Raw genomic sequence first — 72,089 nt, 5'->3', positions numbered from 1 at the left:
ACAAGAGGCTTGAACTCAAGTTTGAGCCTAGATGTACCAAGTTTTAAAAATCTATACTTGTCACACGGGTTGCAAGATGGAGCCCAAGCTACATGGAGGCACCCACAGAATTTGGTAGAAGTCTCAAACTCAAGTTTGAGCATAGATGTACATTCAAGTGCCAGAAATCTACAACCAGCAAGAGGTGTGAGATATGCTGAAGTAGCCTTGCATTTGGAAGGAGACTCAAACTGAATTTTGAGCTGCATTATACACTTAAAGAGTTGTAAGGGGGAGCCAAAGTAATGATGATCTTTACATCAAATCTAAGTTTCCTTGAATGACCTATCTAAAGAGTTGGAGCTTAGAAGAAGGTAAGGCTTCAAAGTAGTTGCATGAGTGGCTCAAATTTAAGTTCAAGCCTAGGTAGTCATATAGTTTTCTTTGATGATAGAACATTAGTTTGAGTATAAGTGGCCGTGGAGAGTATGCTATGACAATTGAGCCTTGATGGACATTCAAAATACAATGAGGTTTTTGTCTTAGTTGTTTATGTGTAGTCTTGGTGTTTTACATGTTGTAGCACTACAATTTTACATGCATAAAGGTGCCAAGAACTCCGTTATTCAAGAGGGTTGGTGGAGGTGGGTCCCTTACTCATTGATCCTAAGAGGTTTTAGCCAAGGAAGGGTAAAACTATGTCCAACTTGTGAGTTTTTTTTTTCCCAAAAACTCTAAAAAAACTAGTTCTAGACACCCCTAACTTCGTCAAAAAACTCGACCCCTCAAATAAAGTTTTCTTAAAAAGTGTTCACAAGTTTTTCAAACAGGGCTTTTTACAAAAGCGTAGAGCCACTCTCAAGCTACAGGCTCATAAAAAAAGTTTTGCAATGAAACTTTGTATGTGAAAGTTATGCTGAATTTTGTGAAAATTCTTTTTCCAATTTTTTTAAACATTATTAAAACCCATTCGTTTTGGTCAACACATGTGCGTTTGCTAATCTAAACTTGGTACGGTTGGTGGGAAAATCTATTAAAGCCTTTTAAATGCTTTTGAAACCTTCTATATTATAAAAGGTTTGGGTTTTTCTATTGACAGTGACGAATTTTACGACGGCGCCACATGTAAGGTTCTTTACTCCCGCGTCTCCCTCCCCTCTACACATCTACTTGTGGAACCACAAGGATCTTTCTCACACGTCTGCATTAACTCTCTCTCTCTCTCTCTCTCTCTCTCTCTCTCTCTCTTCTACATTAAAATAGGGTTTGGATTTTTGTGCAGACTGTGACAAAACTGACGATGAGGTGATAGGTAAGGTTCATTACTCTCATATCTCGCTCTCCTCTATGTATCTATTAGCAGTCCCAAAAAGCTCTTCCTCACATGTCTATGTTAACTCTCTCTCTCTCTCTCTCTCTCTCTCTCTCTCTCTCTCTCTCTCTCTCTCTCTCTCTCTCTCTCTCTCTCTCTCTCTCTCTCTCTCTGTGTGTGTGTGTGTGTGTGTGTGTGTGTGTGTGTGTGTGTGTGTGTGTGTGTGTGTGTGTGTGTGTGTGTGTGTGTGTGTGTGTGTGTGTGTGTGTGTGTGTGTGTGTGTGTGTGTGTCTTTCTCTTTTTGATTGCAGGTGAAGATCAATTGCAGTAGCAGTTTCAAGATTTGAATTTCGAATTTCAAATTTGAAAGGCTTACCCATGTGCACCTCTCTCTCTCTCTCTCTCTCTCTCTCTCTCTCTCTCTCTCTCTCTCTCTCTCTCTCTCTCTCTCTCTCTCTCTCTCTCGTGTGTGAGATACATTCTTCTAATCTTTCTGTGTAATTACCCTCAGCTCCCCTTAATCACTCCCTAATCTCTATGTGTAATCTCCCTTGCCTCCTCTTAATCATTCCCTCCCCTCCTCTTAATCTCTCTTAAACCTGCACTAATCAAAATTTCATTCTACTAACCATTGTAACTTGTCTTCTGAGACTACATTCTCAGGTCCTAAACTTCTACTCTCCTCTAGAATAATCTTTGAGATATTGTTCTTAGATACTAACCTTTTCCTCTCCTCTAATCTATTGTCATTTTAATTCTGAATGCATCTCAAAATTCACTCTTCAATATCATTCTATTAGTTTCTCTTTATTTAATCCTCTTCATTAATGACTACTGTGGGACGCATGTCTAACCTCACCATCCTATCTTATTGCAGTATTAGCGAGAACCATGATTAATTTGTCAAACCATGGGACGAAGCTGACTCGACTAGTACATAGAGGCTACAAGAGGTTGTCAATCTCTTGGAAAACAACTAACAACTCGCATCTAACTCAAGCTACACTCAAGTGACTGAAATCACCAAAAGCCAATTGCTCATTAGCAAGCAAATCACATCCGTTACAGCATCAAATGACATCCAAATGTAACAAAACTTCTATGACAAGTTTATAAGACCTAAGCACACATGCCTATGGTTTTAAACCCCACTTTAGGTCAAGTTCCAAAATCGCGATTATTAACAGCAGTGGATTTTTGACATAGTCGTTTTCGACCCAGAATGCATCTAAATGCTTAGCAATGATGCCCCAATACCCCGCCTATGCTTAGTTTTTTATTTAAAAGTGTAAATTCCTAGTTATGATGAAATAAGGCCGTGGGTCGGCGACGCCAAAAGCTACAAAATACTGTGAATGGCTTACGTCAATGTGTAGAGCTCTTACCTGCGGTTGCAATGCAACAAACACATTTGCAATGTGACAACCGGAGAGGGAGTAGGAACCGCGAGAAGGAGAGAAGTGAGCGCCGTTAGCTCACGCTGTATATTTATTATCCAAAACTTACAAAAATTGGCTTTTATACCTTAGCCAAGGTTTTTGGGTGGTCAAAACTAATAATCTGGAGTTCTACCAAAGTTGGGAATTGACTAGCTGATACAATCTGGAAGCTTGTAGCCCCGGCTCATTAATTACAAAGTTTATCAAGAAAATAGGAGTTACAATATTCTCGATTTATCAAAATAATAATTGTTTTACAAGGAGAACTCTGAAAAATGGTGTCCGCCTTAGCTTGCTGCTAACATGCCCCCCCTCCTCGTCTGTGTCGTCCTTTGACACAGCTTTATGGGTTGAATTAGTCTTCCGGTTGACGACAGGCGAGGCGGTCTTTAAGTGCTTCCAGTGCCTTTTGGTATCTGATTCTTCGTTCTTTGTCAGGCACTTACAGAAATTGCATGGTGACTTGGTTCTTCAATTCCACCGCTGAGTAGCCTACAAACTGGATGTGAGGTTGCTTATCATCTTCATTCGCTAGGTGAAGAATCCAATGTAGAATGCTTCTTCAAAGGCTAGCATATTATGCGAGGACAGGAACATGAATCTAGCATAGAATCTGTAAAGGATTTCTTCTGAAGGTTTCCCACTCAGATTGTAACATAAGCCTTTTGTTCCTTCCAAGAATGAGAGCCATGGGACTCCTATCTGATCAGGCTCATTGAAAACTTGTATGCATGTGAGTAGCATCCTGCAAATCTTATATAACATTGCACAGGAGAGATCTGGCACTCTTGAAAAATGACATGGCGCCCGTTAGGGTTTTCACCATGTATTTCTCTATCGCTTGGCCTCTCTCTGGAGCTGGTAGCCTCGGGAAGTTGAGCCAAGTTGGCCTCTTCTTCTGTAGTGCTTCATGCACTTGCCATGTCCTTGCTATGGGTACAGGATAGAATGTTGGATCTTTGTGTAAGGCTGCAGGTGCTCTTGTGAACAGAATCAGGTATCTCGGATTCTTGTTCAGCCAGCTTAACTGCCACTTTGGGTGGTCTTTATCTATCTGCACCATCTTCTTGCATATCCTTGTGCAACCTTTCTTTTACCTGTAAAAGTTCTACTTTGATGAGAGGTACGGCAGGGATAGTTGGTGCCATTGAGTGTTGATTTGATTGGGAGTAAGTTGAGTGATGTTGACAGAGTGTAAAACTCTCAACTCCCAATCCATCACGGCCTTCCACTGCTCATCCACCTCTAAGATGATCTTCTCCTTCAGTGCGTCTTCTTCAGCTTTTGACAGCTGGACCATTGGCACTATATCTTCATCTGTGATGTGGACCTAAAAATCTTCATCACCACTCGACTATGCTGTGGACTGCGTCTCAAACTCAGCAAACAAGACCGAGGGTATGTCTATTTGGGGCGTCTTTGAAGTGCTTACCTCTTCCTGCGTGTCTGGCTTTCCATCTCTGAGGAGCTGATTTATCCGCTTGAGCTCTGCTATCTCCTTTAGGAGCTCCCCCTCTCTTTGAACCCGCATCAGTGCCAAGTCTCTGCGCTGACTGTTTGAGCTTTAATTCCAGTTCTAAATCCTTGTTTTTCTTTTCAAGCACCTTGTACACTTCATCGGTTCCCTTGATCGAAGCCACGGCTTGATTTTCTCTGATTTGCCGCAAGAAAATGGCTTGATCATTGATTCTTTGTTTGGAATATTGCAGGGAAGCATTGGCAATATCTAGTTGCACTTGAATCTTCTGAGCTCACACAGAGGTGGTGAGAAGTTCATTCGTGACTTTTGTCAGCTGCTCGTCTTGTACCTTGTAGGCATCCGATAATTTGGTGAGGAAGTCACCTAACTCCTCCATTTCTTTTTGTTGTTATCTCTAGCTATTTGATGTTGTTCCACTTGCCTTTAGCTCTTGCACTTGCCTTTGGAGACCAGTGATGATAGTCATCCTGTCTTCTAGCTCTCCTTGAAGAGCGTCGACCATTTCTAGTTCCTTGGCCTTTGTGCTGCGGTTTAAGGCTGCTAAGCGGAGTTTCCTCGTCATGTCTTGCATCTTCCTTGCATACTCATTTACTTGTAAAATTACCTCATTGTTTGATTGCCAGGATCCTCCTCTCTTACCAGCTAGGATGTGTCTGTAGCCTCATGTGTTTCTTCTTGCTGCGTCGTAATTGCTGGTGGTTCTATGGAGGTAGATGGTCGTTCTTCTTCTTGGCAACCCTGAGACTTTGATGCCTCAGTAGTTTCTGGCTGAGTAGAAGTTGTGGTCTCAACCCTTATTGTCTCTTCAGGTGCTGGCCTTTCTGCCTTCTCTGGCTCGGGCTCCGTCTCATGTGTAGTGGTAGTATCTACTTCCTTATCAGTTTCTTCCGCCGGCTTTTGAGTCTCTTCTGCTGCTTGCTCCGGTTCTAGCTCGGCTTCTTTTTCCTTATGTCCATCGGTGTGGTCATCTTTTTGTGTAGATGTTTGTTGGGTGGACTCAAAATCTTTCCCTTTTTCAATCTCTACCTCTTCATTGGTACCTCTACCTGGTGGTGATGGTGGTGGGCTAGGCATGGGATGGTCCTGTTGTTCCGGAGGCCGTGAGGTGGGTCGGGGAGATCCTTGGCTTTGCTCTTGTGTAGCCGTTTTCTCATCTTTCTTTGCCGCTTCTTCTGCTTCTTTCAGCTTTAGGGCTTCGGCCTCTTGGTACATTCTTTCTAAATAATATGTTGGATTATCTGCCTCTTTTCTTGTATGATGCTTCGTTCAAGGTCCTTTCAGTCCCGCGGGTACCCATTTTTTTGGGTCCTTTCCTTGTGCTTGCCTACTATGCTGGTAAGCCTATTTTTCTCTTTTAAAACGCGCTTGTTTTTTAGTTGGATCCTCTTGGTGGGTAGCCACAGATTTCCTCTTCATCTATTCCCTCCTAGCTCTCTTTTCTTCATTGTCAAAGCTCTCGTTGATGTGTCGCTGTCATCTGATTCATCACATGATTTAAAAGATCTTTTACCTGATCTTGTAGCTCTTGGAGAGGGTTGTGCTGCCAAGATCCATGTATTCTGATCAGGGGCAGGCGGTAGGTTGTCGGCCATGCAGATGGCATGATAGGCTATTCTTGTAAACACTTCTGGCGTGCCCAAGTATGTGATTTTACCCTCCTTCTTGGTGCCCTTCAAGGTTGTCAAGACATATTGCGCATGGTCCACAGGCTGCCTTGTTGTTGACTTAAGAACTTGAGTAAAGGTGGTGGCCATGGCATGTTTTGGTGTCGTGTACCTTGGTGGCCTTTTTGCCAGAAAATGGAAGTGTTGATGGTACAAACTGGCTGGCTCTTCCACCTGTTTGTGGATAAGATCGATGAATGTGGACGTGGTTGTCTCCTTGGTAAATGTGCCTGTGGTTTTCCTGCCTCTTGCCCGCATGGTCATTCCTTCAGTGGGCAGTCTGAGTGCCTCTGCCACTATTTCTTTTGTGATTACTACCTCAACCTTGTTCCCTTGGGTGTCTGATATCTGGGCGGTTCCGTCTTCTTTGATTGTGAACAGAAGCTCGTAAGCTTTTTGAAAGTCCACTCCGCAAGGCTCTTGTTTGTAGAAATGTCTGAGCCCTAACCTGCAGTTAGCCTCTTTGGTTTTTGGCTTGGCAGCTACATCATAGACTTCTTTGGGCATGAGCTGCAACTCCACCTAATGCCCTTCTTCACTCTTGAATCTGCCAGTGAAGACCGTAGTGTGGTGTTCTTCCACCTGTTCTTTAGAAAGATAGGATGCTTTTGCCCCTTTGACTGACTCGGGGTCCAGTTGATACACAGGCGTTTCTTGTAGTTTCTCTTTTTGGTTTAGCTTCTTCTTGGCCTTCTCCGTTGCTTGCATTGCTCCTGTTCAGTGAATAGAGTGCAAAGTTAGCAGATTTGTCGGATTTTTCTCTGGATGTACTGAAATGCTGATAATTTGGTCCAAATTGCTTCAAATCAATTTTTTGAACAAGCAAAGATGCATAAAAGCATGCAAGGAACAAAACTGTATGGTCAAAACAAAAATTTGCAGCCAAAGTAAATAATCACGATTATTTACAGCTGAGAAAAATTTTCAACTTTTTGCAAACTTATCTTTATAGGTAGCTAATTCTAGTGTTAGAATTTACAGCTACTGGAAGTCGTCAGTTCAGTCAATGAGATTGGAATAGTATAAGGCCTAGGGTAACTGAACCTGGGATCCTCCTCCCTACCGCCCCTTATATAGGCTAGCTCCTAGCACTTGCCCTAAGCAAATCCCCAGTCCGCACTGGTCCAGTCCAGGTCCTTGGCCTAGGTCCCTGAGCCCCTAGGTTGGGCCTTGCCCCGTAGGACCCTTGTCCTAACATTACTCCCCCCTTAAGGAAGAGTTTTCGTCCTCGAAAACACAAGTAGTAATATCTTCTTAAGAATACTGATGTTTTCTTTATTGACGTCCCATAAGTGAGCCAGTTGTCTATATGACCGATAATTGGTGCAGTGAGGAGGTTCAATGAAACCAAGAGTAACATATTGATTTTCAACATTGTCGTCTGTTTGCAACCACTTGGTCTAAATGGTAACTCCATTTATGACTCACTTGAATGCTGTAAAGGAGTAACCACAACTAAGAGTCACTTGGGTCTAAATGGTAACTCCATTTATAACTCACTTGAGTACTGTAAAGGAGTAACCACAAGTAAGAGTTGTCCAAAGGCATAACCAATTTTCAGATCTTCTGAAGGTACTGGAATAATGCAAGGAAACCTTGGCATAACTTTCCATGCAATTGTGAGCCAGATTTCCTACTCGCCCGAGTATCTTGAAAAGCGTAGATAGGGAATGTCCTCGTGTTAGAATTCTGAATAGTTTGGAACACGAAGAACTACATGTTCATCTCTAATGAAGGTTACTTGGCAACATACTTTGTCAGCACACCTGGTAAGTCCTTGACGTATGAAAGTATTGACACAGTCTCCAACCCCACCACAAGAGGTGTTCAAAGTCAAAAATCGTACTTAAGCAAATTCTAGAATAGGGAGAAAATCATCTATTCAGAAATGCGTTGTGCTAACGTATGCTCTTAGCAGATCCTTTAGCACAAGATTACTCTTTGTAATCTGCCTATCCCCTAAGATAACTGACAGTACTGAGGTGTGTTTTCCTCACGGTTTACAGACAGTCGTCCCAGATGACTGGTAAATGGGGAATCACAGTAGTGTATAACATTGGTGAGGAATCAACAATGTCCAAAATAACCATCGTGGTTAACTTGAAAAAATCCACAAACGCCCAAACCGAGCCATGACCTCTATTGGTGATTAGTAGACCCAAAAGTAATCTCATAGAGATAGTGCACATAGAGTGCAAAATGCTTCATAAGCAACAACCTGAGGAATATGCATGTCGTTCCAAATTAGCCTTTGCTAAAGAGTAGGGACCATAACACCTAGTGTACATGCATTTAGCAAAAACTAACCTGAACATGTATATCCATAATGATTCTTGCCAATACTTATGAAAAATGTGATGCGCCTAGCACGCATTAAAAGGAATGTAAATAGTTCTGAAAAGAAACTAAATACTTTTAGTTGCAATCTTTTGCAAGCCTTGCTGAAGTGTCTGAATCACAATAGAAGGTGAAACATTGATCACTTCTAGGTACAGATAATGAAACTTTTTCATTAACAACTTATAGCCTTGCTATATGTGTAAACAACCATCTGTAATGTTGTTTAGCAGTACTTGTACCTTAACAAGTCATTGTAAGTATCTGACAATTTCTGGCCACGAAATTTCTCTTGATACGTCGTGCTGAAAATGGTCTAGAAAACAGATGTGACCAGCACCTAGGGACTTTGTCGTGACACATAATTGAAATAATGGCGCCAGTGTCAGTCCAGAGACTCATATTCTCCACATGTGGAATATGTCTCATGTAAGGATGTGTAAAAAAGAACATCCTTCAAGTACAAGATGTACTTGTGTGTGGAGGAACTGCAAAACACTCCGCGACAAGAGTGAGAGGGACCCTCATTATCTTGCTCCACACTGGCTAAACCAAACTCCTTGAGGTCCTAGACCATGTCGTATCCCATGTGACAACATGTGCCAACTTGAACCCTGCAAGTAGGTTCATCACAGCAGAAGACAAAAAGATAGATTGGACAATTGGCCCAAAATACTTAGTGCTGACATGCCCGTGGCATAGCTCTATAACATTCAAACGTATGTAGACGTCTTGAAAAACCAAGCAAAGCATACTAAAAATGGAATAACACCAAATCAATAGATGTGTACCTGGAGATTTGAACGTAATGTACACTTATCTGTATTCAAATGGAGAGGAGCATGTCCCCTACCTGAAAGAAAACAAACAGCATTGCATTGGGAACCCTGGGTGCTGCCTTTGCAGTCCAAGCCCTTGGATTAGAATCTACGTAGTCAAACCCCTTAGTAAGACTCTTCGTAGAAACTGCTCAACTAGCAGATAACGGTAAACAACATAGTCAACCGTATACAGAATGATTGGAATCAACTTGAAAAGTGTGTCTGTCTGCTACCGTGTGTGGTAGATTGCGGAATTCTTTCCTTGAAAGTATAACTGGGAGAGATCAACTGTGATTCTCAATGCAAATCAACCTGTGATCCTGAATGCCTATGGGGTGATGTAGCAATCACCCGCCGGGTCTTACCCCAAAACAGTATGTCCATAGACACTCCGTAGTGCTATAGAGAGAGTAGGAGAACCACACAAGTGAACTGTCGAGCTCTTATGGACAGCCATGTTGTCACAACTGATTGCTGCATCTATACTTTCTTGTAGAGATCAGCTGCTGTAAGTTGAAGATTAGCAAAAACTCAACTTGAGTGTCGCACTGAAAACATGCAGTGCAAAGATGACACCCTAAGCATCCGTAATGACAAGACTCTTCCTTGTCAATTAACGTCAATGTGTACTCCACTGGGTAGAGCTGTTTGATCTTGAGAACAATCATCCAAGGAATACCAATAGGTGGGTCTTACCCTTGTCCTGACAATGGCTCTTAGCATGTTTGGCTCATAGTCCTTATGCAAAATAGTGTTCAATCAACGAACCGATGAAGACTAATTTGAGTAGCATCTTAGCCACATGCTAGCTGTGAGTTAAAGCACCTTGGCTCAAGCTGACTTACGAGCAAAACATGTATCAAAAGCTTCTTAGAAGATTTTCATTTTTTTTCTGGGAGCTTATCCTATAAGAATTCCACAGTCTCTCTGTATGATGCTCTCATCGAGAGAGGCAACAAGAAACACAAGTTAAATCTTGACCATCTACCGTGTAGGGTCGTGGCTGTATGAGGATGACTTGAAAGTGGCACCTTGCCGATGAATCTAGTCAAAATTTAAGGTTCTTTTTATTATCGTTGAGTGTTGATACCAACCAACAATCCATCCGTACTCTGTCCTTGACAGAGTTGCGAGTGTGTTAGCGGAATCGTAATGCATGAAGCGGCAGAATTGAATTCACGTCACTAGCATGCCTTGCATTAAAAAAATGGTAAGCCCTCGCGCAGAGTGATTGCCTCCACCGTGAGAACCAAAACTGTAAGTATCTTGCACAATTTAGACTGGCGGGGATTCTATGAGTTGATATCCCCTATTTTTCCAGTTCCCTGAAGCCGGCTTCCTGTAGAATTGCCAAAGCACTTTGCTTTGCACAATGACAGTAATTGCCAAGTAAAGTGAAAACAGGAAGAAACAAGAAAACTTAAACTTGGCTAACCTGGTCGTTGTTGCTGCAACCAGTTGTCATGAAAGTTCGGAGGAGAAACTCATTCCAAAACGGCTCATAGCCATGTCTGCACAGATGTCGTCGTATGTCCTATCCACCCGTCAGTACATAGTGAAATAACCTGCAGTAGGAAATAACCTGCAAACACATTGCCTATCTCTTCCTCATTTTGTATGGTCATACCATATGCCAAACGTGACTAGCTTCAATGCAAGATGTAGAAATTGAAGCCTTGCTTCATAGAACTCTGTCTGGCCGCATTGCCAACAAATGCTATTGACGACAGATGTCATAGCAAAAAGAGTCGACCTTGTCGTTCATGAACAAAAAATCGATCGTGTCGAATTGTAAATGTAAGTGAAATTTAGGAGAACACGCACAATTATGCAGCTCAGCCTGCCTGGGTCGATGAATGATAGCCGTGATCATCCATTCCATTGCATACGAGAGTTTATCAAGTACATGCTCAATAACTACTCTACTTCATGTTGTGAAGGGTCTTGCCGAAAGACATGATATTGAGAATTGTAGCATTGCTCGATGCTCATCTACCACTGAGCTATCAAATGTCAGCTATTATCAAATACTGCTTGATCAAAGAAACAACTGAACATACCTATTGACTGCCCTTGGACAAAAGTTGAATGTGTATGGAACTCTCACAAGCCGTGCTTGTGCCTGCATGCAAGAGCTACAAAGCATGTTTGAAAACGTCATCAAACCCAAAACAAAACCTACTGCATACCTGGTTAATCATGCAATTCGACCTCTTAGTCAATGTGTCCATAGACCTCAAACCGTAGCCGAGCTTACGGAGACGCCTTTCAGCACCTGTCGATCGGTTGCAGCTCGCCCTTGCCGAAACCCTTGCTGCGTCTCAACCCGTTAATGTACTATCTCCCTTGACAACTGCTTGCTCGATCCGGTCCTCTATATATGAGTGTGCTACATCAGTCATCGTTGTCTTGCCCTTGACATTACCCCTTGACAACTGCTTGCTCGATCCGGTCCTCTAGATATGAGCTACCGACTAGTCCTGCTCGATATGCTGCCGGCTGGTCTTGATCAATGTGGGCTACCGCCCTTATTTGGGGAGGGTGCCCAATTTAGGGCACCCCTTATGCTAAAAATAGAAATTTTTAATGCATGCAGCGATGGCGTTCTGGTTGCGGCAGCGCAGGGATGAAGAAGACGGTCGCAGCAGGCGCTCCTTTGCCTGGATGGCCACGGTGAAGCGACAAAACTTTGTGAGCCGGCCATGGCGCTCCTCTTTGGAGCAAGCCCGAAGCCAAACTGCGCAGGCCGATCTTGCCTCGTTGTGTGAGCAAGGGGAGGTTCCCACCCCCTGCTTGTCGACGGCCCTCAACTGCTAAGGGCTCTTGCCCACAGCCTGGTTCGGCTTCTTGAGCCTTCCATGGAAATCCCCATATAAGGGGTCCCTCCTACGGTTCTGCCCTCAATCGACCCCTCCATGGAAGCTCGCAACGCCAAGGAGAGAGAGGGTTGCTTCGGACAGAGGGAGGCCATGCCTTACGCTTTGATTGCAAGAGAGAGAGAGAGAGAGAGAGAGAGAGAGAGAGAGAGAGAGAGAGAGAGAGAGAGACGTTGCATGCTCCATGAAACCTTCCCCCCTCCTCCATGGCTCCTTCTCCCCTAGCTCTGATACCAATATAAGGCCTAGGGTAACTGAACCTGGGATCCTCCTCCCTACCGCCCCTTATATAGGCTAGCTCCTAGCACTTGCCCTAAGCGGATCCCCAGTCCGCACTGGTCCAGTCCAGGCCCTTGGCCTAGGTCCCTGACCCCCTAGGTTGGGCCTTGCCCCGTAGGACCCTTGTCTTGACAAATAGAATATAGAAACTGAGCTAGAATAGTTACTGAACTGAAATACTCTATTGGAACTAGGAACAGACTGAATGACTGGAAAAGTGTTTCGAATTCAGATTCAGAGTTTATGAATACATGAAATTACAGATTGAAGCTTAATGGACCATTGTATTAATGATTACAGAGTAGAGTTACAAGTGAAGAGATTGTCACTCAAGACAGCTTCGAAAACTAGAACCAAGAGACTAGAAGTAAGAAGTCAAAGAGTGAAAACATCCCAAAGTACAATCCGCCCGATTACAATTTAATGGGTCCTATTTATAGCCTCTTGAGGTTACTGTGGTAACGGCCATGGTAATTACTAGCTGGTCCGCTGTCCGGCTTCCAGGAGATTATTCCCACCTGTTGAGGCTGTCTCTGTCGTCTAACCTGCCATATGCATGTGCCTTGAACTCCAACCTACGGGTTCAAACACCGATAACTTGAACTCCAACACAAGGGTCCACATTAATTATACAAAGTATTGTTCGCCCCTCTCTGCCACTCAGAAGCGCCTCTCTAGCTGAAGCTAGTGGCAGCAACTATCCTCTAGCTAGAAATCTAGTGTTGTGGGTGGCCATTGTTGTTGCTACCATGTGTGCCTCTCTCTCTCTCTCTCTCTCTCTCTCTCTCTCTCTCTCTCTCTCTCTCTCTCTCTCTCTCTCTCTCTCTCTCTCTCTCTCTCTCTCTCTCTCTCTCTCAGGGAAGAATGGTATTATTCATTTCAAACAAGACAAGGTCTAAGATATTTGTTTTACAAAAACTTACAAATCTGGATATTCACAAGCCAGTATAAGAGGGGAAACCACTCAAATTATTAACAAGAGAAAAAATAACATGGAGAGTGATGTCGTCAATCTCAATATTGTAAAGCAATCAACATGTCCACGGCCAATTGTAGTAGAGAAAACTTTCATAGGCGGTCATGTTAATGTCACCACATTCACATGAGGAGATCAATTGAAATTGATCCAACCAATTTGCTGATTTTCAAGATCATAGACAACAAGCTTGTCCTTCAAAATGATGTCTCCCAAAATTATCAAGTGGGGGATTCTAGAAGGGGAAATTTCAAGCCCCATACAGTACAAACTGTCCTTGCCATATTCCAAGTGGATGAGATAATCACGAGGATATGCCCTCAACCTTGCTGCACTCTCAAACATGAAAATAACTATTGGAAACTCATCATCCACGCTTCCAAGGTAGACAAAGCAGTCCAAATCTAGATTTCTCAGCTATTAGAAGCCTTGATAGGCAAACACACTCGTGCTTGAAGACTAATCCAATTGAATCGGTTGACCATTCACTTGAATACTCTTCAAATTGACATTGTAATGCAAGTGATTTCTTTGCAGGGGTGTGTAAGACAAACCCGACTCGTTCACTTCACCAATCACAAGAATACCTCCTCCCTTTTCTTCACCTTCCAAGCAATGAGCAAACATTTGTAGAGTCTTCTTCTAATTTTCCAACTATAGAACCAATGACAAAGTTGACTAACCAAGTCCTAGAATTCCACCCAATGCACAACCAAATACAATCTACCACTTGCAAACATTGCACAACCAAATAGAAGGTTGGCACTATCTGTGCACTGACTGTAAGAATTTTTAGAATTGAGAGATTGAGAGAGAGAGAGAGAGAGAGAGAGAGAGAGAGAGAGAGAGAGAGAGAGAGAGATGTTGCATGTATGTGCTAAATATTGCAGAGAAATATCATGTAATATCTAACTTTGATATGTATGTTTCACTTATATAGTGGAATTGAGCTATAAAGTTGTCTTTTAGACATCTCATGTAGTATCTAACTTTGACATGTATGGTTCCCCTATGGTTATTCTTAAGGTGCAACTTGAGATTTAAAGTGGTCATATGTTATGGTCATTTATATGTTTACTTTAAATTAAAGCACTTTGTATTTTGTAAAGTATTCTAGTCCAAAGAATTGAGTATACTCTTTGATTACCAAGCTTTAAATCCTTTGTGGGAATCCTACAAAGTAGGTGGCACATATAAATTTGAAACATTGGTCTTTGTACAAGGGAAACCCAAAAAAAAACAACTTCATGAAGTTCTTGAAACTTCTTGTAAGCTATAATATTTTGTGTACATATAAGGAAGGGAGTCATGTTAATACTTTGGAATCCTTATGTAGGGGGTTATCGCCATAGATAGGGGGTTGGGATACCATGTAAGGGACCGTATATAAGGGGGTTTCACCCAGTGGTATGCACGCACGTGGCATCCCCTCCTTAGCATTAGTGAATCCTCTGTGTCAAAATGAGAACTTTCAAATGGGACCATGTTCGGAAGAGCCGGCAAGCTCTGTATACATGTGCTACAATTGCAAATATGATGATGCAGAGATGCTCGCAGCAAACAAATGCTTCATTAAAAACCATAAAGCTAACATGCAGGAGGCCATTAGAGTTGAACATGCAAATAGAACTGAGGCACAAGAAGCTTCAGGCCTTCAATAGCAAATGCCACATTAGCACTTGTGCTCTCTCTCTCTCTCTCTCTCTCTCTCTCTCTCTCTCTCTCTCTCTCTCTCTCTCTCTCTCTCTCTCTCATGAGAATGAGAGAGAGAGAGAGGGAGAGAGAGGGAGGGGGGATGGGGAGATATATATATGCATGTATATATAAGTATACACAATCTATATATATATATATATTTCTCTCTCCATCCCTTAGACAGAGAGAGAAGGAGGGGGGAGGGGGAGATATATATATGCATGTATATATAAGTATACACAATCTATATATATAAAAATATATATATATTTCTCTCCATCCCTTCTCTCTCTCTCTCTCTCTCTCTCTCTCTCTCTCTCTCTCTCTCTCTCTCTCTCTCTCTCTCTCTCTCTCTCATTCTCATGTGTAAATGGCCGGTGCCACATACATACATACATACACACACACATATGTGTGTGTGTGTGTGTGTTTGTGTGTGTATGTATGTATGTATATGTGTGTGTGCGTGTGTCAGGACAATGGTAGGACCAGTCCGGGCCAAGGGCCAGGACGGACATGCAGTCAAGGGAGTCCCTATATTTAGAAGACCAAGGGCCTATATAGGGCATGGCTGGGTGGTGATGAGCATGTTCATTTCCCCTGTCCTTTCACTGGTATCAGAGTAAGGTGGAGAGGAGGAAGGAGGGTGGAGCCATGGCGGGGAAGATGGTTTTCTTCTCAACACATGGTTTTCTCTCTCTCTCTCTCTCTCTCTCTCTCTCTCTCTCTCTCTCTCTCTCTCTCTCTCTCTCTCTCTCTCTCTCTCTCTCTCTCAATTGAAGAGGAAAGCAATCTATGGAGGGCATGGCTTCCATGTGGAGTTCTAGGCTACATGCAAACCGGGGTTGGGGTTCACGGAGTGTGCATAAACCCTTGACAGGCGGGGACGGGTTCACGACAGGTGCATAAACCCTTGTATGGCATAAAAAGCTGCTTGCATGGAGGACAATGGAGCCGACAGCGGTGTGGGTACCGCTTCTTACAGAGCCAAAACCTCAGCAGCGACCAGGATGGGGCTGGAGCAGAACCAAACAGCTTCGCCTTGCAAAATTAGACAATTCTCGTTTCTTGCCCAAGTGCATAGGACCATTGCAAGCGGCAGCGCGAGCAAATTTCTCAAGACGGCGCTATTGATGATCCGCCATCGCTACAGAGGAAGGTTTTGGGCACCTTTAATTGGTTAAGGGTGTGTGCCGGTGGGGGTGTGTGCCCACCACCGGCACAAACCCCTTCAAGTACATATGTATTCTAAAGGGAATGTGGAGCGAATTCGCCAGGTACGGCTGCACACCTTCCATAGCAATGCAACCCGGCGTTCGACAGTTTTCTGCAGAATTTTTTCGGAGACCGTCTAGGCCGCAATGTGTCAAATCCATCATGAATCCGACGGCTAACGCCATTTTGCAAGACCATCGGCATGATGTCAGGACATCGTGACCATGGACTCGACCTCGTCTTCAGAAGCTGTCAATAACATGCATTCAGGAATTTTGATGACAGTCATGTGGCAAGGAAGCTTCTCGGTTTCGGGAGGCAATCTACACACAAATTACAGACATGGTATGAATATTTTGTTTGCTTTTCTTACTTGATTAGTTACAATTATGCAGTGCAAGAAATTGCTAGGGCTGCAACACGCTTGGCATGCGTGGTCATGCCACATGCAACATATTGATAGCATAGCATGTCGATTCGCGGGATTACTAAGACGGCAAGCACAAAGTGCTTTTGTCGTGCCAACTTTTTGCGACACAAGCAAGCATGCACAGCATGTCTTGGACAATTCTTGTGCATGACTGCACGTTCAGCACTCCAAACACAAGCACAGCTTGTGACAGTTTGGAGCATTTACATTTTGAGCAAGGCTTTGACTCAAGATTGAACATGGTTCGCGGTTCAATGATGCTCGAAAACGCAGGCATTGTGGCCGATACAACAAATTGCTCGAAGGCATTTAGCAGGTAAACAATAGGAGGTCAATAAAAGATTTCAATACCGCTTTGTTTTCCTCAAGAACATGCTGCATCAAGACATGAGCAAGGCTTGTGCGCACCATGTTGTTATCAAATTTTCTTGCACCCATGGCTTCTCCGAGGCATAAAAACCTTGCACGGTTGGATCATGCCGAGGGTTGTGTATAGCAAACTTTGGTTGTCCAAAGACCAATGAATGGTTTGACCACCAAAATCAAGCAAGGCTTGAGTAAGTAATGATCTCGTTTCACAACAAGGCTTCTGTCCATGCCTCACACAGGTTAGGGCATGGTAGTGCTAGAGAATCTCCAGGAGATCAGCACTGTCTATTGCTAATCTTGATACAGGAGGCAACAGGTTCTAGACAGGACCAACCATTAACGACCATTTCAAGAAGCTATCAAGCAAATTGTTAGGGCTCGTTTTCACTGGAACATGGATTTCGTCTCCATAATCATGCCAAGCAGTGGGTCTACTAAAAAGTATCAGGCAAGACTTCCATGTTTGGACTCTGCTATGAGCATACAAACTTGGGACGGACTTGACAATATACCAGCCGGTTATTTCATGAGAAATAGACGGGCGTATATGATACAGAATACAGATCCGAACCTGTATCATATACGTGCAGTGGATATGGCTATGCGCCATTTTTAAGCGAGTTTTCTTCCATGGAATATCGGGCCAACTGGTTACAGCAACACCCAGGTTAGCCAAGTTCAAGTTTTCTTGTTTGTTTTCCTATTTACACTTTACTTCGCAATTACTGTCATTGTGCAAAGCAAAGAGTTTTGGCAATTTTATAGGAAGCACGGCTTCAGGGAACTGGCAAAATAGGGAATATCAGCTGACAGAATCCCTACCAGTCTCAACTGTGCACGGCACTTTTGGTTTTGATTCTCACTTTTGAGGCCATCATTTTTGCCAAGCGCTTCAAAATCTGTGTGCAAGGCATGCTAACTAGGTGGCATAAATTCCACCACTTCAAAGATTACGCTTCCGCTAACACACTCGCAACTCTGTCAAGGACAGAGTACGGATGGATTGTTGATTGCTATCAACACTCAACAATACTAGAAAGAACCTAAAATTTTGACTAGATTCACCGGCAAGGTGCCCCTTTCAAGTCATCCTCATACAGTCACGACCCTACACGGTAGATGGTCACGATTTAACTTGTGTTTTCTATTGCCTCTCTTGATGAGAGCGTCATACAGACAGATTGTGGAATGCTTATAGGATAAGCTGCAATTTGGGCATAAGATGTCTAAGAGCACACATTCTGGGCACACACTCTACAAATTTAAGGAAAGTTTCTCAGCCCAGCATGCTCTTGTTCTCTTTGTCTCTCTCTCTTTAAGGGAATAATGAAAATCTTCTAAGAAGCTTTTGATACATGTTTTGTTTGGGAGTCAACATGAGCCAAGATGCTCTAACTCTCAGCTAGAAATTGGCCAAGATGCCATTCACATTAGTTTTCATCGGTTTATCGATTGAATACTAATTGCCGTAAGAGCTAGGAGCCACATACAGGCTACTAAGAGCCATTGTCAAATTTTGGGTAGGACCCAACTATTGGCATTCCTTGGGTGATTGTTCTTAGGATCGAACAGATTTGCCCAGTGGAGTACACGTCAAACATATCAACGTTAATGGACGAGCAAGAGTCTTGTTATTTCGGAGGATTAGGGTGTCATTTTTGCACTATATGTTTCTAGTGCGATGCTCCAGTTGAGTTTTTGATACTCTTACTCTTAGATCAGCTGATCTATACCATGGAGTCTAGAGGCAGCAAATGGTTGGGGCAGCATGGCTGTTGACACGAGCTAGGCATCTTACTTTTGTGGATTTCTTGCTCTCTCTATAGCACTACAGAGTGTCTATGGACATACTACTTTTGGGTAAGACCCGGCGGGTGATTGCTACATCACCCCATAGGCATTAAGGATCACATTTTGATCTGCATTGAGGATCACAGTTGATCTCTCCCAGTTATATTTTCAAGGAAAGAATTCCGCAATCTACCACACGCGGTAGCGGACGAACACTTTTCAAGTTGATTCCAATCATTCTGTACACGGTTGACCATGTTGGTTACCGTTATCTGCTAGTTGATCAGTTTCTACAAAGAGTCTTACCAAGGGGTTTGACTACGCAGATTCTAATCCAAGGGCTTGGATTGCAAAGGCAACACCCAGGGTTTCCAGTGCAATGTTATTTGTTTTTTTTAGGTAGGGGAGGTGTCCTCTCCATTTGAATACAGGTAAGTGTACACTACGTTCAAATCTCCAGGTACGCATCTATTGATTTGGTGTTATTCCATTTTTAGTATGCTTTGCTTGGTTTTTCAAGACGTCTAAGTGCGCTTGAATGTTACAGAGCAATGCCAAGGGCATGTCGGCACAAAGTATTTTGGGCCAAGAGTCCAATCTATCTTTCTGTCTTATGCTGTTACGAACCTATCTGTAGGGTTCAATTTGGCACATGTTGTCACATGGATACAACATGGTCTAGGAACTCAAGGAGTTCGGTTTAGCCAGTGTGGAGCAATGAATGAGGGTCCCTCTCACTCTTGTCGTAAAGTGTTTAGAGCTACCTCCACACACAAGTACATCTTGTACTTGTAGGATGTTCTTCTTTAGACATCCTTAGTTGAGACATATTCCACATGTGGCGAATATGAGTCTCTGGGACTGACACTGGCGCCCCCTATTTCAAATATGTGTCACAACAAGTATCTAAGTGCTGGTCTCATCTATTTTCTAGACCATTTTTAGCACGACGTATCAGGAGCAATTTCATGGCCAGAAATTATCGGATACTTAGAATGCCTTGTTAAGGTACAAGTTTTGCTAAACAACATTACAGATGGTTGTTTATACATATAGCAAATGAAAAAGTTTCATTGTTTGTACCTAGAAGTGATCAATGTTTCACCTTTTATTATGGTTCAGACGTTTAAGCAAAGCTTGCAAAAGATTTCAAATGAAAGTATTTAGTTTCTTTTAAGAACTATTTACATTCCTGTTAATGTGTGCTAGGTGCATCACATTTGCCATAAGTATTGGCAAGAATTACCACGGATATACGGGTTTGGATTTGTTTTTTGCTAAATGCATACACACTAGGTATTATGGGTCCTAGTGTTTAGCAAAGGCTGATTCGGAACGGCATGCATATTCCTCAGGTTGTTGCTTATGAAGCATTTTTCACTCTATGTGCACTATCTCTATGAGATTACTTTTGAGTCTACTAATCACCAATAGAGGTCATGGCTCGGTTTGGGTGTTTGTGGATTTTTCAAGTTAACCACGATGGTTATTCCGAACATGGTTGATTCCTCAACAATGTTATATGCTACTGTGATTCCCCGTTTACCAGCCGTCTGGGAAGACTGTCTGTAAACCATGGGGGAAACACACCTCAGTACTGTCAGTATCCAAGGGGATTGACAGATTACAAAGTGTAATCTTGGCTACAGGATATGCAAAGTGCGTACATTAGCACCAAGAAATCAAATTCATAAGCATGTATTGCTCTTTTTGGAGTTTACGCATGTTGCGACTAGGTAGTCTCTTCATGTATAACTCAGGTTCTCAACCTTGAACACTCATTGGGGTGGGGTTGTTTACTGCTGATGAAAATTGGGGCCAAGTCAAGGACTAAAATTGGCTGATGAGTTATGTCAGCAATGGACTTTCATGGAAAGTGACAACAGGTACTCTTTTTGGTACACCTGTGTTGTGATAAACTCATTTACCATGCTCATGAGCGTTCTAAATGGAGTCTACACACTATGTTTGGATAGGAACCGGTACCATCAGATGGTTACAAATGGACAACAATGTGAAAAATCAAGATGTTACTCTTGGTTTCATTGAACCTCCTGCTGAACCGGGTTCCGCTCAAATGAACCATTGGATCCATGTGGGATGTTACGGTAGAAAACATTAGTGTTCTTATGAAGATACCATCACTTGTGTTTTCGCGGACGAAAACGCTTCTCCAAGGGGGAAGTAATGTCAGGACAATGGTAGGACCAGTCCGAGCCAAGGGCCAGGATGGACATGCAGTCAAGGGGGTCCCTATATTTAGAAGACCAAGGGCCTATATAGGGCATGGTTGGGTGGTGATGAGCATGTTCAGTTCCCCTGCCCTTTCAGCGTGTGTGTGTGTATGTATGTGTGTGTGTGTGTGTCTATATATATATATATATATATATATATATATATATATATATATATATATATATATATATATATATATATATATATATATATATATATATAGAGAGAGAGAGAGAGAGAGAGAGAGAGATTGAGAGATAAGAAAAAAATCTCCCTCCAAAAAGCTCGCTCCAAAAACTAAGGGTTGGAGAGCGCTTTGGAGGGAGCCTTTTTTTCTAACTTCTTAGTTGAGCAAAATCTGGAAAAAGCTCCCTTCAAAAGCTCCCTCCATTCCCATCCCCCATAGCTGATAGTTGGTTTTGGTTGTGTCATTGGTGCTTGAGCAAGGGTGGGCCATCTGGAAGGTACAAAATTTGGAAACTTTTTTCGTCCTTTCATACTCTAAAAGGGTGGCCACACAATCCCCAAGCCGCTCCATAAGGTCTTTGAAAAATTGAGCTACTAAATCCTCTCCTTCAAGGCTCTTACAAGCCATTTTTCCAAGGCCGGTCCGGAAAATAAAATCACTAACAACCCTCAAATATTCCTTCTAGATCCGATTACAAGAAATAGGGGCCTTTTTTGCCCTCTCTTAACTTCACCCTTGAAGCAATTGGGGGTGCCTCTTTGAGATTGAGTGAGCAGGCAAACATAGGGAGGGGGCTATCTGCAATGGTGAAAAAAAGTGCAGCAGAGTCTTAGAACGTTGTCTACTGAGAAGGGGGGGGAGAGGGTTGATCATCACTAATGGAATAACCAAAGACGTGCTAGCGGAAAGCGTTTTAGTGTAAGGTTTCCAGTTTCTGAAACCTTAAAGGTTGTATAAAGCTTAATCAAACTGATATGATTATTGAAAAAGCAATGTAGAATTGTCCGACCATGGCAAATACTGGTATTTTTGGAATCTTAAGCACAGCAAACCCCGGGCTAGAAATTTTCAGAATTGAATTCTGATAAAAACTGGCATAGTTACGACCCCTGGAAGTTTACACTGTGAATTGAGTAAAATAGGAAAAATTGAAGGGTTGCAGTTATCATTTAAGCATAGACTTTATTAAAGACCTCCTAGATATTTACAAGATATTTACCAATTAAGCAAAAATAGGTCAAAATATAGAAAAATTGATATTTTAAAAGCTGGCAGGTAATGGGAGGGTTATCAGTGACCTTCTAGGGACTCATTTAGCAGTAGGGGGAGTATTTTGACATGTATGGGGACTGCTTGAACTGCAAGCAACTGCCTTTTTCAGCCAGTGAGAGCTTATGAGTGCCAGAAAACTATAAATAGGACCCCTAGCTTCACATTTTACACAGACTCGGAGCCTTGATACTCTCTCTCTCTCATCTAGAGAGAACACTACGCAGAAATCATTAGAGATTAATCTCTAATTGATTAACTTAAACGATAATTAGCCTAATCTTTCTTAATTAGCAAGGTTAGATTAAGCTATTTTGTTAATAAATCAAAGATTAGGCATATGTATACTCATAAAACCTCTCTTAATCAATTAATCTCTATTGATTATTGTAATTAAGCTTAGTAATATTAAGTTAATTAATTATCCTATCATATTAGGACTGAAATTAGCCAAATTAACCATGAATTAATGGTAAATATATTAATTAAGCTTAAATTAAGTTGAGGTAATTATCAGAGTTGCACTAGACAGTCATTAAGCTGGGAAAATTATCCTATAATTTTTTGAATAATTTTCCTAATTAATTAGGCAGAATTACTCTGTTTTTTGAGCAAATTAAATAGGGAAAATTAGTAAACTGATTTCAAATGCTGTGATATATTTATCAGTGGTTAATTAGATATTAAGAAACCCATGATAATTAGGAGAAGCTCAGATAATTAATCTAGCTAATTACTTTAGCAGAAATACTCTATTTTTTGAGAAATTTAAATAGGACAAATTAGTAATTCGATTTCAAATGCTATGATATATTTATGAGTGATTATTTAGGTGTTAAGAAATCCGTGATAATTAGGAGAAGCTCAGAAAATTAATATAGCTAATTACTATAGCACAAATACTGTGTTTTTTAGAAATTTAAATAGGGGAAATTAGTAAATTGATTTCAAATACTGTGATATATTTATCAGTGGTTAATTAGATGTTAAAAACCCATGGTAATTAGGAGAAGCTCAGATAATTAATCTAGCTAATTACTTTAGCAGAAATACTCTATTTTTTGAGCAATTTAAATAGGGGAAATTAGTAAATTGATTTTAAATGTTGTGATATACTTATCAGTGGTTAATTAAGTGTTAAGGAACCTGTGATAGTTAGAAGAATCTCAGATAATTAATATAACGAATTACTTTAGCAGAAATACTCTGTTTTTTGAGCAATTTAAATAGGGGAAATTAGTAAATTGATTGCAAATGATGTGATATATTTATCAGTGGTTAATTAGATGTTCAATAACCCGTAATAATTAGGAAAAACTTAGATAATTAATTTATCTAATTACTTTACCAGAAACACTCTATTTTTAGAGAAAATTAAATAGGGAAAATTAGTAAACAGATTTCAAATGCTGTGAGATATTTATTAGTGCTTAAATAGGTGTTAATGAGCTCGTGATAATTAAGAGAAGCTAAGATAATTAAACTAGATAATTACTTTAGCCAAAATACTCTATTTTTTGGACAATTTAAATAAGGGAAACTAGCAAATAGATTCAAATTGAATTGATTTATTTACTAGAGGTTAACTAGATGTTATAAAATCCATGATAATTATGCTAATCTCAGATAATTAGTTTAACTAATTATATTAGTGGAATTACGCTGTTGTTAGGGGTAAATTAAAAGGGGAAATTAGTAAATCATGTGCTATAATTACATGCTATTTATCAAAGCTGTACTATTTAGTAAAGAGGCCGTGATAATTATGCCAAGGTTAGAAAAGAATTATATATATTTATCTAAGTCAAATTATACTATTTCTAGCTAAAAACTAAAGAGGGAAATTAGTAAATCATGTGCTATAATTACATGCTATTTATCATAGTTGTATTATAGGATAAAGAGGCCGTGATAATTATTCCAATGTTAGAAAAGTAGTATAGATATTTATATAAGTCAAATTATACTATTTCTAGCTAAAAATTAAAGAGGGAAATTAGTAAATCATGTTATATGATTACATGGTATTTATTAGAGCTATATTACATGATGAAAAGGCCGTGATAATTATGTCAAAGTTAGAAAATTAGTATAGATATTTATCTAAATCAAAATATACTAATTTTGGGTGATATTTCAAGGCGAAAATTAGTAAATCATGCTATATGATTACATTCTATTTATCACAGTTATCTTACATAATAAGGAGGCCGTGGTAAATATTTCAAGGTTAGAAAAGTAGAATAAATATTTATTTAAGTCAAATTATTCTAATTTTAGCTAAAAATTAAAGATAGAAATTATATAATTAAGTTAGAAAATAATAAGATAATTACTAGAGGTTAAAAATATTCTTATCTACCTGTGGTAATTATACCATAGTTAATTAGTGAGGTTAGAAAATTATAATTGATCAAAAGTCCTATTTTTAGCAAATGATTAATTAAAATAAATAGACTTTGTGGTTAAAATTTTTTAGAAAAATTATAGTAAAGTGTAAACCTATGATATCAAGTTAAGGAAATGAAATCTTTAAGAGAAATTAAATACAATAAATATTAAGCTCAAAATAAGTAGATTATTAGCTTAAAATTTGATGGGAAAATTAAGAAAAAGATATATAAATTTAAAACAAAGTTAGGAGAGCTTAGAAAACCCTTAGGGAAGCGGTGGAAAAAATTATCATGCCTGTATAGACAAATAAGTAATTACTAGGTCAAGAATTTATCAATTAAAACTATAAATTTAACCTTGGATGGGTTACGATTGAATACAAAGGTTAAGTCTAGATTTTGAATTATTTACCTAATGATTAGACGACCTTTTTATAAGGATAAGAATTTATGACACAAAAAAGAACCCGAGCAAATCCTACATCTGATGATGAGGACGTAGCTCCAAAACGAACTAGAGCGTCGCACGACGACGAAGCCGGGCCTAGTCGTAGGCCTACGGAGGAGAGTCTTCAGACGCCAGCGCAGCATCAGATGGCCAATCAATCCCGGGCGGGTGTCCCATTATTCAATTAAGTCTTTAATTAGTTTAAGTTCTTTTATAAGTTAAGCATTGCATACGTAAGGTTAGGAAGGATAAACTCTCTTTAAATGGAAGGTAACTTCCACGAACCCACGAGCAATGATTGTAACTAGGAAATAAATGATTGGGTTATGACTGGTTGAAATAGGAAAGATATGATTGATCATCCTTAAGACAGCTTGTCTCAAGACACCTCTGACTCCTTAGTATAAATTGATGATAATGATTGTCTTTCTAGCCACGGATAAGTCGGTTACCCCCATGAACGATGAGTTTCTACTCCGTGTCATGTCTTGATGTTTCTACATAAGTTAGGATATCGTTTTTTATCCTAGGGGAGCCGCCCGGTTGTATGGGCAACTGGTTTTGTGTATGGGCACCCGGAACCTTGGGTGGGGGTTTATTCCACTCCGGATTGAATAAGGAATGGGTGCCGTTTTTCACCCTTAGGTGGTCTTGAGACAAGACGAGTACTGATCATGGTTATTATGGATACTGTTTTGATTGACAGTACCCTGTCTTAAGTTTAAAGATGTCTGTTTGCTAAAAGAATGCTTTCAATGCTGTCTTCAAGGAATTACCGTGATGGAACGTTAAAAGAAACCATTATTTTAAATGTTAAAACAATGTGATAATAAGATAAACGAATCTTGTGTGAGTGCGGGGTGGTAAGTGGGGATTGACTAAGGTTGTCAATCATGGACGGGTGGACCTGATTAGTCAGGTAACTATCCATCCCTGCGCACTAAAACGTTTAGAAAACTTCTTCACTTGGAAGAGGAGTCCACCAACGGCTATGCCGTCACATCTGTTAGAGGGAAAAAAGCGTTGGTTGAGGATACCTTAGCCCAATTGTGGCAGTTATCGATAGTTTTTTTGGACTTTTAATACGTTGTCCCGTTTCCACTACGAGACAGGACTAGGTCTTCTTCTAAGGCTATAGACCCAAGCCATTGTCAATGGTAAAGGTCTATTCCTTAGATTTTTTTCTGTTTAGAGACTCTGATTTTTATCAGACCTAGAGACCTGTCAAGGATCCCATCCAGATCTTGGTATTGGCGGGTTGGGGATCTTACGGAGTAGGTGGAGGACAGCTTCCATCACCTTACTCTCGGGGGATTCACCACCACCGTTTCTCCCTATATAATGTGCATTTATTGGTTATTAAAAAAGGCCCTCTTTTAACATGTTTGAATGAATAAAATGACCCCTTATTTTATGATATTTTTTTAAATTGAACATGTCAAAGTCGACGGTGCGGAAGCGTAGAGGCCAAGGGGACAAAGCACCAAATGAATATGTCACGTGGTGTGACTGGAGGTCATAAGTGACTATCGATGCTCAAAAATGGTTGAAATGAGCATCACAATAGAGATTCCACATCGTGGTTAAGAGAGGAAGGTATATAGGGAGAGCTCATGGTTGAATATATGGCGAAAAGAGGACCTAATGTGGTTAAAAGCTGAGCACGCAAGTGGTGTGTGGTACTCACTCTCTCGCACTTGACGAGGGCATAAGTTGCAAAGTTGATGAGACTCCTCACCAATGCCCCAACGTCCTGTCTCGCAGCGTAGAGAATGGGACTAAGACGAATGGAGGCAATAGTACAGATCGCACTCAACGGGATGGGATCAAGGATGTAGGGATAGGTTTGGCTACCTTGTTCGGAGAAGAAGAGAGATTTGTAATTTGGGGCAACGTGCGTGGTGTAATGGTTAAAGCAAGAACCTCCAAATTTCTCCGAAGCCATGATACATTGGCGTTGTAAGAAGGCCTCATTAACCTGGGAGTCGATCAATGCATCCTTGAGCAAGTGACATGCATCCCATCTTCCAAATCATTTCTTGATGTTAGGCATCCACCGCGAATTTAGTATTTTGCTCTTGCATGTCTTTTGGACCTCTTGACTTGCTTCATATGCGATTCTAGGAAGTCGATACAAAGGGCTACGTTGTGTCTTAAGCATGTACTCCACAACCCTTTGCATGTCCAAGACCTCCATGGGAAGCGATTTGGAGTTAAGAAGTAAGAGCATGTAGGGTGTTTGTGTCTTGACTTGGAGAAAGTTAGTGAGAAAACGCTTTTGGACATTCTCAAACTCTTTCCAAGCAGACTTCCCAATGCTACCACCCACACCTCCACTCCATAAAGAAGCACCGGTGTCACCTATGTGTCAAAGAGGTACTTTTCCCAACACTTGATCTCTCCAGTGTTGCACATGTTCTCAAATGCATAATAATCCCTCTTTCCCCGGCTTCCAAGCGATGCATTGTGCAATCCTTCCATTTATGATTGGATGGAACCTCAAGGCCAAGGTACTTGAGGCTATCTACCACTTCAAGTTGCTCATTGTTGTATACAATGCATGGATTTTTGTCATTAAGGGTCTTTACAACCATAACCTTGGTTTTAGATCCATTCACGATTAGCCCGCTATGTAGGCAAAAGTGTTCCAAGACACTCATAAGCTTTTGTGCATCTTCTAAAGTATGCGCCAAGAGAACTACATTATCGGTATAAAGCAAAAGCATGATCACCGCATGAGTAGCCCAAAGAGGGTTGGGGAAAGCAAGCATCCTTTTTTGACACCAATGGTGCTTGCAAAAAAATTTGAAATTCCATCTCGCATACGTAGTCGACATATCACTTTTTGGTAGATGCAAAAGACTGCATGCATAAATTCTCTCGACACTTGAAGGTTTTGCATACGTCTCCAAAGATTTTCTCGTGGTACCATGTCAAAAGCTTTCTTGAAATCCATAAAGCAACAATACAACTTTTTTCCTTTCAATCGAGACGCTTCCATAAGAACTCAAAGAGTAACAAAGTGATCAATAATGCTATGATGCTTTCAAAAACCTACTTTGCCAAGCGCACGTTGTCGTGTTGTGACATGTACATAGTGAGAACGCATGTTACAAGATCTATCTTGCAACTTTTTAGATACATAACTATATTTTCTATAATGTACATATGTATATCTAAGTATAATAATAAGCTTTTTATCTCATCCTACTATCTCAAGGGTAACATATTCTTACTTTACCGTGAAAAAGTACTATGGAAAAAGGGTCAATAGCTCCACCTCTTTAACTTGGGGCAAAAAGAATTGATTCTTTCTTTCTACTATCTCATTATTATCTCACACCTAGCTAGATCCTATATCTAGGGTAACTTCCAATATATATATATTCTATATATTTTCATATTTTTCTTATATTTCTTTCAAATAGCTACTAGGATGGAATCAAATCCTAGTGGGACACTAGCTTGCATGATTCTCAAAGATACACCTATTTTAATGCATTATTGCAAGCATGATTACAAAACTTTGTCAAGGAGCAATGTCATGCTTTTGTATTGCATGAGGTGTCCTTTGGAATCAAATAAAAGTCTAGGCTAAGGGGACCACAAGAAGACTTTTGCTGCCAAAAATGGACCCTATTTTGATGATTTTTTTTACATAAGGTTCCAAACCGAATTGGCAAAAGTATATAAAATGGGAGTCCTATCTAATGAGCTGAATTTTCTACCCAAATTTTCTTTTTTATTTTCAGCCACGATTGAGGAGATGTGATCAAAACACTGGACCCCAATCTACCCACATCATGCACGGACAGCTCATTTCAAGCTTTTCCAGTTTCTCTTCACACTGGCTCTTCTCTTCTTGTGTAAACCCTTGGGGGTTCCATTCACCTATAAAAGGGAACCTCTTCTTCCTTGAAAACCATTCAAGCCATTGATGAGAGGAATTCATGAGAAAGTGAGTAGTAATGCCTAATTGTACTTAGCCACTAACATAAGCATAAGCCTACACTTTCTCCTAGAGGAAGACTAGCCATCCTTGTAAGCTATCCTTGGAAGATCAACTCTAATCAAAGAAGGTCTTGGACTTGGTGTATCAATCAAAGTTGAATTCTTCCTTCTTCTTCTCTCTCCATCAAAAATGCTACCGAAGGATTTGTCAAGTAAGATGTGTTCTACATTGAAATTTTGTTGATTTCTTGTTGTTTTCTTTTCATCTCTAATCCAACATATATATATCTAATCTCATCTCCTTAACAAAACCTATCTCTCTCACTCTTAGAAATTTATTATCTCTACAAATTCTAGGTTCTCCTTGCTATAGGTACATCTCTCCCCACAATATCCTTATTGCCTACGGGCAAGAATAGGGCTTGGGAGGGAAACTTCTCATCTCTTCACTTCTCTCATATCTACATTTTTGCACATACTAGAGTTATCATAGACAAATAATCCACATGATGATAATTTCTATCGCTTCCACTCTGTGCGGTCTATTAGAATTAACGTATGGATTAGCCGTAAAATACACTTTCAACAATGTATAGTGTTTCTCTTTGGCCCAGAAAGGATCAATGAAATACTTCTTTCACCGGATCCTATCATACTACCTCTTATAGTCTATAACTTTTCTTTTGATATAAGTGTAGTTATCTTTCTATGAACCAAGAGGATTTGTATACATAATTAATCCCAATCACTAGACAAAACATATATATTATGGTGAGCACAAAACTACAATTCCAAAGAATAATTCGTAGCGTGTTTGGTCAGCAAAGATTGAATGCCAATAACTCATCTATTAACCCTTTCATATTACCCATGATACGATATGACCATAGCCTTGATGTTTTCATCTTTGTGTTGTTTTGATATTCTCTTTTCTGCTCTTTCTTTGTGTGTGTGAGTACAAGAGAGAAAGAATGAAGCTTCTTTGATTGCACTTCCTTCCAAACCCTATACTTCATGACATCTATGGTTTAACGCCTCCATATAGTTTTTGGAGTTCTCTCACAATCAAAATCCCGGTGCTTTCCTGCAAGACCGCACATTTCTCGACATATTTTTGGTGAACCCGACGTGAAACTGCCAGGCTAAGAGTTTGTGGGTAATCATGGGTGGTCATGTTGAGCAACAGGGTATGCATTTTGACCCAGCAACAATGCAAATGTTTCAAGCATTTGCAATGTTCATGCAACAACAACATGCCACTGAAAGAAGGGACATTTTAGCAATGAAGTCCATACAAGCATTTGTCAATAGAATGGATCAGTTCAATGGCAAAGATATAACCAAGTACTTACACAAGTATGTGAAGGAGATGGAGTTGCATCGCGTGTCAGAAGGTGAGATGATTCAAAGCTTTGAGCTAGTTGTTGCTCCAAAAATTAGAGAACATCTTATGGGAATGAAAGATGGGCATGGGAGAAATTGGGCAGAACTCAAAGTAGCTTTAAAGGAGAAATATTTCATGGAGGACTCTGAGAGAGTGACCAAAAGGATATTTTAGAATGGGTAGTCACGCCAAGCAACCAAGAGACCTCTTGTCAAGGCTTGGAGGAGGTAGGTCCTCAAGAGAACGAAGGTGAATATCAAGATGAAGGGATGCTGGAAGGTATGCTATCAACAACACTTACAAAGGATGAAAGAGAGGAGTTCAAATGTGTGCTAAGGAAGTTTCCTAGGCTTTTTGCTAAAGACTACACCGATGTGCGTGGAGTAGATGCTGTTCAACACAAAATTGAGTTGAAGCCAGAGGCCACACCTAAGGCTCAGAAGCTACGAAGGCTAGGAGTCATCAAGGAGCAGGCTTTACTCAAGGAGGTAAGAAAGCTTCTAGCAGCAGGGTTCATTTATCCAGTGGAGAATTCAGAGTGGGTCTCTCCTGTTGTTGTCACTCCTAAGAAGAACGGAAAGTGGAGGGTGTGTGTGGATTACCGTCCACTCAATGAGGCAACAAAAAGAGATCACTTTCCCCTCCCATTTCAGGATGAGATACTAAATGAAGTAGCTGGTCATGAGAAGTACACTGTGTGTGATGGCTACTCAGGCTACTTTCAAATAGGTATCGCATTGGAAGATCAATTGAAAACAACCTTTATCACTCCTTGGGGTTGTTATGCTTTTAGAGTCATGCCATTTGGTCTGACAAATGCTCCTGCAACATTCCAACGTTTCATGAACATGGTGTTTCAAGCATTCTTTGGAAAGTCAATTAGGGTGTTCATTGATGATTTTTGCATTTATAGCTCAGAATCATTGCATCTACAAAGGGTAGAAGAAGGTTTAAAGAAGCTCTACGACATGGGAGGTCAACTCAACCCCGACAAGTGCCACATAGGTGAGGATGAAGTGATCTTGCTCGGTCACAAGGTTTCCTATAAAGGCATTGAGGTGGATCCTTCAAAGGCAAAGGCTCTTATTGAGCTCCCATCACCGAAGAGTCTTAAGGAGGTCATCTCTTTCATTCAGAAGGTGAAGTATATGTCACGCTTCATTCACTTAGCCTCGGAGTTGCTTCATCCTTTGCAAAAGTTGACACAACAAGTAGAATTTGCATGGTCTGATGAGCTTGAAGAGTATTTTTGTAACATTAAAGTCATTTTGTCAGAGCTACCAACACTCATGCCTCCTTGTTGGGAGTACACATTCTTTGTTAGCTCTAGTGTTGGAAGGGAAACAATTGGTGCTGTGTTGCTACAACAAGATCCCCACAGTACAAGGATGCGACCCATCTACTTTGCTAGTAGGGTCATGAATGCTTTGGAGAGAGACTACACAGAAGCAGAACTCATGATGCTTTCTCTCATGTTTGCGGTGAGAAAGTTTAGATCCTACCTACTACCAAAACCTTTTGTAATTCTCACTGCAGAAAATTTGTTCCCTTGGGTGTCATCTCAAATGAATCTTAGTACTAGGATCTCAAAGTGGATTATGGAGTTGCAAGAGTTCCAATACTCTTTCAAGGTAGAAGATAGTGTGCGTGCACAATTGGCAGGGATTCTCACTTATAGGGTACATGAGAAGGAAATTAAGGTGCCTCAAGTAAAGACCCTACCATTGCCACCACCAAAAAGTATTCCCAATGCTTTTACCTTGTTCTTTGATGGAGCTTTTCGACGAGCCACAGGAAAAGCAGGGGGAGGGCTAGTGTTGCTCAACCCAAGTGGAGAGGTGGTCATGAAAGAGAAGTTCAATCTACCAAGTTCAGCTAGCAACAATGAAGCAGAATATGACACTCTACTTCAAGGTTTGAAGATGTGCATTGGCCAAGGGATACAACGCCTCATGGTAAAGGGAGATGCACTTCTCATTGTTAAACAGATTTTAGGCATTTGGGCATGCAAGAATGAGAGCTTACGGACAAAAGTTCATGCCATTCGTAGATTGTTTAATCAATTTGAAGAAGTGCAACTATATCATATTCCTAGGAAACAGAATGAAGATGCTGATTTACTTGCACAACAAGCCGTTGCATGTGTAAAGAAAGAAGTGCAGGTCATCATGGTGGCGGCTGCTGTGAAGCAACCGAGGTACCAGGGATTGGAGTCATTGGCTCCCATCATTGGCTACATTTTGGAGGGTGAGTTTCCACCAGACTTCACAAAAGCTCAGAAGAGGAGACTCATGAAGAAGGCAAGCGTATATCTCTTCCTAGAAGGCTCCCTCTATCAAAAAGGGAAGGATCAAGTATGCAGAAGAGTACCAACTATTGAGGAAATTCCAGCCATTCTAAAAGGTTTGCATGAAGAGGCATGTGGTGGTCATTTTGCCCAAGAATCAACTGTGAAGAAGATTTTGCTTGCGGGGTATGTTTGGCCAAGCTTGCATGTGGATGTTCAACATTGGTGTAAAAGCTGTCACAATTGTCAGATAAATGGAAATAGAAGGTTGGTGCATGGCCCGAGGCAAATAGTGCTTGCAAATGGACCCTTTGAAAAGTGGGGCATTGATGCTATGGGTCCTCTGCCTAGGACAAAAAATGGTAAACTCTACATTCTAGTGGCTGTAGACTATATGACTAGGTGGGTGGAAGCTCAAAGTGTGGCAAGAGTGAATGAGAGGACAGTTAGCAAGTTTGTGTACACTCACATTTGTTGCAGATTTGGCACACCTTTGGAGATTGTTTCTGATAATGGTCCAGGGTTTAGGAAGGGCTTGCTCACAGAAGTTTGTGAAGAGCTTCACATTCTACATCGTCATAGCACACCATACTACCCACAGTCAAATGGTTTGGTGGAGAAGGCTAATGGTGTCATTGCAGGAATCATTAGAAAGATGGTGCAAAACAAGACAAAATTATGGGATGACTTCTTGGATGGTGCCTTGTGGGCATATCGAACCACATATAGGGAAGCCACGGAGTTCACACCATTTCACTTGGTCTATGGTCAAGAGGCTTTGCAGCCTATCGAGCTCAACATTCCAACAATGCGACTTCATGGCAAAGGAGCACAAGATGATCAAGAGGTATGGATGGATCGACTTCTTACGTTAGTGGAGCTTGAGTGGAAAAGAGAAGCAGCATACGAGTGCTACAAGAGGAAAGCCACACAAGCGAAAGAAACGCACGACAAGAAACTGAAGGACAAAGGCATCAAGGAAGGAGAGCTTGTGCTAAGGTATGACAATCGACTTGACAATCGTTTTGATGCCAAGTTTGAAACTAGATGGCAAGGGCCATACATAGTCAAGAAGGCTTTCAATTCTAGTTACTATCAGCTTATGGACTTGAATGGTAAAGAGCACTCCAGGAAGGTAAACGGGTATCGCTTGAAGCCCTATTTGAGTCGCCTTCTACCAAAGGATCTACCAAAGATCTGTCCAAAGGCCGCTGTCTCATGTAAGTATTGTTACATGAAGCATGAGTGTAACTCCAGCCAAAATTTTGAGGGGCCAAACAATGAAGATCTCGTCAAGGACTCTGAAGCACTCTCTTTGGAAAAGATGCTCTATGATGGTACATGAATATACCATCATCCAGGGGGAGGGCTAATGATAGCCGTTTTTTAGGCTCTTTGTAATTGCCACAGTGAGTTACCTCACCCTACCAAAATCACCCAAACACTGTGGCTATCCCTACCATTTCACTGTACATAGGCGTGCGTGAGTCACGGGACTTTTCCCATATCTTCTTAAAAACCCTCAGCTAGCTAGTCACTGGGCTAGGTGAGCCAAAAAAAATAAAAAAAATAAAAAAATAAAAGTATATTATGGCCTCTTTGTGTGTAAATATTTCATTGTATATATGGCCTAAATATAGGGATTTTTTATAATTATTTTGGTATTTTATTTAAATATTTCTACTTAGGTGTGTGTTTTATTAAACCTATGTACACCTTCTTTCATCCTCTTACACCATAATTATATATATATATATTTTTGCCAATATGTACATACTCTAACCTCATATTTTTCCTTTATACAAATCACTCCTACATTTTCACCCTCACCCTCGTGAAAACAAAAAATTGATTTCTACTCATTGGTTACTTTTATTATATTATTTACATGCATACCTTTTCCTCTTTCACCCAAAATAATTCAAGGAGGGACCATATCATATGATTCCAATATCTTTCCATATCCATAACTCCTCCATATTTTTATTATTATTTTTACTCATTATTCTAACACCATGTGCTCATTGAGCTAAAGTCCATGAATAGTCCATACACTAGTCCCACCATGTATATATTTCTTTATTCACCAATAATCCTCCTCCATGCATGTGTCAAGGGCAACTTGGATGCTTTGTATTATGATATGACAAAGGAGGGGCTCACTCTTGGATGCATTGTACAAATTCAACAAAGGAGGGGTCCACTAAAAGACTTTTGCAAGCATAAAAACAGGCTTTTTGGTGAGAATTTTGGCACCTATCTCCACTCCGAATTTGGAGCAGTGGTCAAAAGAGAAAATGTAGCCCACGCTCTGAATAATCACCTCAAATTTTTTCATGATTTTTGGAGCTACCAGCGGTGAGCTATGATTTTTTGAGTGGACCCCAGTCTGCCCACTTTTTTCACAAGTAGCCCATAGTCTTCTCTCACCTCTTTCCACACTTCTACACACACACACACACACACACACACACATTTCTCTCAATCCCTCACTCAAACCTGCACCTTCAATGGTTTCTCTCACCTTCTTCACCATTAACCTCCCCACTTACTCCCATAGCTCTCATATGAGCTCTCCATGTACATACACCATCTCTATGCCTCTCTCTATTATCTCCAAAGTACAATTCCATCTTACTCCTTATATATATACATAAATTCAGCATGTGTACCATGCTTAACCTCTGCAAATCAAAAGATCTCATCAACGGAATTACCATTTTCATCACGATGATCAACCTTGGCAGCGGTGGCGTAAAGAAGAGAAGACGAAGAAGAAGATCGATGGTCATTTAAGAACCTACACAAGTAAGTCCAAAACTTCTTCAAGCTTCACCATCACAAGGATTTGTTCACTTCATTCAACCATCTTACTCCAACCATCCCACCCATTCTACCCATTGTAAATATATCATTAACTTTCTAGTGATTACTAACACTAACCACTAACATACTAACACAAAATAGCCATTGACCTAACCATAAAAGACACCTCACCTCAAGACATGTGTATAGTAACTCTCTCTCTCTCTCTCTCTCTCCCTCTCCTTACTTACTTTCACCTTATCTACCATCAATAATGCTCTCTTTTGAGCCCACACCCATGACTCAAGCAGACAAAGAAGGCCCACAATGTTTTGATATTCAAAAAAATCATAATCTTGATTTGTTAGCTTGTAAATTAGGATTTCCAATAATCCTAATGAGGGGTCTCCAACCTATAAATAGGCCCCTCTCCTTCTTGCAAAACAACCTCCAATATCTCACATAGCACCCCAACACTCTATGCGTGAGGAGAGACTTAGGTGTAGCAACCACTTGTGAGCTTCACTCTTGGTGTGAGAGAAGCCTTCAAGCTACACATTGCAAGTGAGAGAGCGTTGAGTTCCACAAATCTCAAAACCACTATTGTATATGCTCCTTCATCATCAATAAATTGAGGTTTGGTGCATCAAAGGCGTGATTCGACGTTCAAATCTTCGTCCTTCTATTTGTGCAATACGGTTTGGTGAATTCAAGGTGACTTGTGTATTTTGAGTTTTTATCGGTTGATCTTGATTTTAGGAAGTGTTTTAGTGTGTTTTTCATTGCCAATTTTGTGTCCATTGTAAGAGGGTATTGTGGTGAGAGGTCTCCCACACCCTAAGACAGTGTGTGTGTGTGTTTTGGCAATGTTTAGCAATCACTAAGCATTGAGTGAGTTTTGTACAAGTTCTACGATAGCATCATAACGAACCATCTCCATTTGCAAGTCACAAATAAGGTATTACGCAAGATCCTTTTCTCTCTCTCTCTTCCCTTTGCTCTAGCTCTCTCTGGTCCATTTTGTGTGTGTCTTGGTGTGAGGTTGCTTGTGTGTGTTGTGTGGTGCATCTTCTTGGTTGTGCCAAAATCTCTCTTGCGTCCTAGTTCGCATACCATAACTAGGTGGTTCCCCTATCTTGTTTGGGTTTGGCTGTGGGTTTGTTGTTGTGTTGTGCTTGTGGTTGCCCCAGGCCCAATTGAGCAGCACGGGAGCCTTGAGGGGTGTTTGGAGGTCGCCTCTCTTGTTGCCCGCCCCGGACCGCCTCAATTTTGGTGCCCCCACTGAGGACAGGCTTGTGTATGTTTTGTGTAGGCTCAACCTTTAGCATAATCAAGTAGCTTGCATGAATCACGAGAATTTGTATGATCCCTTCATTCCCATTGCAAGGCAAAAGGTACACATAATTGTTAGTACTAAGTTGCAATTTCAACGTGTAATTCGTAGAATTTTAGGTCCTCTTAGGTTGGCAGAGATAAACGCATCAGTAAATCCTTTTATTTTGCCTCTCATTAGGTACGACCTTAGTTTGGACGTCTATATTTTTGTTTTGTTTTAAGCATAAGGTCATGCATAGACAATGGATAATGGCCCAAGAATAGAGGTTTTCCCCTTTCATTTCACTCCACACATTAGAATAAACATTGCAATTAGTAGAAAAATCCATTTTCAACAACGTATGGTGTTCATGTTTGGTGCCCAAAGAGTAGGAGAAATTCTCGCGTCACCAAACCCTGTCATCCTACCTCTCATTGATTATCATAGGTCATTTGATGTGAATATTTTTATTTTGTTGTAGAATAGATTGCAATTTAGAGAATATTATTGTGTAGATCTTTTAAAGAAAGAAAAAACAAAACGCGTCACTTTGAAATCAATTCAATGGAGAATCAACGCCAAATGTCTGGATATCCTCTTTTCTTTGGAGAGCCTGGAGAGGATGCAGAATTATTTTTGGCAAATTTCAAGATGTCTTGTCGTATCAAGAGGATAGTAACTGATCAAGAACGTGTAGAAATGTTTGAGGTAGTCCTTAGGAAAGATGCTAGCACTTGGTTTGACTCTTTGCCTAAGGAAGTTAAAGAGAATTACATGGAAGTTGTCAATCATTTCAAGAGATACTTCTTTGATCCCCAAAACACTCAAAAGCTATGGCAAGACATTGTTTCTCATAAGCAAAAAGACTTAGATGACTACTACTTGTACAAGCAAGAGTTCCTACGTCTTTGGGCTCTATGGATACGAAATGTTGCTAACCCTGGTGATGGTGCAGAATTTCTAAAGAAGGAGAGGTTCATAGCCGGACTCTTTCCTGACCTTAAGGTAAAAGTTGAGGCGGGTGCACCTGCTACCTTTGATGCAGCTGAAACTAGGGCTGCTGAGAAGTATAGGAAACTCAAGTGCTTAAGGGGAGAGGTTCCAATAGAAGGTCTTAGACCCAAAGGTAAGTCACAAGCATCAACATCGAGGGAGATTCCTGAGGTAACGACGGAAGTAATTGAGAAGTTAAACGAATCTTTAAGCAGCCTGTCAATTCACCTTGCACAAGCTGTAGGTCCAAAGGGACAAGCAAAGAAGTCTGAAGAGCGAGATCCACGACCTAGGAGAGTCTTGCAATGTTGGAATTGCGGAGAGTCTGGACATGGGATGTATAATTGTCCTTGGCCCCGTGGGGAGCCAGGGAGGCCTAACTTGAATTACCCAGTGATGAATGCAGGAGAAGGAGCTGGTCAACAACCAAGGCTTCTACAAAGGCCAAATGGACCAAGACCACCTCCACAAGGGGTAGAAGGAGTTCCACCTTTGCCAGATCCAAATGTGCATGTGGTAGAGGTGACAAATTCAAATGAGGTTGACATGGAAGCCAATGGCATTAAGCGTGGCCGACGAAAAGGTAAAGAGAAAGAAGGAGTCACATCACAGAGTGACCATGGACAAGGCAAGAAGGCAAAGGAAACCAAGGAAACCAAGAGGACTCGACGTCGTATCAACCTCCAAGACTTCCCTCTTGGACATGGTATGGCTCCGTACAACTTGTTGGAAGACATGAGAGGTAAGGGTCCTGATATTTCATGGCCTCAATTTCTTGCATTATGTCCACAAGTTAGGAGGGATTTAACAAGGGCAGTTAGCACTAGGAGAAAGGTAAAAGAGAGTGTGCCTGTTGTAAAAATTGCACAAGCTGAAATGAATGAGGACATTACACCGGTGCTAGACTGTTACATCAAAGGAAGATTGGTTAGGAAAGGTCTAGTGGATGGGGGTGCACAAATTTGCATCATGACAGAGGGACTCATGCAAAAACTAGGCATGCACATCCATGAGACACCTGAAATTAAGGTCAAGATGGCAAACAATAGCAAGGCTAGGTGCGTAGGCATTTGTAAAAATGTTTTTGTGGAGGCCTTTGGCATTAAGAAGGCAGTGGATTTCTATGTCATGTCTACCAAAGGAAATGGTTACCCATTTATCCTAGGGAGACCATGGCTAATGAAAATGCGAGCTTTGCAGGATTGGGAAAGTGGGAAATTAATTTGCAAGAATGACAATCATAAGAAGGTTGTCTTTGACATGAAGGAGCAACGCCAAGAGGAGCTCCATGAAGAATCATCTCAAAGTGAGACGGAAGAAGGTTGGACCGATAGCACTTCAGAAGAAGAAAGTAGCGGCAGCATTACTGAAGAGGAGTCTTCCATCGAAGTCATGGGGGTAAGGTTTAAGCCAAGCAACCAAGAGACCTCTTGTCAAGGCTTGGAGGAGGTAGGTCCTCAAGAGAACGAAGGTGAATATCAAGATGAAGGGATGCTGGAAGGTATGCTATCAACAACACTTACAAAGGATGAAAGAGAGGAGTTCAAATGTGTGCTAAGGAAGTTTCCTAGGCTTTTTGCTAAAGACTACACCGATGTGCGTGGAGTAGATGTTGTTCAACACAAAATTGAGTTGAAGCCAGAGGCCACACCTAAGGCTCAGAAGCTACGAAGGCTAGGAGTCATCAAGGAGCAGGCTTTACTCAAGGAGGTAAGAAAGCTTCTAGCAGCAGGGTTCATTTATCCAGTGGAGAATTCAGAGTGGGTCTCTCCTGTTGTTGTCACTCCTAAGAAGAACGGAAAGTGGAGGGTGTGTGTGGATTACCGTCCACTCAATGAGGCAACAAAAAGAGATCACTTTCCCCTCCCATTTCAGGATGAGATACTAAATGAAGTAGCTGGTCATGAGAAGTACACTGTGTGTGATGGCTACTCAGGCTACTTTCAAATAGGTATCGCATTGGAAGATCAATTGAAAACAACCTTTATCACTCCTTGGGGTTGTTATGCTTTTAGAGTCATGCCATTTGGTCTGACAAATGCTCCTGCAACATTCCAACGTTTCATGAACATGGTGTTTCAAGCATTCTTTGGAAAGTCAATTAGGGTGTTCATTGATGATTTTTGCATTTATAGCTCAGAATCATTGCATCTACAAAGGGTAGAAGAAGGTTTAAAGAAGCTCTACGACATGGGAGGTCAACTCAACCCCGACAAGTGCCACATAGGTGAGGATGAAGTGATCTTGCTCGGTCACAAGGTTTCCTATAAAGGCATTGAGGTGGATCCTTCAAAGGCAAAGGCTCTTATTGAGCTCCCATCACCGAAGAGTCTTAAGGAGGTCATCTCTTTCATTCAGAAGGTGAAGTATATGTCACGCTTCATTCACTTAGCCTCGGAGTTGCTTCATCCTTTGCAAAAGTTGACACAACAAGTAGAATTTGCATGGTCTGATGAGCTTGAAGAGTATTTTTGTAACATTAAAGTCATTTTGTCAGAGCTACCAACACTCATGCCTCCTTGTTGGGAGTACACATTCTTTGTTAGCTCTAGTGTTGGAAGGGAAACAATTGGTGCTGTGTTGCTACAACAAGATCCCCACAGTACAAGGATGCGACCCATCTACTTTGCTAGTAGGGTCATGAATGCTTTGGAGAGAGACTACACAGAAGCAGAACTCATGATGCTTTCTCTCATGTTTGCGGTGAGAAAGTTTAGATCCTACCTACTACCAAAACCTTTTGTAATTCTCACTGCAGAAAATTTGTTCCCTTGGGTGTCATCTCAAATGAATCTTAGTACTAGGATCTCAAAGTGGATTATGGAGTTGCAAGAGTTCCAATACTCTTTCAAGGTAGAAGATAGTGTGCGTGCACAATTGGCAGGGATTCTCACTTATAGGGTACATGAGAAGGAAATTAAGGTGCCTCAAGTAAAGACCCTACCATTGCCACCACCAAAAAGTATTCCCAATGCTTTTACCTTGTTCTTTGATGGAGCTTTTCGACGAGCCACAGGAAAAGCAGGGGGAGGGCTAGTGTTGCTCAACCCAAGTGGAGAGGTGGTCATGAAAGAGAAGTTCAATCTACCAAGTTCAGCTAGCAACAATGAAGCAGAATATGACACTCTACTTCAAGGTTTGAAGATGTGCATTGGCCAAGGGATACAACGCCTCATGGTAAAGGGAGATGCACTTCTCATTGTTAAACAGATTTTAGGCATTTGGGCATGCAAGAATGAGAGCTTACGGACAAAAGTTCATGCCATTCGTAGATTGTTTAATCAATTTGAAGAAGTGCAACTATATCATATTCCTAGGAAACAGAATGAAGATGCTGATTTACTTGCACAACAAGCCGTTGCATGTGTAAAGAAAGAAGTGCAGGTCATCATGGTGGCGGCTGCTGTGAAGCAACCGAGGTACCAGGGATTGGAGTCATTGGCTCCCATCATTGGCTACATTTTGGAGGGTGAGTTTCCACCAGACTTCACAAAAGCTCAGAAGAGGAGACTCATGAAGAAGGCAAGCGTATATCTCTTCCTAGAAGGCTCCCTCTATCAAAAAGGGAAGGATCAAGTATGCAGAAGAGTACCAACTATTGAGGAAATTCCAGCCATTCTAAAAGGTTTGCATGAAGAGGCATGTGGTGGTCATTTTGCCCAAGAATCAACTGTGAAGAAGATTTTGCTTGCGGGTATGTTTGGCCAAGCTTGCATGTGGATGTTCAACATTGGTGTAAAAGCTGTCACAATTGTCAGATAAATGGAAATAGAAGGTTGGTGCATGGCCCGAGGCAAATAGTGCTTGCAAATGGACCCTTTGAAAAGTGGGGCATTGATGCTATGGGTCCTCTGCCTAGGACAAAAAATGGTAAACTCTACATTCTAGTGGCTGTAGACTATATGACTAGGTGGGTGGAAGCTCAAAGTGTGGCAAGAGTGAATGAGAGGACAGTTAGCAAGTTTGTGTACACTCACATTTGTTGCAGATTTGGCACACCTTTGGAGATTGTTTCTGATAATGGTCCAGGGTTTAGGAAGGGCTTGCTCACAGAAGTTTGTGAAGAGCTTCACATTCTACATCGTCATAGCACACCATACTACCCACAGTCAAATGGTTTGGTGGAGAAGGCTAATGGTGTCATTGCAGGAATCATTAGAAAGATGGTGCAAAACAAGACAAAATTATGGGATGACTTCTTGGATGGTGCCTTGTGGGCATATCGAACCACATATAGGGAAGCCACGGAGTTCACACCATTTCACTTGGTCTATGGTCAAGAGGCTTTGCAACCTATCGAGCTCAACATTCCAACAATGCGACTTCATGGCAAAGGAGCACAAGATGATCAAGAGGTATGGATGGATCGACTTCTTACGTTAGTGGAGCTTGAGTGGAAAAGAGAAGCAGCATACGAGTGCTACAAGAGGAAAGCCACACAAGCGAAAGAAACGCACGACAAGAAACTGAAGGACAAAGGCATCAAGGAAGGAGAGCTTGTGCTAAGGTATGACAATCGACTTGACAATCGTTTTGATGCCAAGTTTGAAACTAGATGGCAAGGGCCATACATAGTCAAGAAGGCTTTCAATTCTAGTTACTATCAGCTTATGGACTTGAATGGTAAAGAGCACTCCAGGAAGGTAAACGGGTATCGCTTGAAGCCCTATTTGAGTCGCCTTCTACCAAAGGATCTACCAAAGATCTGTCCAAAGGCCGCTGTCTCATGTAAGTATTGTTACATGAAGCATGAGTGTAACTCCAGCCAAAATTTTGAGGGGCCAAACAATGAAGATCTCGTCAAGGACTCTGAAGCACTCTCTTTGGAAAAGATGCTCTATGATGGTACATGAATATACCATCATCCAGGGGGAGGGCTAATGATAGCCGTTTTTTAGGCTCTTTGTAATTGCCACAGTGAGTTACCTCACCCTACCAAAATCACCCAAACACTGTGGCTATCCCTACCATTTCACTGTACATAGGCGTGCGTGAGTCACGGGACTTTTCCCATATCTTCTTAAAAACCCTCAGCTAGCTAGTCACTGGGCTAGGTGAGCCAAAAAAAATAAAAAAAATAAAAAAATAAAAGTATATTATGGCCTCTTTGTGTGTAAATATTTCATTGTATATATGGCCTAAATATAGGGATTTTTTATAATTATTTTGGTATTTTATTTAAATATTTCTACTTAGGTGTGTGTTTTATTAAACCTATGTACACCTTCTTTCATCCTCTTACACCATAATTATATATATATATATTTTTGCCAATATGTACATACTCTAACCTCATATTTTTCCTTTATACAAATCACTCCTACATTTTCACCCTCACCCTCGTGAAAACAAAAAATTGATTTCTACTCATTGGTTACTTTTATTATATTATTTACATGCATACCTTTTCCTCTTTCACCCAAAATAATTCAAGGAGGGACCATATCATATGATTCCAATATCTTTCCATATCCATAACTCCTCCATATTTTTATTATTATTTTTACTCATTATTCTAACACCATGTGCTCATTGAGCTAAAGTCCATGAATAGTCCATACACTAGTCCCACCATGTATATATTTCTTTATTCACCAATAATCCTCCTCCATGCATGTGTCAAGGGCAACTTGGATGCTTTGTATTATGATATGACAAAGGAGGGGCTCACTCTTGGATGCATTGTACAAATTCAACAAAGGAGGGGTCCACTAAAAGACTTTTGCAAGCATAAAAACAGGCTTTTTGGTGAGAATTTTGGCACCTATCTCCACTCCGAATTTGGAGCAGTGGTCAAAAGAGAAAATGTAGCCCACGCTCTGAATAATCACCTCAAATTTTTTCATGATTTTTGGAGCTACCAGCGGTGAGCTATGATTTTTTGAGTGGACCCCAGTCTGCCCACTTTTTTCACAAGTAGCCCATAGTTTTCTCTCACCTCTTTCCACACTTCTACACACACACACACACACACACATTTCTCTCAATCCCTCACTCAAACCTGCACCTTCAATGGTTTCTCTCACCTTCTTCACCATTAACCTCCCCACTTACTCCCATAGCTCTCATATGAGCTCTCCATGTACATACACCATCTCTATGCCTCTCTCTATTATCTCCAAAGTACAATTCCATTTTACTCTTTATATATATACATAAATTCAGCATGTGTACCATGCTTAACCTCTGCAAATCAAAAGATCTCATCAACGGAATTACCATTTTCATCACGATGATCAACCTTGGCAGCGGTGGCGTAAAGAAGAGAAGACGAAGAAGAAGATCGATGGTCATTTAAGAACCTACACAAGTAAGTCCAAAACTTCTTCAAGCTTCACCATCACAAGGATTTGTTCACTTCATTCAACCATCTTACTCCAACCATCCCACCCATTCTACCCATTGTAAATATATCATTAACTTTCTAGTGATTACTAACACTAACCACTAACATACTAACACAAAATAGCCATTGACCTAACCATAAAAGACACCTCACCTCAAGACATGTGTATAGTAACTCTCTCTCTCTCTCTCTCTCCCTCTCCTTACTTACTTTCACCTTATCTACCATCAATAATGCTCTCTTTTGAGCCCACACCCATGACTCAAGCAGACAAAGAAGGCCCACAATGTTTTGATATTCAAAAAAATCATAATCTTGATTTGTTAGCTTGTAAATTAGGATTTCCAATAATCCTAATGAGGGGTCTCCAACCTATAAATAGGCCCCTCTCCTTCTTGCAAAACAACCTCCAATATCTCACATAGCACCCCAACACTCTATGCGTGAGGAGAGACTTAGGTGTAGCAACCACTTGTGAGCTTCACTCTTGGTGTGAGAGAAGCCTTCAAGCTACACATTGCAAGTGAGAGAGCGTTGAGTTCCACAAATCTCAAAACCACTATTGTATATGCTCCTTCATCATCAATAAATTGAGGTTTGGTGCATCAAAGGCGTGATTCGACGTTCAAATCTTCGTCCTTCTATTTGTGCAATACGGTTTGGTGAATTCAAGGTGACTTGTGTATTTTGAGTTTTTATCGGTTGATCTTGATTTTAGGAAGTGTTTTAGTGTGTTTTTCATTGCCAATTTTGTGTCCATTGTAAGAGGGTATTGTGGTGAGAGGTCTCCCACACCCTAAGACAGTGTGTGTGTGTGTTTTGGCAATGTTTAGCAATCACTAAGCATTGAGTGAGTTTTGTACAAGTTCTACGATAGCATCATAACGAACCATCTCCATTTGCAAGTCACAAATAAGGTATTACGCAAGATCCTTTTCTCTCTCTCTCTTCCCTTTGCTCTAGCTCTCTCTGGTCCATTTTGTGTGTGTCTTGGTGTGAGGTTGCTTGTGTGTGTTGTGTGGTGCATCTTCTTGGTTGTGCCAAAATCTCTCTTGCGTCCTAGTTCGCATACCATAACTAGGTGGTGCCCCTATCTTGTTTGGGTTTGGCTGTGGGTTTGTTGTTGTGTTGTGCTTGTGGTTGCCCCAGGCCCAATTGAGCAGCACGGGAGCCTTGAGGGGTGTTTGGAGGTCGCCTCTCTTGTTGCCCGCCCCGGACCGCCTCAGTAGGATGCTACCAATCTAGTGGGAGAGTGAAACAAGTGCATTTCTCAAATGATGATGAAGAAGTTGAAGCTATTCCTAGGAGCTACTATTCACAAAGTCACTGGGCAAGGGCTATTACATAAACTTTCGTCAAGGTAGGTGATCTTGAAGAGCTATTTGTTGCCTTGATTGAGCATGGTTTAGAGATAAACATAATGTCAAAGAGTCTCTACAACAAATGAAAATGGCCGATGGACACAGATCATGGTTGGATGTTAAAAGTGGCAAACAATTCATTCAGTGAATTGTATGCAGCATGTCCAGGTGTGAAAGTGACAATAGGTGATGTAAAGATTGACCAAAACTTCTTTATACAGGATACATCTTCATATCATCTCATCCTTGGATAGCCCTACATTGTGGGAATTTGAATGGAAACAAAGGTAATGGACGATGGTTCAACATAAGCTAGGATACGCAGCAAAGATGCTAAATGTGCTGTCCAATTTCTCAGAGTTTGTGTAAACCATGAAAGAAATCGTGACAACCTCAGAGAACATCCTCTACCAAAGGTGAGCAAAGAGTTTCATGACCATAGGGAAGTGATGGGTTTTGGCCAAGTACCATTGTAAAGCGGGATTGTAGTGGTAAGAAAGAAAAAGGGTCTCGCCTGATCCAAAAATAGGTGAAACTTTTTCAACGGGCTCCTTGGTGACAAGGAATGGATCAGTATGTTTTACAAAACTTGAAGATTTGAAGAGATGTGAGAGGCAATATGTACATAATGTACAAATGGGCATGAAAGAGAGTGGGTTGCTAGAGCCTACTAAAAATGTTTTGGGTTTGTGTGAACAAGTTTCTTTTGTAAATACTATGGGTGAGCTTGATGCTATAATGGGGTCTAGTTTGCATCTTGAAAATGAAGTTGTGGAAGTTTGCTCTATGGAAATGTATCAATTAATAGAAGCCTTTAAAGAAAACCAAACAGTTGGCCCAGAAGTCCATGTTGAAACTAAATACAAGAGTGTAGCAAAGAAGGTGAAACCAGTAGCTTCACCCTTACCACCCAACAACAGGGAAAAGATTGAGAAAGCTTCTTTGCAACCAAGTTTAAGGAATCCTAAAAATATTGGGCATATTTTCACAAAGAAGTCTTTTCAAGAGTTGCAGATTGGTTGCGAGGAGTTTCTAACACAGGAGGAGACAAAGTGCTTCAAAGAAATGTCTCAAAGCATGGTAAGGCTTTTGCATTTGAGCCACATGAGATAGGATGTGTTGATCCTTCTATTGTAGCTCCTATGGTAATTTTCACAATACCTCATGTACCTTGGAATCTGCGGCCTATTCCAGTTCCAAAGGCTCATTTGCCAAAGTTAGTGGAGCTACTAAATGAGAAGATCAAAATGGGAATTTTGGAGCCTTCTTGTACTCCATACTCAAACAGGTGGCTCACAATTCCAAAGAAGAATGGTTCTCTACGCTTCATCCAAGATATACAACCAGTGAACAAGGTGACAATTAGAAATGTAGGTACAGGTCCAATTGTGGATGAGTTTGTAGAGGCGTTTGTAGGGAGGGAAATCTACTCAATGGGGGATCTCTACTCAAGGTATGATCAATTTTAGCTTGCAATCAAAAGCAAAGACTTGACAACCATGAGGACACCTTTGGGTTTTGTAAGGATATGTACCTTGCCACAAGGAGCAACCAACTCGGTTGCACATATGATGAATGGGATGAATAGTTTCTTACGTGACTTTATTCCTCAAATCACAATGCCTTTTATTGATGATTTTCCTATCGAAGGATGTGAAGAAAGTGAAAAGGTGAATCTTTGGATCTCAGAGGATGTCGCGGGTTTGTGGTAAATCACATAAATGATTGTCATAAAATCTTGTCTAGGTTGGAAGAAGTGAATCTTACATTGTCAGGGAAAAGTCTATGTTTGGTGTCAATGAAGTGCTCATTGTGGGGCACATGTGTGGGCCATATGGTAGGAAACCTTGTCCAACAAAGGTAGATGCCATCCAAAGAATGAAAGAAACATGCACTAGCATCACTAAGGTTAGAAGGTTTCTGGGAGTATGTGTCTTTTATGCTATTTGGATTCCACATTATGCGCATATAGCTGATCCTCTTTATCAATTGCTTAGAAAGAATCAAAAGTTTAAATGGATAGAACCACATGTAAAAGCCATGAAGAAACTGAAGGAGTTGCTCCAGCCAGCACCAACTTTGAGAAAGGTATACTAAGAGTGTCAAAGGCCAGTAATTGTGACAGTAGACACCAATCCTACAGGGATTGGATGGGCAATAGGGCAAGGATGAAGAATAAGGACACAGGTATGTGGTGAGATTTGGACCAAAGGTACTAAGTGCTCACCAAAGAAACTATCCACAGATAAAGAGAGAGTTATGGGGTATGGTTATAGCCTTGAAAAATGGAAAAGAGTACCTAATTGGTGCATGTGTGGTTGTAGAAACAGATTGTCTACCACTTCTTGGGATGATTACAAGCTGCTCAACGCTCGACATTGCTATGTTGCAGCGGATTGCCTACACTAAGTCCTTAAACCCTGAGTTTAAGCACATTACAGGTAAAGACAATACAGTGGCAGATATGCTATCAAGGGCAAGGTATGAAGGTGAGTCACAGATGATTGATGAGGGAGATGATGTGGGCACAAAGTTCTATTCCATCTCTCATGTCAAAGGTAACAATATCTGCATGACTAATCCACTTGAATTGTTCTTGAAAGATCTTTATGAAGGTGATTGGCTTCTTATTGGAAGCTACTTGAGTACTCTAACAAAACAGGATGATTGGTCTGAACATGAATTCAAGAGGATACTCAAGAAAGCATATGGCTACTTTTTGAGGGATGGTTACTTGTGGAAGCATCCTAAACAAAAGGGTGCTACACCACAAAGGGTTATATGTAAAAAAGAGACTCAAGTACAGCTCATGCATGAGTTTCATGAGAGTATATGGGCTGGACACAAGGGTGTGTGGGAAACCTTCTCCAAGTTGAAAGAAAAATATTGGTGGAAGGGTATGTATAAAGATGTATCTCAATTTGTAGAGTCATGTGTAACTTGTCAAATGTGTTCAAAAGTTGGACATCATGATGGATTGCAACCTACATATCCACTAGTCGTGCACTATAAATGGGTTGTGGATCTAGTCACAATGCCTTTAGGACTCTGGCAGATGAGATACTTGGTTCTTGCACAAGAGGATCTAACTAGTCAGGTTGAAGGAAGAGCATTAAGAGCTAAAACCACAGAAGCTGTGTGTAAATTCCTTCTTGATGAGGTGATTTGCCATTATGGTTGTGTGGGAAAGATCACTGCAGACAGAGGTGAACTAAATGCCGAAGAAGCAAGGGAGTTCTCTTCCAGATTAGGAATCAAGCTTTCTCTTACTATAGCTTACAACCCTGAAGGCAATGGAAAGAGTGAAAGAGGGCATCCTCCTATCATCAAAGCTTTGGCCAAGGCTTGCAAAGGAAGAGTTGATGAGTGGCCAAAATTGTTACCATATGCTTTATGGGATGATCGTACAACACATAGCTCAGTAACTGGCTACATGCATGCGGAGCTAATGTATGGTCAAAAGCCAGTGATGACGATTGAAGATATAATTCCCACATGGAATGTACTATCTTGGCCCGGGGGATTCACCATGGAAAACTTATCGCACCACGTAAGTGCAAGGAAGGGGTTTTTTTTACAAGTTGCATAAGCGTATAAGTTAGGGCTAGGCCCCCAATAATTTATCTCCCAAGCTTAAAAATAAGGGAGGGGGGTATCATATTTATGGGGAGGGGGAGGGAGGGGGACTGACCTGGGTTGATTACTTGTAACGATTGGTCACTGGTGTACATTAGAAATTGGATGGATTTTGGGGAAGTTTTTAATCAAGTCACACATCAAATTTTGCATCAAACCGGTCATAGATAAGGGCTGATTTGGAGCATGTCAAGGGTAAATTTACACTAGCTTTGGATGGGTCAAAATTGGACGAGTAGCCAGAGTGCAGGCTAGTCAGGCACATAGTTTGAAAGTCAAACTAAGATGCATTGAGGGTACATCTAGTTAACAATAAAATTAGTAAGTTGCCAGTCACTATGCTACACAGTCTTTCACTAGTTTTACTTAGTATGATCATGTGAGGCCTAAATTTTATATGTAAGATAGGGGTATGATAGTTTTCATCATTGATTGTCATATAAGCGTAGAAAGGGGGGTCATATTCCCTAATATGAGGCGTATATAGGGGTTTTATCAAAGTTGTTTGCTCGCAGGTGGCGTCCCAATTTTTATATAGAGTGAATCCCCCGGGTACCTTGGCAAGAGGGGCTTAGCAGGGAAGGTCTCCTTGCATTGCACATAAGGAAACTAGAGAGAAGACCTGGAGACATTGAGGCTGCAAAATAACGACTCAAAAATGCAAGGTTGAAAAACAAGGACTACTTTGATAAGCGACATCGGCTCACGAGCAAAGCAATGACAAAGATGACTGGATTTTAGTGTATGATAGTACCATTGATAACCAGCACACAGTCATGCATAAGTTCTCAAAAAGATGGCTTGGACCATATGTTGCAAAGCATGTGCATGAAAATGCTACTTACAGGTTGTCTGAACTAGATGGTACAGAAGTAAAGATTCCCATTGTAGAAAAAAGGATCAAAATGTTTAAGAGAAGACGAGACAGTGATCCCAAGATGCTGAGGAAGAAGGAAACACAGGTGACAATAAACGTGAAGATGAAGCTTTGGAATCTGCAAGTGAAGATGACAACAAGGAAGATGTACCAGAGGGCTGATCTTACAAAGAGAAAATGTGGCACATACCGGAGGATATGCAGGTTTAGAGGGGGTGAATGTCATGATGTGACACGTACATAGTGGGAATGCATGCTACAAGATCTATCTTGCAACTTTTTAGATACATAATTATATTTTATATAATGTACGTATGCATATCCAAGTATAATAATAAGTTTTCTATCTCATCCTATTATCTCAAGGGTAACATATTCTTACTTTACCGTCAAAAAGTACTATGGAAAAAGCGTCAATAGCTACGCCTCTTTAACTTGGGAAAAAAAGAATTGATTGTTTCTTTCTACTATCTCATTATTATCTCACACCCTAGCTAGATCATATATCTAGGGTAACTTCCAATATATATATATATATTCTATGTATTTTTCATATTTTTCTTATATTTCTTTTAAATAGCGACTAGGAAGGAATCAAATCCTAGTGGGACACTAGCTTGCATGATTCTCAAAGATACCCCTATTTTAATGCATTATTGTATGCATGATTACAAAACTTTGTCAAGGAGAAACGTCATGCTTTTGTATTGCATGAGGTGTCCTTTGGAATCAAATGAAAGTTTACGCTAAGGGGACCATAGGAAGACTTTTGCTACCAAAAATGGACCCTATTTTGATGACTTTTTTACACAAGGTTGCAAACCAAATTGGAAAACGTATCTGAAATGGGAATCGTAGCTAATGAGCCAAATTTTCTTCCCATATTTTTAATTTTTTATTTGGAGCCACGGTTGAGGAGATATAATCAAAACACTGGACCCCAGTCTGCCCACATCATGCAAGGACAGCTCATTTCAAGCTTTTCCAGTTTCTGTTCACACTGGCTCTTCTCTTCTTGTGTAAACCCTTGGGGGTTCCATTCACCTATAAAAGGGGACCTCTTCTTCCTTGAAAACCGTTCAAGCCATTGATGAGAATAATTCATGAGAAAGTGAGTAGTAATGCTTAATTGTACTTAGCCACTAACATAAGCCTAAGCCTACACTTTCTCCTAGAGGAAGACTAGCCATCCTTGGAAGATCAAATCTAATCAAAGAAGGTCTTGGACTTGGTGTATCAATCAAAGTTGAATTCTTCTTTCTTCTTCTCTTTCCATCAAAATGCTGCCGAAGGATTTATCAAGTAAGATGTGTAAGATGTGTTTCTACATTGAAATTTTGTTGATTTCTTGTTGTTTTTTTTTCATCTCTAATCAACATATATATATATATCTAATCTCATCTCTTTAACCAAACCTATCTCTCTCACTCTTAGAAATTCATTCTCTCTACAAATTATAGGTTCTCCTTGCTATAGGTACATCTCTTCCCACAGTATCCTTATTGCCTACGGGCAAGAATAGGGCTTGGGAGGGAAACTTCTCATCTCTTCACTTCTCTCATATCTACATTTTGCACATACTAAAGTTATCCTAGATGAATAATCCACATGATGAGAATTTCTATTTCTTCCACTCTGTGTGGTCTATTAGAGTTAACGTATGGAATAACCGTAAAATACACTTCCAACAACGTATAGTGTTTCTCTTTGGCCCAGAAAGGCTTAATGAAATACTTCTTTCACCGAATCCCATCATACTACCTCTTATAGACTATAGCTTTTCTTTTGATGTAAATGTAGTTATCTTGCTATGGCCGAAGAGGATTTGTACACATAATTAATCCCAATCACTAGACAAAACATATATATTATGGTGAACACAAAACTACGATTCCAAAGAACAATTCGTAGCCTGTTTGGTCGGCAAAGATTGAATGCCATTAACTCATATTACCCATGATACGATATGACCATAGCCTTGATGATCTCATCTTTGTGTGGTTTTGATATTCTCTTTTGTGTTCTTTCTTTGTGTGTGTGAGTACAAGAGAGAAAGAATGAAGCTTCTTTGATTGCACTTCCTTCCAAACCCTATACTTCATGGTATCTATGGTTTAACTCCTTAATATACTTTTTGGAGTTCTCTCACAAACTCACAGCCAAAAGCCCGATGCTTTCCTAGCAAGATCGCAAATGTCTCGACATAATTTTGGTGAACCCGACGTGAAACTTCTAGGGTGAGAGTTTGTGGGTAACCATGGGTGGTCATGTTGAGCAACAAGGTATGCATTTTGACCCAGCAACAATGCAAATGTTTCAAGCATTTTCAATGTTCATGCAACAACAACATGCCACTGAAAAAAGGGAGATTTTAGCAACGAAGGCCATACAAGCAGTCTCAATAGAATGGATCAGTTCAATGGCAAAGATGTAACCAAGTACTTACGTGAGTTTGTGAAGGAGATGGAGCTGCATCGCGTGTCAAAAGGTGAGATGATTCAAAGCTTTGAGCTAGTTTTTGCTCCAGAAATTAGCTAACATGTTAGGGGAATTAAAAATGGGCATGGGAGAAATTGGGAAGAACTCAAAGTAGCTTTAAAGGAGGAATATTCCATGGAGGACTCTGAGAGAGTGACCAAAAGGACATTTTTAAAATGGGTAGTCAAGCCAAAGCAAGGACTATCAATAACAGAGCTACTTAGGGAATTTGAGCAGCGCTATGCACAACTCGCCAAGACAAAAAGGGCCACACTAGATACAGAGAAGACAGATCTTTTCTTACAAGCTGTTGCTAAAGAGTTTCAAGAAAATTTGGAGCTTCTTCTTGAAGATAAAGATGCTGAGCAAGGACTAAAGACCGACTGGATTGAGGTTGAAGGTGCTGTCTCAATGCTTGCCAAACAACAAAGAAGAAGGGACAAGATGGTAGTAAACACTACACGTCCTTCCACCTCAACTTTTGACAAAATGGTAAAGCCTACTTTTATCGCTCCTAAGTTTGATGAGTCCATGCTAGATGAGCTTGTGAAGGGAATGCGTGACTTAAAGGTGAAGCTTGCAAATCTGGAAGAAAAAGGCCAATCGTCAGGGCAACAGCCCAAAAAAGGGTTTGTTAATAGATGTATTTGGTGTGATAGTACAGACCATGTAAGAAGGGATTGTGATGATTTTAGTGATGCTTTGTCAAAAGATGTTGTCTTTTTAAAGGATGGTAAAATACACTTAAGAGAGACAAGTCTACCCTTGAGAACTAACTTTGGGAAGGGGGGAATGCAAACCTTAGTTGAAGATATGGAAACTAACCATGCCACCTCTTCAATTGAGGCAGCTACTTATGGAGTAAAAATTGAGCATCTTGGTTATGAAGAGGTGAGTGACCATCATGGTCAAATTTGGCCAAATTTCATGCAATTACCTAAAAATGGAAAGCTTAGATTCTACATGAAGCAGGTGATTGCATACGTCTAGAAACAGGATGGAATGATCTAGTGGACTCATTTTCAGTGCATGCCTACATTACAAAATGCCAACAAAATGAGGCTATTGTAGAAGAGAAGCGCAGACGTGAGAATGCTGATGAAAGACCATCAAAAAGAGCTTCTAGAAGTGGGGGAAGAAGCGACTCAATGCCTTCTCAAACACCCTCGACACAAGGAGAATCTCCACCTGAAGTACTCATGGAGGAGTCTACAACAGGAAAGAAGAAAGAGCCAACAAAAGGTAAGACAAAAGGCCCAACTTATAAACTACAATCTGATATTGAGATTGCTACAGATTTAAAGAAAGTCTTGGAGGAAAAAAATTTGAATAGCAAGATTGAGTTCACTCTAGGAGAAGTCCTTGGCATTGCAAAGCGTGAATTCCACGAGGAGATCATTTACATTATCAAGAGAAAGAGGCGAACTCTTGTTGAGGTTGCTCGTCCACAGGTTGACGGAGAAACCTTGAAGACACAAGGGATGCAGTTGCAAAATAAGGAAGATGATGGAGCTATGGTAGGATGCTACCAATCTAGTGGGAGAGTGAAGCAAGTGCATTTCTCAAATGATGATGAAGAAGTGAAGCTATTCCTAGGAGCTACTATTCACAAAGTCGCTGTTCAAGGGCTACTACAGAAACTTTGGTCAAGGTAGGTGATCTTGAAGAGCTATTTGTTGCCTTGATTGACCATGGTTCAGAGATAAACATAATGTCAAAGAGTCTCTACAACAAATGAAAATGGCCGATGGACACAGATCATGGTTGGATGGTAAAACTAGCAAACAATTCATCCGGTGAATTGTATGCAGCATGTTCAGGTGTGAAGGTGACAATAGGTGATGTAAAGATTGACCAAAACTTCTTTGTACAGGATACATCTTCATATCATCTCATCCTTGGACAGTCCTACATTGTGGAAGTTCAAATGGAAACAAAGGTAATGGACGATGGTTCAGCATATGCTAGCATACGCAGCAAAGATGGTAAACATGCTGTCCAATTTCTCATAGTTTGTGTAAACCATGAAAGAAATCGTGACAACCTCAAAGAACATCCTCTAGCAAAGGTGAGCAAAGAGTTTCATGACCATACGGAAGTGATGGGTTTTGTCCAAGTACCATTGTAAAGCGGGATTGTACTAGTACAGAAAGAAAAAGGGTCTCACTTTATCCAAAAATAGGTGAAACTTTCTCAACGGGCTCCTTGGTAACAAGAAATGGATCAGTATGTTTTACAAAACTTGAAGATTTGAAGAGATGTGAGAGGCAATATGTACATAATGTACAAATGGGCATGAAAGAGAGTGGGTTACTAGAGCCTACTAAAAATGTTTTGGGTTTGTGTGAACAAGTTTCTTTTGTAGATACTATGGGTGAGCTTGATGCTATAATGGGGTCTAGTTTGCATCTTGAAAATGAAGTTGTGGAAGTTTGCTCTATGGAAATGTATCAATTAATAGAAGCCTTTAAAGAAAACCAAACAGTTGGCCCAGAAGTCCATGTTGAAACTAAATACAAGAGTGTAGCAAAGAAGGTGAAACCAGTAGCTTCACCCTTACCACCCAACAACAGGGAAAAGATTGAGAAAACTTCTTTGAAACCAAGTTTAAGGAATCCTAAAAAGATTGGTCATATCTTCACAAAGGAGTCTTTTCAAGAGTTGCAGATTGGTTGTGAGGAGTGTTTCCATGCTTTCCTCCTTGATTCTACGAATGACGATCTTCTTTGAGCGTTTTCGTTGTTCATGCAATTCTTGAGTGTCCACATTCTCTACATTCTTTGCTTGGACAACAACTTGTGTGATAGGAGATGTAGAAACCACATTATCCTTACATATATCAGTGCATGATTTGGATGCATTTCTCATCTCACATACATCATGTCGCAATGTATCTGTCGTTTTCTCTTTCAATACATGATCACTCTCAACTTTGCTAGGGCTCTATTACCATAGGCGATACATGTGAGTGAAGTACCCAATCAAGCTGAGATTTCTCTTCCAGCTTAAGATTTTACATTGTGGCACTTTGATTTTTTTTTTGTTTGTTCGTTTTCAGCATTTTAATTTTGTAACTTTGGGGGGTCATATAACACTGTTACACCTCCCCAGGCTCATCACACTAGTAAACTCCCTTTATAATACTTAAGCTAAAGGTCAATAGGGACTAAGCCCACTAGATGGACCCAATCCACATTGTCCGACTCAGTCATCCCAGGTAGTACATCCATATAAGGAGAATCTTCCCCAACATCAGTGTCCGCTTTACACGTGTAACAATACTGCAATGGGACCGAGTGAACTGTGGTGTCAGATCTATGATCAATTATAAACCTATTTCCTAGAGGATGTGCTCGACCCGTCACAAGATCCACTCAAATGAAAGAATCTTGGAACTGCAAGTAGACATGGTTTTTAGACCAGTCATGCACCATTTTTGCTTCCCTCATGAAAGGACGTCCTAAGATCATCTCCGATGCCATAGTGTGTTTGGAGAAATCCATAACAATGAAGGTAATTATTATTTTATGTCCAAAGACCTTGATCTTGAGATCTTCTAGCATCCCAATAGGTTTAACAATAGACCCATTGGCCATCTTTACTACTATGGTTGTGGTTGCAAGGTGAGGTCTTCCCATAGTTTCCCAACAATTTTTAGTCACAATGCTAACCCCAGCGCCACCATCAAGGATTCCCTGCACAGTTAATCCCTTAGTAGTAATTGGTATGGTCGCATTGGATTCGTCACCCTCAAGGTATTGTCCCAACTTGTTAACAGGTATTTCTGTAACAAGGTTCTCATCTAGGTTGGGTTGTGGATCTAAGTGTTCCTCCTCTATTGGCATCTCCCCAGCTCCATCCATCTGTGAAAATTATGGTAGCCCAAACTTCAGTTCTCCATTGAGGAAGGCTCGAAGAGCTGAGACTAGCTCAGGGTCTTTATATAGTTTGGACATGATGGTGGTTCTAACTTCTGAAGACATGAAATCCATCAATTTGGCAATGTTTAACGGCACCTTTTGCGCTTCAGCCCCTTGATGTGGGAAAGATGGGATCTCCATTTCTTCGATAGGATCAGATAGTCCTTCTGTAAACATTCTTTCCATCAAGAAGTGAGTACGCCCACTTTCCCATGACTTTAAGTCACTTTCTTCTTGGATGACACTAGGTATGGCTAAGGGTCTATGGACTTGGTGAGGTTGTTTTTGTGTAGGGAACACGGTGTCTGTAATCTGGATCTGCCTAGGTGTTGGTTCTAGATCCCTTTGGGTATCTTCTACCAAACTCCTTAATTGTTTGACTCGCTCGATCTCCTCTGTAGGGTTTGGATAATTTCCTATCTTCTTCTTGGATCCTTGCCATTGTGGCTCATGAAAATCTTCCTTGTTGGTTTCTATCTTAGTGGTTGCTTTGGTCTCATGGTTTCACCTCAATCAGAATCCTCTTCAGCATCGTTCATATATACGGGGTCGTCACCAGTCCCTATGTTGGTCTTTGAGCTGGGGTCTGACTTCGCTGCTTTTTGCGATCTCTTCCTTCGTGTTTTCTTCTTTTTTTGAAATTGGGCAATTGATGCCGTGCCTCTTTCCTCAAGAATATAATTTTGTTTTTGGAGCATCGATCGTGTGAGTATGTTTACTGGTACCACAGGTGTACTTTGTGATGGCTCCTTGGTAACCTTAATCAAGTTTAATGGCGTATTCTTCGGTGCATTTGGATTATTTGGACATTAGGCAATCAAATGATCTATGCCACATCGATTACACATGAGTATCGGCATTGTAGACATGATCGCTTGATTGGTTTGCATTAGTGTGGCATCCTTTTGTAGCCTAATATGACACTCGGCTACATGATGTGGATCTCCACACTCATAGCATTGAAGAGGTGGTCTCTTAGTAGTGTAATTGATATTTTAGCCTCTTGGAGCAAGAGCAGCTACTTGATATACAGGTTTGACTTGTCCCCAATAGTCCTCCATGTAGTATTGTGGACTTTCTTCAAGCACATTCATCCCATAGGCAATATTAGGCTCCATATCTTCCTCACACCCTTCCAAACAAGCAATAGATGACTCAAAACCCACTTGATTCACAGAAGTGATTCTCGGATGTGGTGGTTGCGGTCCTAGCACTGGATGTGGTAAGGGTGTTGTTTGAACAACATTTTGGGCCCTAGGGACCATGTGTTGTGCTGTTTGTTCAAGAGGTGGGGTCGGCATCAATGCAGGCACTCGAGGTGTGTCTGTCCATGCTAAGGTTGGTCTATTGGCCATCGTGCACTTAAATACTATGCAATCCTTAGCTTGATAACCATACCTTCCACAGGCATTGCAATTCCCATTGAATTTTACTCTAAAAGTAGGGCATTCACTGGTACTATGCGATCCATAGCATATTGAGCACCATTTTTGCTCCCTTCTTGGATACATATGATTGTTTTGCAGAGCATGATTGTCTCTAAGACTCTCTTGAATAGCCTTGGTGAGATCTGCTAAAGTCATCTCATATATCTTTGGCTCCTTAGCAATAGGCTTTAGGGTCATTGGTTGATGCCCCGATGCTTGCGAGCTAATAGATTTAGGCTCAACAGACACTCTTTTTATCCTTGAATCATTAAATTATCCTCCAATTGGATCGCATTGGTGATGATTGCTTCCCAAGTGGTGATACCTCTAATGACTAGGCCATTGTAGATATCCTCATGTCGTAACCCCTAACAAATCTATCAAGCAATTGATTATTATTGAAGTGCTCATTTGGATTACAACGAGAATTCAAATGCTTCAAGCGACTAATAAAGTCTCTCCCCGACTCTCCTTCCTCTCGTTGGGCTTTCTGGAGCTGAGAGGCTACACCCCAAAGCACTCCCTCTCGTATGTATTCTTTCAAGAACAGACTCCTAAGAGTAGGGTAAATCATTTTTTCTTCCACCCTTAGGGTTCTATACCAATCCCCTGCCTTTCCACTTAAGGTTAGGCTTAAATCATTGCTCTTATGCAGGTCATTGTGTTCTCCTAGAGAATCGCATATTTGTTCAAACACTTCGATATGCTTTCTCACATCCCCGTCTCCACTAAATTTTTGTGTGAGCTTGGCTATTTGTACTGCCTTACTCCTAGGCTCTCTATCAGGCATGTTATGCATATTCTCAGCAAGAGATCGACCAATAGCTTGAGCAAATGTTGCCAAGTCACCTAAGTGAGCAGGTACCATGGGTGAAGGCGCTCCAGAGACTACATGTGGAGTAGGTATTGGCATTGGGCTTGGCGCATAGTAAGCCCTTGGCTTCCACGTTGGGTACGATGTTGTGCCATGTGGTGGCCCAAGGTTCATATGGGTGGCCCTAGGCATAGCAGACATCGGATGTGACATGCTAATGCTAGCCAATATAGTCCCATGGAAATAAGAACTTGGGTGTTGTGGTTGTGGAGCATAGGTAGTTGAAACAATGGGAGGAGTAGGGGCTACATGAGTACGAGGACCCATGGGTGTATATGATTGGTACACACTTGTAGGTACTGTTGCAAGCATTGAGCTACCATGTAGCGGTGATTTACTAACAAATGAGGTCCATGGCGTGTTTCTTGGCATGCCAATCATTGGGGTAGGCATGGTAGCCGTGGTGTCATCAAGGGAAAGATGAGCTAGACTTGGAAAGGTAAAGTTATCACTTGTGGGCTCAGATTGCACTGAGACCCCTGGAGAAATAACATATGGAGGATCCATCGGACTTACCGAGGGAGTCTCCATTTGAGATAAGGTCGGTTGTTTAGCCTTCCCTGTATCCAAGAATCTCATGAGACCCATTGAAGGCATGTGGATCCCCTTGTTCTGTCTCTCTAGCTCAATAACCCTATGGATGACCTCACAAACTCTTTGTTGTTGATCCTCCACACTATTAGCACCCGTTGTGGATTGTAGGACATCTAACCAGCCCACATGATAGGTGTGACCTATATATAGGTTAGTTAGAGTTTTTGTTTGTAGTTCGTACTCCCAGTTCTCATTTAGGAACTCTCCATCTAAGCTTGAGGTGCTAGGGGGTCCTTTGAACTAGATGCAATGTGGGTCTTTATGGGTTGATCCTTAGTGGTCGCTAGTTCCGGAGCACTCGATTGCTCTCCTAGAAAAGATATTGATATAGGAGCTTTCGCTTTTAACTCTCTTTGTTGCTTCGCCTTGCGTAAGCTATCGATTTCCTTTTCCATAGCTGCAATGATATATCGCTCAACCTCTTGTACTTCGGCAAGGCTTGGGTAATATGACCTCGGATGGGAATAGCTCTGAAGAGTCAGGGGGTGCAGTGAATGAAGTATTCACGTGCACTATCTCTAAGGGCATAGGGTCTACGTTGGTCATGAATGGTAAATTTACTTCCCCACCCCCCTCATTTACATCGTTAGCTCCATGTTCGGAGCGAGTGGCTTTACTAAAGGTTTCCTTCAATCAGCTAAGCACGCTCGGCCCGGACCGTGGGCCCATGTCTTGCATGTCTTGGATTGTGCTATCGAGATTAGACATTGGGAAACCCTCCATGACGTCGTAGTCAGAGGAAGAGTCACTAGCCGCTATGTTTGGGTCTTGGTTTGTACTACCTTGGGTCCCTATTGAGGGCTCGGAACCTAAGGTAGGTGGATAATGAGAACTCACGTAAGTCAAAATTCTCTCTAGTTGCTCCATCTCTAGCACACGACCAGAACGCAAATGCATGTGCCTTCGGCCCCCTACAAGCGTCGGCGAATAACTTCGAAGGTTAACCGCTTACTTGTTTAGGCGTCCGTTTTCACTCATTTTTTTATGTTTTTTAATGATCGGTTTTTTTATTAAAGTGTGTGATAGCTCAAAACGAGTGTATCACTCAGAGGGTTGCGGTGTGCTTTACAGCACAACATTCGGTCACTTGAAGCTTTGTTGGTCCTCAAAAAAGTCAATTTTTAGCTACGTGTAAATACGTAATTTTAAAGGGCGATTGAGGCCTGAGCCTGAGCGTGAGCTTGGGCTTGGGTCTGGGAGATATTCCCGATCTCGGTCCTACCTTTAAAATTTTTTATTTTTTATTTTTTATTTTTTTTTGGGATAAGGTCGCCGCGGCCTGCGTGCGAGCACACACACACTCTACCTACCTACTTACAACTAATACACCTACTGTTACACACTAACACACTTCATTAGCTCTAACAGATCTACTTCCTACTTACTGTACTTTACATTACACATAACTAACAACCTTAATACTAACACCTTATCACAGAGAAAACACAGTACCTTTCAACAAAGAAATACACTGTAGCAAAACAAAATCCTTCTTCTCAACACACACACACCTTCCTTCCCTACCTTTCCTACAATTGAAATTGCACCACAAAGAAGCACAGAGTGCCACTCAAGCTTAATGTATGGCATTCCCCAGCAATGGCACCAAAAATGTGCGCGTATGTCGCACGTGTCAATGCAAGGAACTTGCCAATACACTGTGTGCAAGCCACAAATGGCTCCAAGCATGCACCTAGCCTAAACTAGTAAGCTCAAAGATGACGATTGTGTGTCACTCATTGCTCTACGCTTGCTGTCGTGGAGGATTCCTCGCCGTAAAGAAGAAGGAGCCGCCGCTACGCCGCGCTCAACTGCTTCGACATCTCCGTGCCATCATTGCAATGCTCGATCGCTCTCTCTCTCTCTCTCCATCGTTGCAATGCTCGATCGCTCTCGCTCTCGCTCTCTCTCTCTCTCTCTCACACACACACACACACACACACACACACAAGGAGATGAAGAAGAAGAAGATGGAGATGGAGCAAGAGCACTCTTCAATTGCACAAAATGAGAGAATGAGTGAATTTTAGGTTTAGTTGACTTTTATATGAGCTCTCCCCATTCACACTTGGGCGCCCATGCTTAGCCAACTAATCCCTTGAATGTTCCAGTTAGAGTGCGCCTCTCATCGGCGATCACTCTTACCCTTTTCCTATTGGACCGACAAGCCCGGTACCTGACTCTACCAAATAAATAATACGGCGTCCATCTTAGGTGATAGGAATGTGCGTGAGGGTTAACACGTGTGCTAGTCTCCACCCAACCATGCTATCTTAAAACATCCCCATAGCGTACACACTGTCCGGCCATGCCAGTGACCTTGCCCGTAGGACCCGTTTCCTTACATTACCCCCCCTTGGAGAATCATTTTTGTCCTTGAAAAAGAACGTAGGAAAACGTTTCTTAAGTGCAGAGACATTCTCCCATGTAGAACATTCTTCAGGTCTATCTAGCCATTTTACCAACAACTGTCGTCTGACATGATGTCTGGTGCGAAGCTCATGAGAAGCCAAAATCTTTTCGGGTTCATGAGGGATGCTTGGCGTTTCAATAAGGTCAACTGACATACCTGTGTCAATGACATTATCATTCTATCCTAGCTGTTTTTGCAAACGGCTAACATGAAAAATAGAATGAACTCGTGAGTGCTCGAGAAGAGCTAACTTATAGGCCACTTGACCTATACATTTGAGAATGGTAAACGATCCACAATAGCGTGGTGAAAGTTTAGCAACTTTTCCCATCTTCAAACTTTTTGAATGCTCATGAACTTTGAGGAAAACCTTGTCTCCTTCTTCGAAAGTAGCAAGGCAACGATTCCCATCTGCGTACTTCTTATATCGATATTAAGCTTGCTTAACATTCTGTCGAGCAACTCGAAGCATATCAAAATGGTCTTGGAGAAATCTTTTGCTTATTGTATCTTCTCCTTAGTCAACCCACCGTAACAGGTGATTTGGGTTGAAAACCATATAAAAGCATAAATGGACTAAACCCTATAGTCACATGCTTTGAACTATTATAAGAAAATTCCAATATAGGTAAGTAGTCTTCCCAATTGGTTTGCTTCTTATTAATGTACGCTCGTAGCATATCCTCTAGCACTTGATTAACTCTTTTGGTTTGACCATTTGTTTCTGGATGATCAACCGTACTAAGATCAAGTGTAGTTTTCAACTTTTGAAACTCAGCTCTTCAAAAGTGATTATTGAACTTTTGATCTCTATCACTAATACTAGTTGGAAGACCGTAGAGTCTATATATATGCTCTACAAATAGCCGTGCTAATTTTGGCGTCTTAACCATAGTCTTAGTGAGAATGAATTGACCTATCTTTGTTAGACGGTCTACAATTACCCATATGGCATCATGGCCCCGATTTGTGGTAGGTAGTCCTACTACAAAATCCATAGAGATACTCTCCCACTTACCTTGTGGAATCTCTAAAGGATGTAAAATGCCACCTACCTTGAGGCGCTATGCCTTATTAAATTGGCATTGTTGGCAGTTTAGTACATACTCTTGAACATCATGATGTAGGCCTGGCCAATAAAATTATCGTCGAACTAAAGCATACATTTTACAAATACCTAGATGACTAGCACTTGGATTATCATGACACTCAAATAATATTTGGCGCCTAGTCTGAGTCCTTTGGCACACATACTCTATCTTTGTGGAGTAAGTAGCCCTCATCAATGAAAAAATTCTCCCATCGCTTAAGCTCTTCTTGAGTAGGGGTGGAACTCTATGTGTTGAATTTTTTATCTGCTCGTGCAGAGACATGTTGATCTGGCTGTGCAGAGACATGTGAGTGTGAGGGATCCTTTTTTAAAACTGCACTCTATCCTTTAGCATATGACTGATCTTGTGCAAACTTGCCACGTAATGACTCCAAAAATTCACTCTTTATTTCCGTGAAAGCAAGTCAATTAATTTGAGGCATCCGACTTAGTGCATTGGCTGCTACGTTATATTGCCCCTTGTGTTATCGTAGCTTACAAACATAATCTTGAAGGATATATATCCATCTAGCTTTATGACCCTTCAAGTTTGTTTGAGTGGTAAACCATTGAATACTCTCATGGTCAAAAACCACTTCAAACTTGGCATTATATAAATAGTGTCGCCCCTTTCGTAAAACGTGAATTATGGCATAGAGCTCTCTCTCATAGAAAGAATAATTCTATTGAGCTCTATCCAACTTTTTACTTTCAAAGTCTATAGGTCTTCCCTCCTGGAGAAGTACCGCACCAATTGCTTTATCACTAGCATCAGTCTCTACCACAAACACCTTAAGTGGGTCAACAATTGCTAGGATGGGAGCAGTTGATACAGCTACCTTGAGTTGTTCAAAACTGCTTTGTTGGGCTTCTTTCCAAGAAAAGGTCGTACCTTTTGCTTTAAGTTGATCCATCATAGAAACAGCAATTTGGGCATAATCACGGATATATTGTCAATAAAATCCAGCCTTGCCTAAGAAGACTTGAAGCTCCTCAACCGTGTTGGGATGTGGCCATCAAAGAATGACAGCGACCTTGTGAGTGTCCATTTTCCATTTTGATGCCAGAATAAGAGATCGCATGACCAAGGTAATGTATCTCTATTTTAAAGAAATCACACTTGCTTTTCTTAGCATATAGAGCATGAGCTCGTAGCTGTTCGAGCACTAATCGTAAGTGTTCTGTGTGATCCTCTTCCGTCTTATTGTAAATGAGAATGTCATCAATGAAAACCACAACAAATTTTCCAAGATAGGGACGTAAGACACTATTCATGAGTGTCATAAATGTAGCTGGAGCATTGGCTAGACCAAAAGGCATAACCAAAAATTCAAAATGTCTGAACCGTGTTCTAAAGGCGGTTTTAGAGATATCTTTTAAAAGGATACACACTTGGTGGTATCCTGAATGAAGATCTATCTTTGTATACTATCTTGCCCCATGGAATTGATCAAACAACTCATCCACTCGAGGTAGAGGATACTTGTTCTTGATGGTTATGGCGTTTAATCCGCGATAATCTACGCACATGTGCATAGTACCATCTCTCTTTTGTACCAATAGAATTGGTGATGCCCAAGGCGAAGTGCTAGGTTTAATGAAACCACGGGTGAGGTAGTCAGCTAACTGACTCTCAACCTCCTTGGCCTCACTAGCACTCATACCATAAGATGGCTTATTCACCGGTTTAGTGCCCGACAAGACATCTATGCCATGTTGCACATCAAATGTAGGGGGTAAACCTGGCGATAGATCACTTGAGAATACATCATTATACTCCATGAGTAAGTGAGGTAGCTTTTGCCGTGAAAAATGAGAAATTAAACTAGAGTTATGATGGGATAGAGAATCTTGTAATTCCTATAATGTTTGTTTTACAACAATTGCACGTTGCTCAATAGAATTAAAATTGAGAGCACTTTGCTCTTTAGAGTTGTTAACACTTTGCTTATCATTAAAGTTCATTGCACTTTGCATACCATAACTATAATTCACAGCACTTTTCTCTTGAGAATTCACAAACCTTGGAGACAAGCAGTAACACTAAAAGACTTCATCTATTCAATCTGTGTAAAATAGAAAGGTCCGTTGTACATATAAGAGGTGCAGATGGTATATTTTTCTCACCAAGCAAAAGCACATGTGTACCATTGGCCATAAAGGATAGGGAGTTGTGTTCATAACTAGTGTGCAATGTATTTCCTACACCATGCAGCCGCTCTCGTCCTAAAACTACATCAACACGGTTCATGTTCATAACTTGAAAGTCAAGGGTCATCGTATGATCTTGAACAATAAGCTCAACCCCTTGAACTACCATGTCCCATACTTCTTTATCATTTCCATACATATGTTCTACCACATACTTGTGGGAGTAGGGAGTCTGTGTAAGCTTCAATTCCTTGACTAGCTTATAGTTCAGGAAGTTATGAGTTGCACCATCATCCACTAAAATACGAAAATGTTGTCCGTTAATAGTGTCATGCATGCAAATCAACTCATGGGGGCCAAAGGTAGGTTGCCACATTGAAGCAAGCACACAACACTTGTGCTTTTCTTCCATATGAAGAACCTCTACATCACAATATTTAGGAGATGAATCTAATGTGAAGTGTTGCACTGTGTGCATGGCCTTTTCTTTGCCTTGCAAAGAAAAAGAGGACAATTCTTCTTGTTATGTTGGTCTAAAAGACATCTGAAACACAAATTGTGTTTCTTTGCACTCTCAAAATTAGCAGTGTTGAGAGACCCACGTGGAGTATCTCGTGATTGCTTAGGCTTCTTAGCCTATTGTGGGCGTGGAGAGGTAGATTGTCTCTTATTCCTCTTGAAACATATGGGAGATCTACCTCGCCATTGGCTGTTAGCCACATTGCTCTTAGCAAAAATATTCTTAGAGTAGGAAACATTTCCCTTTCTCTCTTGGTCATCATCATATCTTTGGGCATGATTGATGGCTTCTTCCAAAGTTTTTGGATGTTGGGTCTTGACATAAAGATGATAGTTTTTGTCAAGACCCCTATTAAAATCACGTATCTTTTGGAATTCATTTAGATCTTTTAGTTTTAATATGATTTCTTGATACTTGGAAAGGTATTGAGTGAGAGAGAGGCCAGACGTGCAGCATGCATCCCATGCTAACCAATTCTTATCCTCTTCATTGGAGTCCAAAAACTCTTTGGAGAAAGAAGTTTGAAACGCAGCTCAAGACGGAGGACGAGCATCTATTGGAAATTTCATCCACCACTTATAGGCCTTGCCTTTAAGAGATAAACTTATTTCCATAGCTGTCTTTATATCCTGGGTGTGTCTCCATCGGTGAATATCACTCCATTTGTGTAAGACGTATTGACCACATCCTTGTTGCGATCACGCTTTTCAATGTGAAATTCAAGTGGTGATATTTTTAATCAATGCATTGCTACCTTCTACATCTTTTGAAGCACTTGTCTCTTGGACTCCTTGAGTCATGCAAGCTTGGGTTCCTTGAATCGTGCAAGCTGGGGCTCCTTGAGCCGTCTGTGAATTCATAAAATTCACAAGTAGCTTAGTAAGATTTGTTACATTTTTATTTAGTACAAAGAGGTTGCGTTCAAGTACGCTTTGGTGATTTTCCAAAGTCTTAAAAGCAGCCATATCTACAAGGCCATGATCTCCTAGATCATCATCATCATGCATATTAACGTCTGTAGCACCCGTCGTGTCCGGATTTTGATACATGCTTAAAATCAAAAGTGTGCATAGGTGGGATATCCTCACTGGCCATAGTAAACACACACTAATATAGATAGAGAAAAAAAACGTCAACTTGTACCTTGTAAAGCTTAAAGTCTTTGTGCTTTTTATGCTCGGTGACTTTTGCGTTGCATGCGAACCTCGCCTTGCAAAAATTGTAGCGCTTCACGTGTGGTTTGTTGTAAGAACACCTTCATTGATTCTTCACAAAAACTCATCGTGTTTGTGAAGGCTTTTGTTCACTTTGAAGCTTCCTCCTTGAGGAAAAAGGAATATTTGGAGAAAACTTGCCTTTCTCGAAGAAGTGAAAAGGAAGGGTGAAACTACTTCCTTGAAGTTTGTAGCTTTCCTTTCCTTCTAGCTTTCCTTCTCAACTCAAGTATGCTATCTTTCCTTGTTATGCACAACGAGGCTCAATAGCTTGGATGGTAGAGTGTTGGCCTTTTACCCTCATGGGGTGGGTTCAACCCTCCTTGATCAAAGGTTTTAGAGGGCCTTCCTACGCGCACAGCCAATAGTGCCAATGGAGCAGTAGAGTTGCCGATCGAGTTTTCCTTGGTCACCCGCCTCGCCTTGGTCAGGGACGTAGGTGGGGAGGCTGTGGTCGTTCTCCACTAACTGTCTCTTCGTGGAGCGCACAGAACTCTGTGCATGTCTTCTTTTTTGCTACACTGTGGAGGCGCCTGTAGACTATGGGAGAGAAGATACATGTTGCATGCACATGCAACTCGCTTTTTCTCTTTCTCAAGAATAGCTCAAATACAAGTGGAAGGACAAGAGTAATGTGTGTGCTAGTCTCCACCCAACCATGATATCTTATAGCCTCCCCCTAGCGTACACACTATCTAGCCGTGCCGGTGGCCTTGCACGTAGGACCCGTGTCCTTAAAGCACCTCAACCTCTACATCTCTAGTATACCTTGTTGTGTAGTTGTGGACTGGGCAGACTTGGCTACAGCCATAGACTAGCCTTTTATGGTCATTTGGTTATGTACAGGATGTTGCCTTGGAGGACTTGTGGTTGTCTTAGCTGTCTATTGTTCAATTCTTGCTCATTGTTCATTGTTCATTTATATTTTCATGTTTCACATTGTCTTGTGGTTTTGAGCTAGCTTGTGAGTGTACATGCATACTGCATCCAGAGCACCCCACCACTAGAGAGAATTATGCACCATTTCCATCTATAGTTGCTCTCATTTTTGGCACACCCAATGGGACTTCTCTATGGGATTTTGCAAGCTATCCCATTCACCGAGGAAGTGAGATTGAGGCAATCCAATAGTGTGGCCACATTCTAGGGTGCCATAAGCATCTGTAGTCAATTTGACCACCTACCTTAAACTTTAGCCTAAAATTTAGGAAACGTGTTTTTTCATCTATGCATGCCTATTACTTGCCCTAAGTCAAGTGGAGCACGTTTAAGAAGTCTTGTGAAGATTTATCACCGTCGGCACTTGTACTCACCTTCTGCCATCTCACCTGCACCATTGCCTCTACCTTCACCCAAGCCTTTCCCTTGGTCACAAAGGTCACCTTTGCCATCCCCACCATAATTTCCCTCTCCAACCTCTTCTCCAAAACCACCTTCCACCCCTCTCATCAGACCTATCATGGAAAGGAGTTGAAAACCCTTCTATCAAGGGTTAGCATCAAGTTTCCTATCTTTAAGGGAGTAGAGGATGTTGTCGACCATGTGAGGCGATTCTTATCACTCTGTCAATGTAAGGTTTCCAGTTTTTGAAACCTTAAAGATTGTATTGTCATAAAATCTAATATCTAACCAACCCAAATGATTTTCTCATATTAAATTGATCACTTAATGTGGGAGAATAAATGGGAACAAATGTTAAGATATAGATATGTGCTTATAGATTTATCTCAACACGGGGCCAATGGTAAAGGGGCCCAAATGAGAGATGGTCTATCAAAGATCAAGGCTAACCAATGGAGCATAAGACCTTAGGGTTAGCTTCATTAAAGACCTCCAATAATGTGTGTAAAAGTCCTTTGACATTAAGTAAGCTAGGGCTGAGCTTGAGGCGGGAACCCGGCCCAAGCTCGAGGTGCTTGTCGTGCTTGAGGTGCTTGATTAAGGTGCTTGAGGTGCTTGATCTGCTACATGCTTGAGGTGCTTGACTTGCTACATGATTAAGGTACTTGAGGTGCTTTGACAAGCTTGCCTGAGATGCTTGTGGGAATACCCCCTAGTCCAAGTGCTTAGTCATGCTTGATGACTAAGGTGCTTGAGCACCAAAAGTCAAAAGGATCTCTACAAAGAGGGGGGCGAGCCCTTTTTCTAGGGGCTAGAGAGAGAACACACACTCACACACACAAGGAAGGCCCAAGCTTGAAGAGGCAGCAGGGACACATGTCAGGCCCCTACCTATGTTACCTTCATGAGATGCGTGAAGCCTATTGGTTGGCCACCCAAGGGGTCCAATAGTAAATTAGGAGATTTAATTAATTGATTTAGCATTTATCTATCCCTCTCTCTCAAAGGGGAAAGGGGGACACTTGTCTCAAGGCTACCCCTACTGCTTGTAATGCCTCCTGCTTATGATTGGCTAGGCCTGGAGGGGTCCAATGAGCTTCAAGCATGAGCTACAAGGGGGGGTCGACCCAAGCAAGCTAGGGGGTTTCTTAGGGGGTATACTCACCCACACACACTCACAAACACTCTCATTGTGTGCTATGCAAAGTGCAAGAGCTCCCTCTCCTTCTCCAAGCAAGTAGAGGTTGAGGGCCTACACCAACACTCTTGGCTATGGAGTGCAAATCCAACCAAGAGCCATGCTTCAATGCCTAAGCTTTCCATCTCCTTCTTCTTCATTACTATGCTATTATGTATGCTAGAAACAAGAGTATGATAACTGAGGAACCAATTCTTTCTCCTACGAAATGTTTCTTCTTCCTCTTCCCTACCCTCATTCCCTGCTAGCTCTCTCCACCTTCGAAGGTATTTGAGGTCTTGGGAATGAGGCTTGGGATAGTTAAAGCTTTCTTCAAGTTTATGATTATGTTTGTGATGCATGTAGCTTTCCATCTTCATTGCATCACCTAGGTCACAAGGAACACAAAGATTGTATTGTAACAAGTCTCTCTTAAGGGGAGAAATCATAATACAAATGCCTATTGGAGGGGGGACCGTGGAGGGGGGACCGGCTCCACATAAATCCGATCCTCAACTGTTGTCATGTTCTCTAAATTCTCTCTCTTGCAAAATTATTGTTCATGCCAAGTTAACTAATTGCTATGATTATGTTGCTATCTTCAACTATGTTCACCCGTTATGCTCACAAAGTTATTTCTCAAAAGTACTCTCATTAATTTCCGCTACTCTCAAGTTAAATAGGCCAATTCCATTACATTGGTATCAAAGCATTTGGTTTCTCTTTTCTTGCTTAAGAAGAGAGGTCCTTAAGTAGCCTATAAATGGTTGATGTTGTTAATTATAATAGGGTACGTGGAACTGGGATCTATTATCGGTTTTGTTGATCCCACTATGTGGGGGATGGTGCACACCTCGGGAGCTTTGGACTTAATAATGGAGTCTTTTTAGACTTGCCTACGGCTTTACCATTATTGAGCCATAAGAAGTCCGAAAGGAGCTAGCCCTTGGCAACTCTGTTATGTTAGACATACTCCTCTACTCTCTATAATTAACCACTTTGAGCCGTGGGTGTAGATACTTAAGAGCCGATTTTCAAAGGCTAAGAGGAGTGGCAACTAAGGTTTTGAATTGCCAAAGCATACACTAAGTACATACATAAATTTTGTTAACATGGCTGACAATAATCAAGAGAGTAGAATGAACATTGATAGCTTTGACTTTGCACATGAAGTTGCTAATGATGATTCTCCCATGTTTGTGAATTATCTCGTCACTAGGTTGCAGCAAGCTATGGGCAACCCTGCTTTGCAAGCCGAAGTTACTCAACAACTTCGTGCTTATGGAATTTCCCTTCCTCTCCAAGAGGAGAGAGAGCTTAGGAGGCCTCTTGAAGAGACCCCCAAAAGAAGACTCTCTCCCATTCGAGAGGAGGAATCCAAAGAGCAAGAAAGCAATGAAAGTTTAAGTTCCTCTGAAGATGTGGCTCCACGAAGACGCGGTCTAGACGATCACCTACTCCTCCCAAGAGGAAAAGATCAACATATAGTCCTTCTCCTCATCACTCTGAAAGGCAAGAGAGGAAACAAAGGAAGAAAAGGGCTAGGAAGAGGTCACCCTCTTCTCCTTCTTCTTCACCTTCCTCCTCTTCTGACAAAAGTTATGGCTATTCTCCTAAAGAATACAAGAGGGGAGGACATCGCAAATCATTTCCTGCATGGCGAAGGTCACAAAAGCTAAAGAAGTTCAAAGAGGGAGGAAAGAGTATCTCTTTTCTCACCTATGATGGCACCTTTGGTGCTACCGACAAAGTGTTGGCCTTCATTCAGCAATTTGATGCAGCCTTTGGAGATGAGGGCTTCACAGAGTCCTCCAAGCTATGCCATGTAGCTATGCACTTCCAAAAATCAGCTCGTCAATGGTGGACTAGCCTTCGTGGAAATGGTGAAGCCCCAAAGACATGGAAAACTCTACGAGTTTCCATCATGAAGCAATTCCTTGCAAGCGATGCAAAGGACAAAGTGCTTACCAAATGGCGCAGCTTAAAGCTCCTCTCCCATGAGTCTATCCACAAATATGTAGACAAGTTTTGGGATTTACATCTCAAGGCTACTGTCTTTCAAAAGATAGACTTTGCCGAGCAAAGGCAGCAATTCTGTGCGGGATTACCTAAAGAGATGGTTGAATACATCAACTCTCAACGGCCTGCTACTATTACCGAAGTAATCCATCACACCATGGTTGCTTCACGCATCAATTTCCATCAAGGGGCTAGACGTAATGTCAAGCCCATGGAAAACAAAGACAAAAATGATGCAAAGGGAAAAACCGATGCTCAAAATAATTCCCAAGTCACTTCCAACACAACAATCGGTCCAAGGAGAAGGGAGTTTACAAAGGTAAAAACAAAATCTCTCCTGAAGAGCTTGAAGCTTTTCGCAAAGACCATAAGTGTTTCAAGTGTGGGGAGCAAGGACATGGCTATCGTTCTTGCCCCAAGAAGAATACTCGCAATGAGACTCCTAGGGCTTCCACCATCGAAGCTCCAAAAGAGGATGCTCATTGCAAAGGATCATCACTTTCTTATGCTTGGGGAAAGGTAAGAGATCATGATGCCTTCATCTTGTTTGACCCTGGCTCTACTCTCAACTTCATATCAATAGAGTTGGCCACCAAGTTGGGCATTCAAGCTTTTGAGATTGGAGATATAGTAGTGGCTGATGCAGCTTTCAAGGGACAACAAGCCTCCGTTACTCCCTTGATTGGGAAGTTGAGGCTTCATGTCCAAAGCTATGTCGACAAAGAAGACTTCTTCATCTCTCCTCTCCAACATCAGGATGTTATCCTAGGGGCACCATGGTTTCATCGCATGGCTGCCAACATGAAGTTCCCTGAAAGGAGAATCTACTTCACCTACAGGGGAAAGAACATGTATATAGATTCTAGTGAACGTGGTTGCACTATTCCACTTGTAAATCCTCTTGCTTTTGATAAATCAATGAAGAGCTCAGTTTCTGCGT

General features: G+C 41.2%; 1 pseudogene; it reads right to left on the bottom strand.

Moving 5' to 3' along the window:
• Positions 1-13,151: 13,151 nt before the first annotated feature.
• LOC147436492 (aspartic proteinase 36-like) lies at positions 13,152-68,061 on the bottom strand (annotated as a pseudogene).
• Between the last annotated feature and the right edge of the window lie 4,028 nt (positions 68,062-72,089).

This window comes from Adiantum capillus-veneris, chromosome 18 (assembly GCF_014529385.1).
Source record: "Adiantum capillus-veneris isolate H3 chromosome 18, ASM1452938v2, whole genome shotgun sequence".
NCBI classification, from domain to species: Eukaryota; Viridiplantae; Streptophyta; class Polypodiopsida; order Polypodiales; family Pteridaceae; genus Adiantum; species Adiantum capillus-veneris.
Note: the sequence above shows the minus strand (reverse complement) of the source record. Positions and strands in the feature narration are given on the sequence as shown.